Source organism: Egretta garzetta, unplaced genomic scaffold, assembly GCF_000687185.1.
Source record: "Egretta garzetta isolate BGI_Z169 unplaced genomic scaffold, ASM68718v1 scaffold342, whole genome shotgun sequence".
Lineage (NCBI taxonomy): Eukaryota > Metazoa > Chordata > Aves > Pelecaniformes > Ardeidae > Egretta > Egretta garzetta.
Genome location: NW_009258887.1, coordinates 589582 through 652989, shown reverse-complemented (window position 1 = coordinate 652989; position 63408 = coordinate 589582). Strand labels below are relative to the sequence as shown.

Here is a 63408-nt window from a genome sequence, read left to right as displayed (position 1 = left end):
ATCTCTGAAGTTATTTGTCATTAGTTACCCAAAGCCAGTCTTTCCTCTGGTTAAAGGATACATTTCAAGTGCCATATAAATGTCTGACAAAAATGCAGGTGCTAAAACCCATTGAAGTTGGAGAAACTCTGAATTCCCAACCTTAACAAGAGATCTTCCTTTGTGGCGAAGGAATTGTTTTTTGGCAGAGAGTGTTGTTTATTGCAGTGGGACTTACACAATAAGGCTACATCTAGGCTGATGCAGCCAGGGAACATTCCTGGACACTGGCACTGATCCTCTGTGCTGTTGAATACTTAGCACATTGCGCAGTCCTACCTTCTGCCAATTAACACTCTCCCAAACAGTTACTGAGCATGGTTCAAGAGTTTAGCATGGTCAAGGGCCTGTTCCCAGTAGGCAATTTGCCAAAATCCAGCCAGTATGGGAAGATCAAGTAGTATGGCTGCAAACTTTTCTGACAGCTGGCATCAGTTTTAAAAAGACCAATCTAGGCACACCTGATTTACCTGTATCTGCAGGTCTATGGTAGTCGAGCTAGGAAAGCACGAGGTACAGAGGAGTTCTGCTGTAGTTGATGACTGTAGCTGAGTGTTGAATTAGAACTACCAGTTTTGCTGTGACACAGCTCATTTCAGAAGCTTCACACAGAATTTGAGGACGTAAGGACTGTTGGTAATTTCCAGGTACATCTAATGTTGTTATCTGGACCATCAACTGAACACATGCATGGCAAGCTCAGTAATTCTCAAACATCTTAAGCCTCCTGAGCCCATTCTGTGCTTGTGGATCCATAGGAAACTAAAGTTGCCACTATGTGTGTTGTGTAAGAAGCAAGGTAGCATGCTTTGCATGTATAGGTTATTTTTACAGAGTATACAATAAAAATGATGTACCCCTGCCTCACAGTCCTCACTGTGTATATGCTGTGCACTGATTTTGTCACATTTCTTTTCAAATAGGCTTACGAATGCTTATGCTGGCTCATAAAAAACAAATGCCTCTTTGTTTGCATTGTTCCTCACTTTAGTTTTTTTCTTCAGCCTTTGCGTTTTTAGCCTTCAAGAATTCATATTTTTGTCATTGTCCATATAATTGTTGTACAATGTGCACAGTTAAGGTCCCCAAACTAGTCCCTTGCTAGGGAAGTGTTCTTGGTCAATAAGGTTGATTTTTTTTTTTCTGTTTGTTTCATAAATTTGTTCAGAGCCTGTATATTTGCTTGTGCAGTTTGTGTGACAAAGTTAAAGAAAATAGATGACAATTTCCTTTGCCAACCACCTGCCTTGAAAACAGATTTGGAAAACATTTTTACAGACACAAATTTCAGCCACAAAAATATAGGCAAAGCTTTTTGTTTATCTTTCCACTTTAAATCTCATTCTATCGTTCTTTTCTTGAGATGTTGAGATTCTTTCTGAAGTACCCACTTTTGTAGCTCAATGCCACCAAAACCATTAATAAGGAAAGTATCTGGAAAAACCTTATTTACTTGCTTACCATCATCATTTTCTGTGGGTTTTATTTTGAGATGAAATTTACTTAACATGTTACCATAGAGCTTGCAAAATGTTATGAATACTCTGATTTAAAGAAAAAAATTAGTATCTGAGATACCCAGAAACCTCTTGGGTGTTGCATGCACACTTAAGAGAACATAATGCCCTGGAGAAGCATCTAGGATATATGAGAGGGGCCTATTGGTTGAAGCAAAGTGTCCTGTTTCAAAATACAAACAAACTAAACTGTGTACTAGAATATCTAACCTGCAGATGTTGGATACTTCTCAAACAAAAAAGCATTTAGAAACAAGCAATTATTAAACTGATGGTTGCCTCTTACTAGAATGTAGTTGTAACCTGAAAAATGACACTGAAAACCAACACCCTCCTACTGGATTTTGTCTGCTGCCTGTGTAGTTGTAGATGGTTAAGAGTGTGATACTTGTGTTTCTAAAATGTCAGAGCTTGCTAGCGTGTCAAGAGCAAGAAAACTCGCATGCTTTTAAGTCCAGTATATACTACGGCTGTAAGGGAAAAAGGTGTATGAAATTCCTTTCTAGTAGGAAAAGCATTGTAACATAGCTCAGTGATATTAATTTGGTGATGTTTGACATAACCAGTCATTGGTGGGGTTTTTATCTGTGATTAATACCAACATTGTAGACTCATCCAGGATTTTTCATATCACTATGACATTGTCAAGTTTATTGCAGTGTCTGTAAACAAATCCAGGTGTCCATAATTGAAGCCTAAACTTGCTCTCACTGAAGTAATGGCAAAATTCTTAACTTTGGCTGAAGGCAGGGTTGGGGAAAAAAGGTTGATTAGTCAGGGCTTATCTTGAGCAGGTGGTATTTGGAGTGCACTGAGTGTCCCATTGTGGTATCACTTGGTTGTTTTACCATAGTCAGCACACCTATCAAATCAAATTCCTTGATAGTAGTGTCACTTTTTTTTCCCTTAATACACTTGTTCTTAAATAACAAGCAAAGATTTTAGAAATACTGTAGTTTTTGGTGAAGTAAAAGAAGAACACGTAAACAGAAGTAGAAAATCTCTCAGTCATGTTTGCCAAATTACTTTATTTATATTATGTCCACAGATGAAACTAGGTCCCAGAAAAGAGACACTGCATCAGACATTATTACTTATACTCGAGCTGCCAAGGAAAAATGTTGCCAGTAGCCTACAGTAATATTTGGACCAAAAATACATGGATGTGCAGCTTTCAGCATTTTGTATGATGTAGAGTGCAGCTTCTATCACAGGTCCTCTGTTTCTGGAACAGTGTTGGAATCCGAAGGCTGAATGAACACTACAGGAATATTCTCGGATGTCCATCCTTTAGGAGTCCTATTGAAGGATCTTCTGGTAGCAAGAGGGTTTGCAAGGATCATGAATCTGGGATCATTTAGCATCAGTAGATTAAAATCTGGTACCTTGAATTTAACCAGCTTTGATGCTCTCTCAAAACCACCAAAGGGAGTGGCAACTCTGTAGATATTAGAGAAATAAAAGTAAAATACGATTTTAAAAATACCTGTTTTCTTTTCCTCCCAGGAACTGAAAAGAACAGAAGCTATTTTAATGACACAAATTTGGTACAATTTCTTGTTTACATTTTTGAGCTTTTGGGAAAAGTATTCTGATTGTTTTTCTGGCAAAATCTCTTCAAGATCTGTTTTATTTTCCCTTAGATAAAGGCTACAGCCTTCTTCAAGATTCCAATGGATAGAAAAGCTGAGGGAAAAGATGTTGCAAGAAAACCTTGTCATTGGTGAGTCACAGTTACTAAACTTCTTTCATTGGATAAGTTGTTAAACCTGAAAACATAGTTCAGCACATTCTCTCTAGCAGGTTTAGGAAGTTCTCACCCCATTTTCTCCTGTCCCCAGTTGCTTGTTCCTCCCACTACACTATATTTCAGCACCATATTGTTGTACCAGTTAGAATGTATGTGGGTTGTGCTATAAACTTAGGTCACTTCTGGGTTAAACAAAGACCCTTCAAACAAAAGAGCATTTTAAAATCCAAATTATTTCAGCAATCTGGTTTATATAATTGTGCTCAAACAATTGTAGCAATACAAGTGAGGAGGCAGTAAGCATAATGTGAAGCAAAAAGGAACAGCCAAAGACAACAGGCTCTGGAAAGGAGGGGAATGGGTGAGGACTTATTAGACCAGCTATGTTTCTGAAGAAAATGTTTATGTAACTAAACCTTGAAACACTGACTCAAATTGGCCCCTAGTCTTCAGCCAGCATTTTTCATGTTATTTAAATGTGAGTGTTCCCTCAGGTGATAACTCTGAGAAACTAAAAGATAAGAAATACTAAACAGGAACTGATGGTTACATACATTTGCAAATATTTTAAAACCAACAGTATTTCCAAATACCTCCCATGATTCTTCTATTTTAGGCTGAAAAAAACCCTGGAGTTTTTCTGTCACTTTTTCCAGACTCCTTTGTATAAGCAAATGTGACCAAACAGACTATTATACATGCTTTGCATTTTCATCAGCTGCATAACTTTGTTGAGATATATTCTGGCCAGTTAAGAGAGTCAGATTTTTAAGCCACACATGAGCACCTGATTTCTGCAAAGCTAGATATGTAGTGGCATGCAAAAAATGAATTTTTGTTGAAATGGAATTTTACCAGCCTTGGTAGGTTTTGTGTGTTTGATACAAAACAACAGATCTGCTGGTATCTATTTCCAGTGGCTCCAGGTACTATAGCAGAAGCCCAGAGAAATTAATACCAACAGAAACAAAAAGAGAACATTTGAAGATCTGACTAGGTTGTTCAGCAACACTAGGGATCAGTCTTTTAAGATGCAAAAAAATCATGAAAGTCCTGGGTGTGCACACTTACTAAAAGAAGAGCACTGCATTGGATTAAGCTCTAAAACTGTTTCTCAAGTGAAGATAAGACAAGATTTTGCAGCAGCAGCTAGTCCAGGTATTAAACTCTCTTGAGGTCAAAGGAAATTCTTTATACAAAGTGCCAGTGGTATCAAGCTTTTCTTGTGAAACTGTCATCTAGGTCACAATGTCAAATTGGATACCGTGTGATACTGATTAAAAATAATTGCTTGGTAATTGGCACAGAGTGAATGTAGTGATCTACATCTTACAGGGTAATAAAGACTGTTTTAATTGCTACTCTAATTAGGATACACATTCTCACATTGTTGTAATATTTAATTCGCAACAATAGGTAAATTAAAGGGATAATCAATATGAACAGAACAATAATAGCTGTATAAAATGCAAAACAATGCTATAGTGTAAAACTTCCTCTTTGTAGTATTTTTGAGATTTTAAAATACATCATCGTTCTGTAGGTAATAGAAACAAGAGGGCGTTCTGTGGAAATTCAAGTATCTTTTTGGGGGGAAAAAAACCCCATGTAGTTACTACACAAAGTCTGTTCTCAGAATTATGCATTCTGGCATGCTAGGCAGAAGCACATGATGATTGACATAAAGGAGAGTACAGTAATTGGCTAATAGATGTTAATTTTCCTTTACAACAGCAGTATATTTTTGTGAGCAATAACTTGTCTGACAACATGGTGTTGTAATGACCTGTGTTGTGTCCACGTCAACTGTATCACTTGAGCTCTGATTCATTGTCTAGAAGCCTAAAACTCATGTCTAAAAAAATTCCGGCAGTCATTGCTCATAATGAGGGTGGAAATGCTGGTTCAGAGCCATAGGAAGTTGCACCAGGAAGTGTAAGAACTGATTAATATTCACTTTGCATATTCCTAAAAAGTAAGCGCATGATTTAACAATAGCAGGCACAACCACATTTATTTTTAGCTGTTGTTTTAGCAGGGCTTCTTTTTTTCTTTTTTTCCTGCTGTTTTTCTTACTGAGCATTATGTTGTCTCAACATACGAGACTACTTGTAGTTGGTTATTTGGGAAAGTCCAAAGAAATGCTTTAACTGTACTGGACTGGCACCTTCAGTTAGATAATTACAGAAAATGAGTTTCACATTTTAAAATGGGACTGTTGTTCTTAGAACATTCTGCTTAATGTTAATTCTGTGCAAAAAGGAGACATAGGAGCAAAGAACCTGACCCTGTGAAATGCTCAGAGTTTCACTGTAGCTTAGTGCAAAAGCTTATGCCAATTTCACAGAGGTATTTAGGTGCTAAGGACCTGGCTAAGCACCCAGCTTCTACTAATCTCACATCACTTCAAATTAGCACCCAAAATTCCTGTGAGGCTGTGGATCTCAGTGTTTTTACAATAGAGTTCAGAATCCATTAATCAATAAAAACAGAGCCCAGTCCAGATGGACTGGATTCCTATAGTGTTTTTGAAACAGTAGTCTTTGGGAATTGAGAAAGCTGAGCAAGAATTTATCTGGTAGGAGAGGCAGAACTAGTCAGACTTGCTTGTCTTATGTGAGTAGGATGTAGTGCTTTGTATGTTACTCATAACCCTACCTTTGACATTTTATCCAGCTCCAAGAAAGCAGATGGAATAAAGGTACTAATTTAACTAGTATTACAAATTCCTGAACAAATGTAGATTCATGCTGTCTTTCCCACAGAAGATTACTGGGTGCTTCCAGACTGGTAAAGGAGGCGAGAAGATTTTTCACCATTTAAATAGTTCTTCAATCCTAATAGGAATTAATCTCCAAAAGAAATAAGATGGCATGGCTCTGTTCTGCAGCATTTCTCTGCTAGCACAGATTACATGTTAATCCAGAAGGAGGAAGTGTAGCCTGGTCTGAACAGTCTATTAAGAGTTCCTCAGAACTCAGTTTCTCTCATCATGCACGGTCTAGTGCGATGTGCTATTAAACCATTCCTGGCTGTCTCATGGAAAGCCCTGCCTTAGAAGGCAAATATGCTTGACATTTTCTGCCACTGCTTCTTCCTTCATTGACCTGCCAGCATTGCAAGATCCCTGCAGCATCAAATGAGTACTAGACCCCAACTAATACCTCTATGAATTCCTTAGTTCTGATGGTGCTGCTATTATAAAAATTGCACTGCTACAGGGTCTGGAGTTGCCTCTTCGTTGCTGGCTGTGGAAAAAAAAAATCTGAACATTTAGTACTGAATATACTTTTAAACCATGCATGTGTGTGTCTGTTCTAACACATTGGAGGTCCCTAGCTAAAGTTGTGCTGCTTTTACAGTTTGTTGTGTAACAAGGAAAACTAAAAGGAACCTGAATATGGCCTGTAAAGTCTGAGTGCCATTTTAACAGATACCACTGAATGAGCTGCTAAGAGTCTCAGGCCTGATTCCCTTGGGAGTCCTATGCATCACGCTTACTGTTAACCACACCCCCTCCTGACTAATGATGACTGTACCAGTGTTGTGCAGGAGAACAAACATAATGGCACTTTACTGAATGATGAAGCATGATAGAAAGCTTTGATTGATACCCTCACTGATAACAAAATGGTGCCATTATATTGCACTTGAATTGTTTAATACAGTATCATTTGCTTTCTCTCCAAGACTGCAATTACAGAAGTCAAGGATGCTGTGACCTAGATGCACAGAATGACTTAGTAGGATCTATACACAGAAGTCCAAAGAGATGTCTCACCTTATGCACAAAGCCCATAGGCTGCTAAATTCTGGAGATGCCTAATGTTTTCCTTATATAAATGCTCAGATCTGCCTTTATCTTAGCTATACTGGCAGCTGCGCCTCTCTTACACCAAAGCTCATCTGCGATTAATAATCTTTTGCCTAAATTCCATGCTTGAAAACACACATAATATGCTACTGCAGCAAGCTTTGAGCAAGATGGCACTTTCACACAAAATCCATGGCTGTTAGTGTTGAACCCCTGTGTCGAGTGATAGTATGTCTTTGACCAGAGTTGTTCTGCAAGAGATTTGGATTTTGTTCAGTCTGAGGATGTCTCTTCATAAGAGTAGATCTAACTGCTCACGTAGATTATTCCAGCAATTAGATGGAGTAGGTAGGACTCTTAGCCTAGACATCAGGACACACAGCTAACAGCAGGGCAGTGTAGGTCCTGTTTTCTGCTCCTAAATCTGTTTAATTTACTGTAAGCAGTAATTAAAAATGTGCATTGAAAGATCTGGGAATTCAGATGTAGGCCCAGGTTTCTCTTTTCCCAAGTGAGTTTCTTAATTGTTCAGCTAGAGAAAGATGTTTACTCCCTTTAGCCCAGATAGGTTTATTATTTTCCGTACTACAGTTCTTAAGAAGGGAAGTGAAGAGTGTTCCCACCTCTTCCATGGAAGAACCAGAAACAAGATTGTTACACCCTTCCTCAGGGTTTAACATCCCTGTAGAAATAAATCCAGGCTGGCCATATTCTAGGAAAATGCTCTTTGCAAAGAAATGAACCTTCTTGTCTATACAAACTTTAAAAGAATACATGACCCCTGCTCTGTTTTTGGAAAGGAAGACCTTAATCTAGCCCTGACCTGAAGATAGGCAGACAGATTTAGGTGCTGATGGCCTTAGCAAAGAGAAATTTAAGTCACAGTTAGCACTCTGTAATGTTTTGCTGTTGGTTAGCTTGGCATGCAGTGTGCTGTCTGTTTTGAATCCCATAGTCAGACACCCCACTCTTGTGCATTTTTAGGAGTGTAGACACCTAAGTCATGGCTGTAAAATCCTCTCCAAGAGGCTAGTACCTTGAATTTCAATTTTGCAAATTCTCAGTTTCTTTTTGGATCTACTCCTCCTTGCTAGAAAACATCTGAGTGTACTGTATGTAACAGCTTTTCTAGGTCTATCAGGCATCCTTTTTTCTTCTGGATGTGGATATTTTCCATGAGAAGGACAGTTATGGTGGATTATATTTGTATGCCTTATGTTTTGCATTTACCAACGTCACAGTAAGGATCTGGGTTTATGTGCCAGGCTTTAGGTTTTTATGGCAGTTACAAGGGAGAATATTGACCTTTCCCTTAAATGAATGCACGTATGCTAAAGAAATTTGGACTGTGGTGAGTCATAGTTCTCCTATGTTGTACATAGAGAAAATCCTCAGAAAGAAATCCAAATGGTTTGTGTTATGAAGAGGACAACTAACAGAATATGGGACCACAGAGCAGCTAAAAATCCACAAAGCAGCCAGCAGATACCATCTCAAGACACATAAACCTATTAATGGGGCCTCTGTGCCCTGTCTGATCCTGCCTTTCACAGTAACGACTTGGATGCTGGATTCAGAATCTCTCTTGTGAGAGGGAGAACTGATTCTGTCTCTATTCCATGTATATGTATAATTTTTGGTGTATTTTTGTTGGGCTTTTTTTTCCCCCAGTTATAGTAACCATAGTACATAAACTGTGCTGTTACTGTTCCAATGTTAGCAGCTGTGGCACATCTCTGACTTGTATTTGCTATTTTGTCTGCTGAGAAGAGTATGCCACAGAGACTTAATTATTAACATGGCAATGTATATTGCTGTTAGATTTAGTGTAGTGTCTGCAGTGCCAATTTTGTTGTTGTGTTGTGTAATTTTTTAGTCCTTGCACTTGTAGTTGGGGCCCACCTCAGGCAGGAACACAAGTGATGCTTGTGGTATTTTTCTCAGTTTTTATTGCCATGAGCCATTTTCTTTTTCAAAAGATTGCTGTCTGGTATTTTGAAGAAGGGTTTTGGTTTGCCTCAGCTGCCTGGAAGTCAGCAGGTGTTATTTAGGGAAAAATTGTCCATAACTTCAATGAATAAAGATAGTGTGAATGGTATGAATGAAAGCAAAAGACATAAGTAAGAATGTGTTTTAAAACTTTCAAAATAGTTCAAACCCCAATATTATCCTTAAATCTAGAAGTTCTGCTGAAAGCCTTAGTGTACTCATTACTATCTGATAACTTCACTCTCAGATCCAGCGCTATTTTAAATATTTACGTCTGCTTTTAATGCTTTATCTGTTAATTTGTTACTGAAGGTTGTCGGATATACAAAATGTTAAATGCAACAAAATATGCAATCTGCGAACTATTTGGTGTGAGGGATTGGTTGAGGGATGAAGTTCATTGTACTATCATTGCCTAAAAACAAGCCATGTGAGTTGTATTAAAAAAAAAGTGTCGTTTGCATTACGCAGCTCACAAACAAAGTTTTGCCTGGGAGTTTCCCTGATAGATCTTAAGATCCCATACCAACTGAAAACAACAACAGAAATACTGAAAGGAGTTTGAAGCATTGCTATAACCAGTGTTTCCCATTTGTTGAGTACACTGGATTCTGATTCTTTCCTTCTTTCTTTCAGTATTTTCACCAATTCATCTTACATTCCTGGTTCTACAATTTAATTTTGGGTCCATGCTTTAGAAACTACTTTCCTCCTTAATGCTTGTTTGCCACTTTTAATCTGTGTGCATGTTTATGTTTATGCATATACTTGCATACACATGGTAGGGTTTTTTTACAGCTGGTGGAAATGTTTCATTTCACAGTAATTTTTCTTGGCACTGTAAATTTCAGTGTCCATTCACAATTACCTGTTAAAGCTCCTGTAGTCAGGCAGTTCTGGCTTTGCTTCAGGTTTAAAAAGTTTAGGATATAAAGCTTCCAGCAGCTCTGGATCATCCCTAATGGCTTCTATCCAGGGAGACTGATAATACTTTGGCACAGAAGTAGTGTTGAACTTTTCAGGAGGAATTTCTTTCAGTGGTCCAGAATATCCTGCAAGGTGATCAAGGCAAAACCATTATAATAATACTTCGTGTTTTCTGCTTCCTTACTACCATCCTATGTAACTAGGAGGGAACATGCTATCATTTCACAGTTAGGTAAAATGAACAATTGGATCAAGTCACCTGGCCAAAGCTACACAGAAATAGAAGCTGGCAGGGGGAATTTGTTGCCTTTTAGATGACTGCTCCGAAGTATTCCTCTTTTGAGGCTAAGTTTATTTTAGTTTATATAATCTTTTTCTATCATTATAAGCATTTGTTTGAAACCAGGATATGGCTACACAGACAATGGGCTGAATTAACAAAAAGATTTTTAAAACAACCTTTTGGTTAAAACTAAGATAATTCCATAGTCTTTGGTTGCAATTTTCCGAAAGTATTAAAATGAGTTAGGATCACAGTCATTATAGTGGAGTTTTTGTCTTTGCCTCTGCCTTAGATGCTTTAAAATGTCCTACCTACTTTGTTCTCTGGTCCTTTTCATCATCTGAAAAAGTGAAGAATCAGTTGTTTTCTCTGCATAATCATCTGAGGATCAGGCTCTGATCAGAATTTTACTAAATAAATAAATTCCATATTCAGTTTGATTTCTTCTAAAGTAGAGTGCAATATGGCAGGAATAAATGAAGGGGAGGAAAGGAAGCCAGGCTTTAATGTGCAATTTGAAGAATTAAAACTAGCAAGGGATTATTCAATTATACGAGTTATTTATTTGAAAAACAAGTGAAATTTATTCTACCCTTTTACCCTCCCAGTACATCTAGCTCTTTAAATTGATGCTGTCTTCTTTTAAAAGCTTAAAAAACCCCTGTGGTTTAATATCTACTCCTTTTCTAGACTTTTTTGCCTAAAGAAGGCTTGAAGATTTCTATCATGTCTTAGCAATGGAAATTACCTCTGTTTGCATTGTATTTGACCAGTGGATGCAGAGAGTCTTAACAGTCGCTAACAGAGTAGCATTGACCTAGTTTACATAGACTGGAAAAGGTCTGCACAAAACATGCATTGAGCAATTCTGAACAAAGAATGAATTTGTAAAAACCACAGTCTGCTCATGGATAATTCATAAACAGGAAGAAGGGCTGTATCACTGAATAAATTAATCAAAACAAATTAGCCTTCTCTAGTCTTTAAAGAATACAAAATAAGGCCTTCTTGTAGCTCACTGCTTTAAATAAAGACAACTGTACCCTCACAGTTAAGGACTTAAAGAACAGTTTATGCAACCAGAGGCAAATTCCTTTTTAAGCAACTCCTCTGTAAAGGTTTCTAGCAAAACTTACAGTGACTTCAGATTTACATTTACCGGTAATTAAACTACAATGGATAACTTTCAGACTGTTGAGCAGTGTGTTGCACATTAGAAACAAAGGTTTGGCAAAGAAAAATCAGTATGTTAATCTGGTTTTAAATCTGAGGATTTGTTTCTCAATGTTTGTAAGACCAGTAAATATAGGAGCAATCTCTCTTGATGTTAACGTATGTTTTCAGTTTGGGGAGAATTAGTACAAAAGGCATATCAAATCCTTAAAAACGAACAGAAGCAACTGAAGAGCACCACTTTACATTTCTGTGGGAGATTCTGTTTGGTTACCTTGCTCAAATTTAGCGATTTCTCATAGGGAGTACAGTAACAAATTCTAGTGGAAAATACTGTTTTTATAAAGAGGTCCTTCCTCTGCTGTGAAATGAGAGCTAAATATCTTTAATGTATGTAAACTCATAGATTACCTGGGGCAATGTTGTCAGGATGTGGTGGGCTCCGGGGATCAGGTGTGTTAGGAGGTGTCATTGGGGCATGCTGGGGAATTCCTTCCACGCTGAGGCCGTCCATTTTAACACTCTGTATGGGCTCTCCGCGCTGTGTTCAAACAGAAATAAGTATCACTGACAGCACAGGCAAAAAAAGCCTCTGTGATTCTCTGTTGAGGATTGGAATGATACTCCAGTTTACAGCTCAGATATGAGACCCAGGGTATGCTACCTGAAGGCATACTGTCCTGCTGTTTGGAACCCTGTTTGCTAGATAGCACTCCACAGGATTTTCTGGCTGTTAGCCAGAAGGTGAAACAGTTTCACAACTCTCTTACATTGGCTATGGAAGCAAAAATGAATAATTTTTCAGTGTTAGGAATGATATCCCAGCACAATTCTAAATGTCTGTATTTCAAATGTGAGAATGCTTTATTGAAAGGATTGGAAGTATTGTGAGCTTTGGTTAACAAGACTCCTAAAGCCTTATAGCTATCCAGCTTTGTCTGACCTTTTCCTAAGTTTGGGTTATTAATATTGGTATGCAGTCTCTGAAGAGAGTTCATCCCATCTGCTGCTTACAGCAGTCACCACAAAAATCTACCTGTGTATATGGGCTCTGTGGTTCACAGCAAAAAGTAGATCTGGTTGCTTTGGCAGGGGGCCCATAAAATGCATCCCTTGGATCGCAACATGCTAGAAGCTGTTATGTGCCACACAGAGCACCCTCGCTACCCAAAAATTCAAGAAATCTGGCAAATTTGAGCTGTTTGAATTTCAAAGCATTGATTCTTCGAAGTGCCTCTTCCCGTGTCAGTTGCAAGTTTAAACTGCATTTGTTGAATTGCCTTTGTTTGGGATTTCCTTTTCCTTTATTTGTAATAGAAATAACAACTTCAGTGCAGGTCATTTTCTGGAGATTCATGATATGCTGTCATTTTCTACCCTCCTATCGGGTCATGGGTTCTAAGGAAATATCCAAAGGCGTAATCGTTGTTGCATAAATATAGAATTAGTCTCATAAGAAGTCAGTATCTTATTTTAGCTATGACACATAGGCTAAAAGCAATTTAAATATAGACTATTTTAGAGTAAGGGTTTCTTAAAGTGGGAAAGCAAACAAATAATACTTGTTTAAACATGAAATAAAAAAAGAGGAAGGCAGTACGTTTTCTAGCCATTCTGAAGTATGCTAGAAAGATTAATTTAGGCTGGCAGAATCATAAAGATGATGAAGACACCACCAGTGGTGGCTAAATAGGCATTTAAGGGAAGGGAACAGAAACCAGAGAGGCATAATTTTTTCATGTGTCAGACTGTCATACTGGCTGTATAGCGTGTGTACTCTGTGGTTTTGTGGGAAGAAGTAGACTTGAGGGGAAATGATCTGTCAGACTTTGTAGAAAAGCATTGAAATGGATACAGAAATTCTGACAAGGTTGATGGTGTGCTCAGAATTTATCTGTGTAGCTTCTAATATTCAATAGAGGGAGAAGTTGAGGGGACAGTATTCGTACATGGGCTTCTAAATAATAGTGTTCTAACAGTTTTGGGTGTTCAGTAGAGTTATTCAGATTTTTTTATATGGTATTTCTTTTGTGCAGATTTATTTTTAAAAGGCAGATCTATCAAAACTCAAACATGATCCCTTTTGATCCCTGTGTAATTTCATTTCTGAGTGAGCAAATAAGTTTGAAATATCTGCACCATAAAAAAAGATGTAAAAATTTTTATTCTCTGACATGGCATATTAAGACATACTTTTCTTCCAGAGTAAAGTTAATTTTTCGTATGGGAAGCATAAAGGCCACAGAATTACAAATGTATTTACCTTTATAATCAACAAAGCATAAAGAAATCCTTCTTTAAGAAGGGAACAAAAATATTTCAGAGATTCCAGCTGTGATACTGGAAATATTGAACTCTTCTCCAATAGCCTCTCTGACTCTTGTAAGATCCCTCAACATTTTGGTTAGCATGGACAATGGTAAATTGCAAATGCGTCTTTTATTGTCTGCCCCCAAAGCCTCCTTATGAGATGCAACTAGAGAAGAAGTTTCCTTAGAGTAAAAAAATGGCGTTCATTTTATTGTTTGTGATTAATTTACAAATGTGTGTATATTTTCTTTAGTAAAATTTAACATAAGACTAGTAAGCCCTTTGGTGCTTTGCTGTTCTGATTAATAAATTAATTTTCCTATTTGTACCGGTACAAACTTTAGATTATATCACAATACATTGCATATAGTTACTATTTTTCTTATTCCATGTGAAGATTAAAGAATTGAGTCAAAGTCTTTCTGTGTACTCTGTAGTGATTGGATGCTAACACAATCACAGGACCACCTATGCAACGATTAGTTGTAAAAGCTTCAGGGAGAGACAATTGCTGTTCTGCAAGAAATATTTCCTAGAATAACTAACTTTTGTAGTATGTATTTCTTTTCATCTTCAAAGCAGCTGAAAAGTACTGGGGCAAATTCTGCTTCTTTAGTCTGCTTCTTTGTATCTGAAATTAGAGGGGATGCATACATGTAACTGAGAAGCAGGATTTAATAAAGTACTGGAATTAGAGGGGCTGCTTGCGTGCTGTATTAGACTGGGCATAGAATATTCAAGTTCAAATAATTAAACCTTGCAGTACATTGGAGACTTGGGTAAAATTTATGAATGTTATTGTCCCTATTTTCAGAGGTTAAGCAAAAGGTTTTAAATATTTTGCAAAGGCCACAGGTGAGACAAACACCAGATGCATTTAGTTCCTGCCTTGAGGATTCGCAGGGTATCACTAATGCTTTAACCCAGTTCCTGAAGGACTAGTTCGAAGAATAATTGTCTTTTGGTGACAAGCTGCATCCTTATTCTCCCTGTTGAGACAGGCAGGCCAGAAATGTATTGGTGCCAGTTGTGAGAATCCTTTTGCTGCCTGGGAATCATGTTGAGACCACCAACCTATTTTAATAAAAATACTTACTGGTAGCATGAAACAGACCCTTACTTCTTCCAACCTTTCGAATATCACTAACTAGTTAATTTTCACGTCAACTAGTTAATTTTCAGTAGCCAGTGAGCCAATTGTTACAGGATGAGAACTCTGATCACTGGTAACCTGAATCAGATTTCAATGAGAATTATTTGAATCTGGTATCCTTGCATATTAAATCTTTCAGATTTTTTATTTGTCTATAGGAGCTAGATAAAGTACAAATGGCTCACTTCATGTTAGCCTCATTCTAGTACAGGATTTTGCTTTTATTCTTCCTGACACTACAAATAAATCATGCACAATGTGTATCGTGAGCACCAAGGGAACCCCAAAGTAGTCTCACTGTGTTTCATTAATAAGTTATTACAAAATACTCACATTTCTTGGCTTGTTTGCTACATAATGGTAATTTTCATATGTGTATTTGTCAGATCTCCGCTGACGTCTCTTGAAGAGTCTCGCACCTCTGTTGCTGAGTGTTGACAGTTCCTCTACCATGATATCTCTGGGAGTGCTGACTTTTTTTCCGAGGTTTAAGCTGGGTGAGACTGCAATACAATGGATAAATACATACCTCTGTTTTTCTTAGATGCCTGATATTGCATACCCTACACCCAAAATCCAACAATGTGTTAATACGTACTTATCTAACACATAACATAGCTTAATTCGGTGTTAGTGAAATTAATCATTCTTCCAAAATTCTGGGGCAGAGTACTGAACACCACAAACCTGTTTTTTTGAAGATGCTAAGCAATTCAAGCTCCAAATTTACTTCAGTTGAATGGCATTTAGCTTTTTTCAAAATCAGGTCTATAACGTCCTACACACCATCTTAATAGCAGACTAGTAAAAACTGGCTTCTGCTGAAACCAGGAACAAAATCCGCCTGACCCCAGTGTTCCCCCATCAAGCCTTTAGTTAGCTTTGTGTGTCCTGCATCAAATAGATGAGCATGTAGCCCCTTTAAAACATACCCGCCAGTTTCTTATTGCTTATAAACATTTTATTTTTAATTATTCTTTAATGTTCTGCTTGCTTTTGAAATCCAGGGCATGTTTTGTACTTTAAGAAAAGTTTGCGTTAGAAAGTCTGTATTAAATAGTATTTTTTAACTATTTTTAAAGAAGCTTTCAAAATAAAGCTCAAGGTGTTTAAAATGTGAGCGCTAACAAAGAGTTACAATATGCTTCTAGGAATTGATATCTTAAGAACATTTTCTTTTTAATTCTAAGAGGAAACAGGAAACTGAATTACTAGATGCAATATTACTTTATTCACTACTTGGGAAAAATTCCTTCTTTGTCTTTAGTGACCTCCTGGGCGATTTGAAAATGAAAATGCATAAGCAGGGGAAGGGGAGATCAGTTGGGACTGTAAATGGAGAACTCTAAATACCAGAAACTCTACTGGTCATCTTTGTGGTAATGTTCTGGAAACTGGGATGCTGGTGGCAATGAGCAAGCTATTGCTTAGTGACAGCTCTCTCACTAGATGTCCTCAACCTATAGATAAAGCTTAAACCTTAGAATACAGTAACTTCAACACTGAACAAACTACTTTCTACTAATTTATTTCTGCTTAGAAGGTTTCAGGATTTAACAAATATAACAATAATTTGATAGCATAGTAAAAACAGAATTCTTAAGAAAATACTTCCTATTGCCACTTAAATATTTATTATTTTATTGATTTAAATTGTCCTCAGTTGTTCATAAACTTCAGGAAGAAAAATAGGATGATGCAGTGTGCTTTGGGGATTATATCAATGGTCTAGTATGTTTCTTTGATCCACTTATTTGAAGTCACATTCTGTTACTTCTTTAATAATAAACCACTATTTTTCACATATTCTTACGGTCTACAGGATTTAAAATAATGAACTTTGACATATATTTTAATACATTAAAATGAAAAGAAAGCAAATTATATATAAGACATTGTATCTAGCTTCCAGAGTAAGCACACAGGAAGCTCAGTTTAAAATTAATATTACAAATTAATTAACTGCAGAAGGTACTGAATGTCAGAGTCAATATTGCGTATGCAGAGTTCCATTTTGAGTAAATGGCATGTTAAACATGGCATATGTCCCCCAGTAACTTTATGTTGGAAAAACAGTGTGATTTGCTGACGTTTAGGAAAACTTGAGACGGGCATATTAAATATTTAGCTGAAGCTGTATAGACAAGAGTTTTCCATGTAGTAAATCAAACAAGTTTGTGGGCTCTGGAGTGCATCACTGTTGATCCACTTCTGTTCATACTGATTTCAATTGAATGTTTGCAATAGATTTAACTGGAGCAAGAGCAAGCTAACTGTATCGTGAGCCAGAGCATGCACTTCTGCTTTAAAAATAGTATGCGCAAAGAATCCTAACACCCTCCTGTTATTTAAGAGGTAACTACAAAACAGAGAGTTCTTAACATGGAAGAAAATGACTCAGCTTGCCCAATGTAGCCATATCAGTGACAGATAGTGGTGGGTTTTTGGCTCTGTGGTTGAGATAAGTGCACTGGTTATTGGCCTGTGGCCTGAAATTTAGACCCACAAGTCATATTTTGATTTTTGTAATTTCTCAAGATTATTTCAGGGGTACTGACTTCTGGATGTTTTTTTATTAGTAAGGAGTAAGAAATTTACCCCTCAAACCAGCAGCATTTTCACATAGAAAAAGCTTTTTTTCCTTGTACACAGAGTGGGTAGTATGTACATCCTCAGAGACTGGGGTGCCAAGGTGATTGCAGATCTCTGTCCAAACCACTCAGTATTCTTCTGGGACATGCTGGATGTTAACTATTTTGGGCCTTGTTTTTCCCTTATATATGTACTGTTCTTGTTAATGTTAACTGAATGCTCCAAGGTACTTTGTAACCCACAGTTGTGTACTATTGTGTATCCAGGCAGCATCCCAAAAACATAAGTGTGAAGTTGATTTGAATCTCTTGCCAACTAAAATCTAATCATCTGTCTAGTTTTATGATGTGTCTAGGGATTGTTTCAGTGTCAGTGCAGAAAAGGTGATGAAGAATGAGAAAAGGAGGACATTTAGAGGATGATAGAAAGAGAACATCAATGTCATAGATGAACAATTTAAATTAATACTGGAAGTTTAATTCATAGTTTAATCCTAATCTTAACCTTTTAGTTTAATTTCTTAATCTGTTCCTGCCAAGACCTTCCTGCCCTGTGCTTAAAATCATAACCAACTTTATTTAAATATGGTTTATATAGTTCCTCCTGCATTCACTGCCTAATCCCTTTTTAATCCTCCAGTTTACAATCTTCTAAATACCTTAATCTGGATTATAAATTTTAATAACAAATATCAGATAGCATATTTGTTGTAATATCAGAAATAAGATTTTTTTTAACTATATCATGAAAGACAGTTAATCACATAGCTACTGAAGAATGCATTTACAAAATAGTATGGAACTATATAGACATGAGATTTAAGTGTAATTGAAGGCTAACCTGGTGAACTCCAAAGGCTTCTTTAAACACATGTATTTACATACATATTTACCTCTACCAAGAAGCATTCAAAATGTCATGATTAGTCCAAGTCTGCCAGTGAAAAAACAAGGGGTTGGGGAGATCACTATACCTACATGCTGATTTGCTGCTACAGTCTCTTCTGAGACTGTAAGAGAGTTTACAGTTACTGTCTATTCCTGAAACATTTTATGATGTGTCGAACTTCTCCGAAACACAGTTGTGTCCCACAAGCCAACAGGAGCTGTGGAGTTTGTCGTTACTAGTCTTGCCCAGAGATTGGTAATCTTTGAGACACTCATAAAAACTTAGCTGATTTTTTTATCTTACCAACAACTGTTTCTGCTATGAATATCTTATAACAAGGAATTTGAGATTTGCTGTTTACTTGAAAGCATTATAATACAAGGGGCTGAAATAACACAGTAGGTGTGCTTTCTGTGTGTCATTCCAAGCTACTGGGGCTTGTGCTACAGAATCTTCTGTTACTGTTTACGTTTGTTAACAGTGGGGAGTTTCATAGGTCTGTGAGACTGCCTGAAACAGTACATTTACTTTTTACGTAATTAGCAGGTGCAGGACCTTCATTACTAATAGCAATGCAAAACCCAGCAAGACAGCAGTTCACCCTCCAGATGTCAGGTTAAGCTTGGTGAATTAACGATTAGGGGAAAAATAACATGTCAAAAATTAATAGAGCTGAATTTAGTAATTTAAAAAACAGATTTCTCCTTGATTTTTCCAAGAATTGTTTAGATATGGGCCCAAAGAACTGACGTATACTTCATGTGATTACAGCTTTGATTATCCTTCTGTTTTGTAACTGGTTTCACTGAGCCTGTACAGTTACATGTTTCAGACTCTTATCACACCCATTTCAGGAAAGCTTCTTTTTTTTCAACACTTAAATAGCCCAGGCATCCAAAGAAGACGCAAAAGTAGAATGTACACTTAAAGAGTTACTACTGCCTTCAGCAGCCACCTACCACAGCATATCTTGTAGGATAAGCTGTCATATCTATGTGTATGAATCTAAACTTGACAGCAAATCTGATAATACGTAAATAATAAAAAGGACAGATTAGGTGAGGCAAATGCCAAGCATCAGCACAGATTATCCAATAACTCCAGTGATTTCAAGGACTGTATGGTAGATTTATTAGTATTGGTATGAATAGTAGCAACATTTACCATATGAAATGCCTGGTCCAAACAAACATGAAAGATGAGGGGGTTTTGCCCTGAAGAGCTTATAGGCTATTTCAGGCACATACAGTATTTGAGTTTACAATACCAAAAAAAAAAAACCTGTAATAAAATCTGTAAAGGCAGACTAGCTTTCAGACTTAATGTGTGTTCAGTGGAGGATGGAAAGAGGTATTTGCTTAGGAATAGAAATTACAGAAACAGACTATAGAAATAACCAGGCACTGAAACTTGTAGTTTCTTTTTCTAAAAATCTTATATATCTTGTCCTGCTTTTCCTGCAATCACAATGGTCAGTGAATGAGTACAGAAACCATCCACAAATTCTTGAGAGCAAAAGCCCACCAGATTTTCAATACTGGAATTTAATGTTCAGCATTTTATCCTCTGTGAGTGGTATTATTTTGATAAATTCTAAATGTTGGAGATCCCTGTTTTTTAAGTGAGGCTTGTGGGGTACTTATCACTTTTAAAACATTGATCTTTTACATAGATGGTAAAAAAGGCTTCATGGAAGGGCTGGAAGGATCTCCAAAAGCAGCCAGCACATACCTAAAGAAAGCCAAGCCGATTTGTATTCCCAACTGAGTTAATTGCTGCTTCAAGTGTTACACCAGAAGCATAATTTTAAGAACCTGGTTTAGAAAATCATAGAATCATAGAATGGTTTGGGTTCCCCTAGTTCAGGTTGCTCAAAGCCCCATCAAACCTGGCCTTGAACACTTCCAGGGATGGGGCATCCACAACTTCTCTGGGCAACCTGTTCCAGTGCCTGACCACCCTCATAGTGAAGAATTTCTTCTTTATATCTAATCTAAACCTATCTTCTTGCAGTTTAAAGCCATTACCCAAACTACCTTCTCATAAGTGTCTGCATTTCATCAGTGCAATAACAGAAAAGATTTCTTCATATAAGATTAACTGGTGGCTCTGTATTAGAGAGAATTGCCAAATGCTAGTAAAATTTGTTAGTTACAAAGATAAAGTTTGAGAGGAAGGAACAGAGATATAAACATTTGTTTCAAAATTTTTTATCATTCATATAAAAAAAGCAGTGAAACAGAGCACAAAAAGAGGATACAGATCATCATGTTTCTTCAATGATAGCCTTTTAAAATGGAATGAAGTCATGTTATTAACCCCAAATAATATTCTGAAAGGCTATCCTAGCAGAATGTACATCAGCTGTTAGATTACTTCATTCCTCCACAGCAGTTGTTCATCTGAAAATAGCTTTCAAATGAAAAGAGGCAACTACAAAAGGATTAGTTACCATAGGCAGCATGATACTCCCACAAGATTATTTATGGCAAAACACCCAGAGACAAAGCTGTAAGAGAGTTAAACTCTATGATTAAAAAAAAAATATTAGGGAGGGCTAGAGGACATTGCATATACAGTAAGCTGGGTTCAGCGCTATACCATTTCTGTGTATTTCATCCATAATGGCTGACGCTTGTTGTTTCCTCTCTTTGACCATGGCAGAATGTGATAACATTGTGATTTTCTGTTACGATTTTTCCTTGCTGAAAAAAAACAACACATTTTTACATTGTTGAGCCAGCTTGTGCAATTCGGCCAGCTTTAATTTCTATTAGCCTGTTTAGAATGGCTGAATAGTGAAGTTAGTTATTTCTGCTTTAGAAATACTGCACTTCTAATTGTGCAAAATGCAATGGCAGTTCTTGCTTGCAGACAGATGCTAGGACGTGGTCTGATGGGTATAAGATTTGAAGGAGTGGACTTTGAGTTGGCTACATAAATTCTGTAGCAAAATCATCATTAGTGGTCTAGGCCTTCTCGCATCTACACATTATATTAAAAGATGTACATTAATAACATTTTAATTACATCTTGGTTTATGATTTCAGAAATGTTACATTTTGACATTTCTTAATAAAGAATTTGAGGAACTAAATGAGATGCTCTGGCATCTTTAAAGAAAGCGCATTTCTGACTACGTAAAAAAAATAAACATCTTTTTAATTGCAGAGTCAAGAGGTTACATAAATGTCTTTTATATGACAGCTTGTAGGACAGACAATGTCAAAATATTTCAGGAAACAGTACACTTACCCTACTGTTTTGTTGTGCAGAAAAAAGCGATCTCAACCCTTTAGTTGAAGCTTCAGGAGTTAGTTATGCATGGGGATGACCTGCCTGGTCCAGGATGGTTTCTACCCTTGTGCTTGGATCTGCATGGTACCTAGTACCGAGACAAACTGGGGGCTGATCCTCTTCAAAGGGATTGGCATCCAGCTGACATCAACTAGTTATATATAGAATCAAACACTCCAGCCACTCATATCTTCCTGGCGAAAGAAGAGAACAGAAAAGATTCAACTGCACCCACAACAAAGAGAGTTTATATCCCTTTCAGGGCTTATGGGAAGATTTAATGGAATGCTCCCCTCATACCCATACAGATCATCTCCTCATCACCTCTGAGAATAATAATCTCTGTGTTATAACCAGGAAAGAGACATTTAAAAATAAGGTGTTAAATATATGGATGGGCAAGACTATATCAGATGAGAATGGCATGGGCTAATCCTTTAGTGAAAGATGAAACCATGCTTCAGTAGTAGCTGATGGCTAAAGTCAGGCAGATGGCTGATATACAAAGTCTGTTCTGAAAAAGAAACGAGAAATTTTTCAGTATTATATGTGCTAGGGAGTAATTGCTCAAAAAGCACACGCCTTGCAAACTGTTATTCAAAATCTTAATTTTCTTTGTGCATTAGGAACAGAAACCTGCAGTAATTTGAAACTTAGTAATATTCAGCATTCCAGGATTCTGTTGTATCAGTTTATCAAATAAATGTGTGATATGTAGAGCACAGATATTTCATGACGGCAACCAACTTCGGACAGAAAGAAACAGTGGCAGAAGGAAACATTACCCCCTTACCCTCCTGTCTGAATGCAGCTAGCTGAATTATGGGACAATAGAAGCAAGACAAAGTTTTTGTATTTCTGATTCGGGTTTGTTCTAGGAACTTTCTTTTTCTTATGGAAAATTATGGTCTTGTTTGGCTTGGAGGATTGATTAGAAAATTGCTTGCATCCTGATATGACAGGAGAAAGGAATTCTGACTGTAAATAGAATCTGGAGAGCAATAAAATACACCAACACAATGTGCATAACTTTTCAAGCAGGAAGCACTCTGAGACAGATAAGATCTATGTGCCTGATACAATGTCCTGAAAGTCTGCCCGTCCAACCAGAAAATTGCATCTTTTTTTCCTCAAGCTTTCCATTTCTAGGCTTAGATTTGCAAAACGTTTTGCTGAGATCCTAGACATCTCTGCCCCAGAGAGGTGTTCATTTTAATCCTCGCTATCAGAATTTACCTGCTGCTTTACTCATACTGGGTAATTCTTTTCTAGTTTTTGCTCTTGGGTGAGCCACTCTTGACAATACCGGCAAGCGTGGTCAAAGTCTTGGTTGAATTTTATCTATTCAATGAAAGGCTAAGATTGTTCTCAGTGGTTCACCACCAAGCTGTCAAGTGGGATTGCAGGAGAGTCTGTCAAGGGTTCATGCTACTCAGTAACATCAGTAATGAAGTAGAGAATGTCAATTAAATGCCAAGTTAGGAAATTTACAAGTGATTCGTAGGGAAGAATTTAAATGTTAAATTAACTTGATATACCGAAAAAACCCAAAAAATCAAATGCAATTCAGTAAAAGCACATCCAAATGAAATTATAAAATGGGCTTTCAACTGTTTGACACTGAACTTGTCTTTAAACTTGAATTTCTGATCCAGGAGGAAATATCAAGAGGCATCCCAAACAGGATAGTCCCGTGTTTAGGGTATTCCGATTCCCATTAATGAATTATTTGATAGAATAAAAGAAGTACACTAGTAAGATAAATTGTGCTTTTACACTACTGGAACAGCACGTGCAATTCAGCCTGCTCTAACTTCTGGATGACTGCAAGCTCTTGAGAATGGTAAGATTACCATTCAAAATTATACTGAAAAAATGTTGAAGTAAATAAAAATCAGTAAAATTAAGAACTAAAATGCAAAGAAGTTGCACATAAGAAGGAAAATCAATTGTGGGGTAGGAAACTACAGAATAACTGCCAAAACCAATATGGCAGAATAATTATATTGAATTACAGCATAAATATTAGTCACTAGTGCAGTACAAAAAAAGGCAAATATAATGAGCTTTGTGAACAGAGTATCAAAAGGACGATAATCTCATTTTACTGCCACTGAGGAGCTGGAACATTTTGATCATCCTCAAGAAAGATACAAAGATACCAAGAACTGAATAAAATCCAGACAACACATGCTAAGGAATATTACCTGCAAGGAAAGCGTGAAAGAATTTAGTTTGTTTGGCTTAGCAAAGAAGAGGAGGTGAGTCATGATAGCAATCTCTTCACATGTAAAATGAGTCTGTAATCTAGACTCCAATCTTGTTCACAAATTTTGGAATTAGAAGTAATCGGCTTATCAGAAGTGTAAACAACATATTAAGAACAACTTTCTTTCTTGGAGGATAGCTGGCATTGGACCAGAACACTGAGCGACGTTGTGGAAAGAATGTCCTTGGCAATTTTTAAAAGCAGGCAGTTTAGACATACTGGTCTTGCCTCAGAACATGGATGTGAACTTGATGACTTCAGATTTCACTTTCAGCCTTACTTTTTGTATAATTCACGTGATACCCCTAGATAGGAGTAATCATTATTTAACAATCCCACCAGTTAACCTATTTGATTAGTGGTTTGCTTTTTGTTGGAATTGATACCAGAATTAGTTTCTATTTTTGCGGTTTTATTTCCAGCGCTTTAACAAATCCAGGAGTTCCTGTTTGGCCTTCACAAAGGGACAGCACTCAGCAGGTTTCAGTTGCACACATATGTTTTGTTTGTGTTTAAGATTTTCACAAGCTTTCACTTACGCATTCAGGAGCTGCTTCTGATTTTGTTTGCAATACTTTAATTTCTGAATAATGGCAATGCCTTAAGAATATCAGATGTCTCATTTGGTGGCCTCGAGGAAAAAATATGCACACAAACACTGAGATGTTTGGAAGTTTTGAGAATTCAACCTACTTATTTGTGATATTTGTTTACAGGTCCAAATGTTTATGGCAATATCCGCAGTTCAGCAAAGTGCTTCTGATCAGAGGTTTAAGAATGTTTTTAGTACTTCTGTTTATTTTGAAACAATTTTATATTTTATGTGTTATTTATTGCATTGTTGAACTTCAAAAGTATATTTTATTCTGAAGAAAAAGCGGTGATAGGTGACACAACCTGAAACTTTACTGACAGGTATTTTTACCTGTAAATTTTATCATTTTGCAGTTGAACTTCAAAAAACTTTGTAGAATGACTATCCTAAAATTCAATTTACTACTTTCTAGTGTGTCAAGATTTTGCCATTAACTGCAATAGAAATAAGCATATGTCATTGCAGTTGGAATAAAGAATGTTTAACTGTTATAGCTGCAAAATTAGAATGGGTCCTGTTGAATGCTACTTTCTTTTATAATGCTCAAAGCAGTTCAAGGCCCCGTAAAACATAACAAGTTGCTAAAACTTCTTTCATATATACGTGACTAGTAGAATGTCCATAATAATGAGTAAAGGTTAAGGAAGGTGAAAGAATTGCAGTACCATGTGACATCATAATAAAATCAAACCTTGGGTTTCAATGAGAAGTTATTATTTAGCAAGTGGCAAACTAGGATGGTTAAGTCAGCTTGTGAGCAAGGACAACATTTACCTGTCTTCTTCCTTTAGGTCACTTTTGTTTAACCAAGAAAGACATTTCCTTTTGGTATTGTCTTTTCCAGCAACTTGTGGGATCTTTCCCACCACACTGTTTCCTCTGATTTGCATAATGGACCAGAAAGGAGGTCCAGGCCAGCAAATGGAAAAAGCCTGAACTACATAGTCATCCACTTCTGTAACTCAGTTCTCCCTCATTTTTCCTTCTTTTCTGTCTTTTTTTGCTTTTTCTATTTTCTGTTCTCTTCAGCATGGAAGAGAATGAGTTACTGTAGCTTTCTCTCAAACAAGACTTAAACTAGAGGCAGTTTAAGTGCTGAATAATGCCTCAGTTCTTAGCAGGTGCTTAATTCATCTTGTGACTGTGACTGCCATATGTGCTTAATTTTATGCCATGAATTTAAATCAATGAACTAGTCAGGGTATTGAAGTTAATACACGTGTAGTGTCTTATTCACAATATGAGTGAAATCGAGAGGTTGACGGATTAGACATGTCTGTTTGTAAAAAAGGGGGTTGTAGTTACTATACAATAACAAAGTCATTGCTCAATTAATGACTTTCCTGACGTTTCTGAATTCTGTATCCATCTTAGCTTCGGACAGCTATTTACAGGTATAGCTGTTACTGGATACCTGTACTGGGTACCTGACCAGAGCCAGAGAATAAATTAGGTAGAGGTAAACTGCCAACAGTTGCTTTTTAAATGAAACTGGTCCTTGTAGATGTGGAGGGCAATAAAGCTTTGCAAAAATAAGGGATGCAGGAGCTTCCCTTATGAAGAAAAGTTCCACTGTCTTATTTTGCAGTGCTTAATTTCAGTAGTCATAACAATCAAGCTGTTAAATTTTTTAAACACAGACAAGCAGAAAGCATAGCCAGATTTACCTCACAATAGATTTTCATGTATGTATAGGACGTTTGGTTTGTGCTAAAGTCAGATGATGTGTATTTAACAAAGAAATGAATGTAAGTAAAGGCTGGCATTAGGAAAAAGCTTGTTCCATTTGTCAAGCAATGAGTTGCTAAAGAAAGCCTGTATTTTAATACATTTGCTAAACCAAAATCTTGAAGAGATCTGACACATTTTCTGTCACAGGTCTTTCCAACTTGTGTTTTTGCCTCTAATGCATTGGATAGTTTTATTTGTCAGTTCTCTCACCTTCTGGAAAATCTGTTTCCCACAAATTTAGCATGATCTAACTGAATGTTTTTCTTGCCAGTAGTAGGGAGGTTTTTTATGTCTTTGTAAAAGATAAGTCCTGAAGAAGATAGACCTATAATCCTGCTTTTACTTAAATTCTGAAGTTGAGCTAACCTAAACCTCCCACATGCATTGCAAATGAAACTTAAGTCCTATTATTGTTAAAAATTTTCATTAAATACTTCTTGCATTCTGACAGAGGCAGTACAGGGTTCCCTATTTTCACTTCTATTTGAATTCATTTGAATGAAAAGAAAAGTTGTAGACTTATCTGGAATTTACTTCCCTGTCTATGAAAAGTGTGGAAAAAGGCATTTTCATGAATATGTCCAGCTTTAAGTTTTTCTTAGGGGAAAAAAAAAATCATTATTTTTGCAGCTGAAAAATGAAGTATTTTCCTTTCAGTTATGTGCTGGATTGGTAGCTTCTCTGTAGCTACATTGGACAGACTGGCAAGAAATCAATACATTTGTGGTATTGTTATAATGTATTCAATAATGCGTAATGTATTTGATAGACTTTTAAAAATATTGTTTGTGTTGTCTTTCTGTTGAGGTTCCAAAGACTATCATTGTTTTTCTGGGATCCATAGGAATACATTCTGTGATTTAGTATTCTCATTATCCTCAAGTTTTTTTTAAAGAAAATTGAATGGTTTATTTTGTAGGATTTATATTTGCCACATCACATCTAGTAACAATTTATTTAGAAAGCTTGCAAGAAAAAAAGAAACTACAACAAAAACCCCCAACCCCATCCTGTTTTAACTGCCTTGTCTGTAACATAAAATGACCTAAAGGAAGACAGCAGGTAAACGTTGCCCTTGTTCACCGGCTCACAGGGTGGCTTAATCATCCTAGTTTGCCATGTGTTAAATAATACTTCCCCTCATTGAAAGGCATGGTTTGATAGTTGTAACTCATTGGAGACTGTGGTCTGTATTTGGCTGGAGTTAAATAATCCTTAATAATAGGTCAAGAAGCAAGGAGCATTTCTTCAAAACCATTTTTTTTCCATGCTGTGGGACTCTTCTGCATTTAGGACAGGCAGGTCAGAAATACATCTTCTGTGCAGAGGTGGTGATGGAGCAGAGCTTCATTTTTTCCTGGAGCATCACCCCTACTCTTCCCTGAGAATGGTACAATTGCCTCAGCAGCCCTGGGGACGCTGTAGTACCATGGGGATGGTTGTAGTTCAGGCTACAAAAACAACAGGTTAGGGGTGGTTTCTCAAAGATTTGTCACTTATAGTTGGCTTACACTTCCATGCTTTATTTCCAGTCTTTGAGAGTTGAAAGACTGTAATTCTAAGAAACCACAAAGCTGAGAGCCCAATTTAATCCCAAGAGCTAAGGCCACAAGCACAGGCCTGTACTGTCAAAGACTTAATCAGAGCCAGCAGCTGGCCAGGAAGCTTTAATTTAGTCTGTGCATTTTCTGATGATCACTACTTGAAAACTCATTCATTTCTGTGGGTGTTCCACTGCTCTGTGAGGGTGACATACTGCTTGGGTTTTTTCTTTCATCAAAAGGGTACAAGTCTGCTCACTACTTAAAACGACATTACATTTTGACATAGTGTCACAAGCATGTATTATGCCTGCGTAAGGAGCTCTTAAAAAGAGAAGCCTTGCGTCTTAAATGTTACATGGCATGTATATCACTTTGGCAGGTCGATGTTTTTTTGGAAATAAGTCCTTTTGATACTGCATTTAATTCTAACTCCTTTCTCCATATCCAGTGAATCTTTCACTAAAGGATTTGGATACCTGACAACTTTATTTCATTAGATTTTAATGCCGGTAGTGTGCTTTTAAAAGGAAGCATTCCAAAACCATAATGAGTTCAACGAAAAGATTCCAAACTTACCATTCTACCAATATGTTGATATTCTGTTTGTTGAAGTCAAATTTGCCAAACAGCAAATTGGCAGAGTATCGTGGGGCTTTCGTTCATAAAGGTGAAGGGGGAAATTAAAGTCCAAAATATGTTTCAGAATGGTAAAGTATGTAGTATGTTTCTAAAGTATTTGAAGATGCAGATCCAACTCAAACCTCAATGTATACCTGATTTTCATGAGCTCCATTGATGCTGTTAGATGACCTGATTAATTTCATACTTCTTTTCCTAGGTTTGTTTTGACAAATCCAACCATTCAGAATTAAGATCCACAGCCTGGACAATGGTTTATAAATAATGTGTGCTTTTAACTGCGTTGTGGCGAAGGTACATACTCATTTTGGTCTGACATGCAGTTCAGGCATCTTGTGAATGCAGGAGCTGGAAATTAAAAAAAAAAATATTTTGAAACTTACAATTAAATCCTGAAATCTTAACAGCTTTGCTGTCCTGGGTCTGCTTTGCTGCTCCTTGTCAGTCCTAACTCGGAGAAAACATACTTGCCTTCTTCATATCCGTTATTTCTTTTCTGTCTGTTAAGTTAAGGCAGCTACAAGCTTGTGATCACACCCAGTGATGCTGGTGGTACTCGTTATGCAAGTATCATTTCAGTAGGAGTTTTGAGACAGGGACTGAAATGCCATCAGACGACAAAAACTTTGCATGTGGCTTCTTTCTCCCTTAAACTACTGAGAATCAGAGGAGTCTCCAGAAAAGTTAGCTGAGTACAGCTCCTGTTTATGAGAGTAGCAATAGGACCGAAGCCTGGCACAGTTGCCACACACAGCGTAGCAGTGCCATCGTGATCAGCAACGCTAGCGCAGACTCAGCCACAGAGGTGTTCAGGCCCAATGTTGTCTCCAGTTTCACAGTCTTAACTTTGAAGTGGCTCCACCTATTAAGCTGTTCTGCGACTCCTCTAATGGTGTCTGAAAAAATTTACCTGAAAAGGGTTTTCAAAGCTTCTCTCAACAACCAACTCTGAACTTAGTCATCAGGCTTAAAATGTTGCTCTAACATCTGTAAATCTGGTGGTTTGAAACTAACATGGAGAAGACAACAAGAGGTTTTTTTATGAGCAGGGCAAATGTCTTTATATGTGGTTTACAGTTCATATGTTTGTTTTTAAGTCAGGACAGTGTGAACTCTTAAAAATAAACAAAGAAGAGAGCAAAATACCCCCACTTAAAAATCAGTCTTAAAATGGTAAACACTGGTAAACAAAGCTGAAAATAATCGGTAGGGAAAATAATTTGTGGTTTAAAGAAAAATAAACTTCTGATCCTACCAGTAAACACCTGTTCAATTTTATGTGTGTTTGGTCTACTGATTGCTAGGGGGTTGCAGTTCCAAAGCAACACTGGACTAGTTGAAGCACAAGTTTGAGAACGCTTCAGCGGAAAGGTGGTTTGCAGGCCAAAAGAAAAGCTTCCAGAGCTAGAAACAGATTTGAACAGAAAGAAGAGTATTTAAACTATTTTTCTTACATCCAAGCATGAGCCACATCAAGCCTGTGTTATATTAAGGATGGCTTATATAGGTTTTCATGCTGAAATAATTTTAAACTAAACATAAAAGCTGCCACCCTGAGAATATCACCTGAGTGTGAAGTCAGAGAAATTGAGATGGAGTTGTGGCTAAGTAGGAAGACTGTGGCATGCGCTCACAGGAACTGTGCTGGCAGGAAATACAGTCATTCAAAACAAAAAAAAGGAATCAGGTGGCCAAATGTTTTCTTAGGGAAAAGTTGGCAGGAAAACACTCTTGTATAAAAAACACCAGTACAAATAAGGTGGAAAAGCTTACTTTAATACTTCCCTTTTTTTCCACTCTTGAGAAAGAGAACAGTTATCAACATTTTAACTTGCTTCAAAAACAGGCAGCTTGGCTGGCGGCCATAGGTCGCCCTGCTGTGAAAATATTCCTGTGGTTGATACTAATACTTCATGGTAACCATTACCATCTGGCAAGAAGCACTCTACAGAAAGTTAACACAGGGACTGTTTTATTTCTGACGTGTTTCAACTATTTTAAACGTTTTTTCCTGAAACAAATATATAAAGCAAGCACATTTTCAGTAATATTTAAAATAAATAGATACATAGAGGTGATACAAATAGAAGAAGCAAGCTGTATTGCAAAGTCCTCTCTTACAGCCTATCAATAAAGAAAAACAAATAGTGTAAAACTGTTGCAGGAGAAGTTGTTTATTATAAGAAAGGTGTTGTCAGTAGTCTTACATGTAGATGCCTCCATTTTTATTTACTATTTTGCTAAAACCAGGTGTTCAGTGTTGTTTCAGTTTGTTCCTCCATTGTTTGGTACTCCGTGCAGTTTATCATCCTGTCTGGGACCTCTGCATAGGACTTTGGTGGACTTCTGGTTTGACAACCGAAGTCAATATTCCTTTAGAATCTTAGGTTTCATTTATTACTTGCTCTAGTTCTTTCCCCCAACTGATAAACTTACTGGGGTGTGAACTTATGTGGGTATATTTTTTACTCATATATTTTTTTTAAGCCCATTGAATTCTTCCAGAAAGGAGAACATACCCTCTTCTTTAATTATAAACTGTATCCAGAGGTCTTCATCTTCTGAAGTAGAATTTTTTTCTTTTGCTATATTCATGTTCCAGGCAGATTCTTTTGTCTACATGAACAACATAATCTAACATAACTTCTAGTTACTACTTTCACAATGCCCTAGAGTGTATCAGCATTCGCTTTATTTTAACTATTAACTGAAAAACATTTTGCTGTTTTCCCTTGAAGAAAGTAACAAGTTTTTTTCTGCTAATAAAAAATGTCTCTTCCGTCTGGTTTATGATTAATCCTTGACCAAATTCTTCCCAGCACTGGAAGTATAGAAACCAGACCATAGTACAGTCTTGCAGCTTCACAACCACCTGGTATGCCATATCACAAGTACACAGCTTAAATATAAATGCGGTTTATGTTGGCAAACTTTCTACCAGAAGAACTTATGATAACTAATGTAGCAGCTACTGGAAGTTCCTGTTATTTTTTCATCAGATATTCTTTATTTTCCCTTAAAACATCTCCAAGCATAGCAGGACAAAGTGGGTAAAAGTAATTTCATAAATTTAGTAAATAAATTGATTTCATAGCTGATATATTTTCCAAATGTACTTTCTAAGAATATTTTCTAAATGTTTTCTATTATTGTACTAGTTAAGGGTCAGCTAGATATCTCACCAAGGGGATGCACCGTGTTGTAAGCATAGTATGTAGGGTTTGTTCTAAATGTTTTCTATTATTGTACTAGTTAAGGTTCAGCTAGATATCTCACCAAGGGGATGCACAAGCATAGTATGTAGGGTTTATGGGCTTTTTGAATTGCGGGAGTTGCTTGTAATGTTTTCTGTAATGGAAGTATCTGACATAAAAAATCCTAACAGATTTACTCGTAGAATTTCAGGCTGTGCCACGTAACTTAAATTTCCTTCTTGGCTAGTAAAACAAACATTTTTGCACTGCTGATGCTTATTGCCAGTGATTTAGGGGTTAAACTTGTGAGATGCAGAAGGTTAAGCCGTAGGTTCAAGTTCTGCCTCCTCTGGCCTGGGAGGTAACTTGTGTGTGGTGAGGAAATGGGGCATCCAGTACATCTATGTGGTCCAATTTCATTGGAGATACATGAATTCTCTCCAAGCCCATAACACTGTCTGCATCCCCTAAATGGGATTTAGACTGTAACTTTGCTACAGGCTTCAGGGACAAACAAGAACTATGTTACCCCCAAGCACAGTGTCTCCAATCTGCTACTGCTGTGTCACTGAGAGAGACAGCTTTCTCTGTATCAGCCTGCCTGTGCTCCCACATCCCCTCGCTGGAGTCACAGCATTCAAAAGCCTCTCTTTCCACGCTGCCATGCCAGAGGAAGGATGAAGGACGAAGAGGCTGTTCTCCTTGCTGAGTTGCAGCCTGCAGTAGAAAGGACTCAGATAATTTGGCATCCCTTTCTGAAGTCACTGTGTAGGCTGTAATACCAGTTTGAAAGGTGACCCCAGTGACTAGTAGACCTGAGCTAAAAATCCAGTTTCTTGATGCACATATGTACGTGAGTGCCTATGACCAGGCACACAACCCTATTTTACAAGAAAAATTGAGAAATTATGAGATACTCCTGCTGCCCTGAGGAAGAATGATGTGAACACGTGTTACAGTCCCTTGAACTGAAGTGAGTCTATCCTGGAAACTTTAGCACAGTTCCAAGAGAAGCGTCACTGTAGGTAAGAGTGGTTTCTTTCCAAGACACTTGTTTGTCTGGGTGCATTTGCTATTTGTGAGTGATTCAGACTAATGCCTCGAAGTCTGAAGGAACCTTCAGTCCTGCCACAGGGCAACTGTGTTAACCTTGCCTTATCCTGGATTGTATGGGGGAAGGCAGCTCTTGTACACATTGGTATCACTGAGTTTTAGGCCTAAGCGTCACAGGGGTGATACTTTTCTTTATGAGGTGGGAATATGTCGTGCAGTGGATATTCTGGTGTTGGGTCTACTAGTTTTTAATTCTTCTTCCTTAACATATCCCTGGTGCTATACTCACAAGAATATTTTACTGTAAATGAGAATAAATTAAGGGAAATGGATTTGTGGTTTAAAGCAGCTGAGGTCTCCCTCAGTGGCAAAGCTCCTGTTCACTTCAGAGAGAGCAGGATCATGTCTCCTTTCAGAGACGTGCAGCTGATTTCAGTAAGTACACATTACATAACTTGTCCCACATTTCTTTCTCTTTTTAGTATCCCAGTGTTATGAAAATTATGTTCCATTAATCATCCTAGCCGCTCATCTTTTTCTGTGAAAATAAATTACCCTCCGCTGCCCTTCCTGCACAGGAACATATTTAAATCAAAACAAGTATATATACATGATTGGTTCAGGGAAGGGAGTGTCTGCTAATGGGGGCTTTGGTGCTGCAAAAGTATGAAACCAGGATTTGTCTCTGTACTCAGCGGATTGCAATGCTGGGTGGTAGTGTCACTTGCCAAAGAAGATTTCCCCTTTAGCACATGCATAGCTTCTTTGAATGTCAATGGTAACCGCGTGCATTCATTGCAGAGAGACTTGCAGTTGAGTCTTAAAAGTAATATTGAATCCTACGGCCTCTTGTGTCATATCTACATCTGAAAACACTTTGTCTGGAAAAGTAGTACTTTCAAGTAAGCACCTATATGACTGGGAAAAAACAGCAGGCCTCTCAATTCCTGTTTAAATTGTCACCGACTTTGAGACTGTTTTTAGAAAGCACTTAAAATCTAGATGTCTAAAATTACATATGCAGCACCATATTCAGGCTACAAAACAGTGGGCTGATTTTAAGATGTGATGGGCATTTATGCATTTTACTGTTTTCGTGCCTCAGCGCTTCTGAAAAGTAAGTCATTTTTATTTACATGCTTTGAACATGGATTTAGTGACTTAACTTATCCAACACTGCAAATATAGTGGCTAGGTTATTTTTAGACTTCACAGTGTGATACTGGGCAAAAGGGCTTTTGAAACAGAGATTACTGGTTACAAAACCACAAACTTGGACCAACATTTTTCAGTAACTGTCTATTTCTTTTTATTCGGGACATTAATTGGGAAGCCTGATATAGCAAGTTAAAGGCTGGTTGCAGATGATCCTTGGGGAACAGATCCTGTATCTAGAGGTCAGTTTTCTCCGGTGAAGAGATCTGAGGAAAATTCACCCTCAGGACAGATTGAATTTTCTTTTAAAGTCTATGTCAGAAGTTAATTCAGGATTAGTTGTACATGGAAAATATGTTTCTTATTTCGCCTCTGAAGAGAGATGAAATTACATTGGTCTTGTGGAAGAGCACGTGTTGTATTTTGGAAAAGAAATATACAATACAAAAAGGACGGAAGTTTTAGGGCAAAATAGGTTAATTTCATTCAGACAAGGACATACTTAACGATCAAGCTTTTCTGCTGACCTCTTCAATTTTGTGGTGAGAAATGAAATCCTTACGTAGTGGTGGTAGCAGAAATTAAGAAGTCATCTAAATAAACTTTCTGGTCATCTTCATCTGACAATCATATGACAAAGCAAGTGATGTTCCTTTTGCAACTCTGCAATATTTGCTGACGTTATAGATATTAAGTGTCAGTTAACATCCAGGCTTGTGAAGCAGGGACACCTGGATTTGTTTTAAAAGCTTTTAGAGACTGTTTAATAAAGTAGCAGTATGACTATTTACTAGTAAGGTGACACTTCTAAAGCTCTAAGTCCACCTCTGGCATTTGTGAAGGTTCTTCCCAAGGTGTTTTTGCATAGGCAGACTCAGTATTAGCAGAATAGAAGTAGCGTCTGTTAGTTTTGTGTTTTTTCCAGAATCAGAAATGAGATGTAGACCCTGTTTTTGAAGTTATGGTCTGGCTGAACTTGGTTTCTATTTGGTGTTTTCATTATCAAAGAAGCTTAAGAGTTTCTGTCTTGTCACAGTTGTGGTGAGGAAAAATATATGCCTTTGCTCACCATCAAAGTGGTCTGCATGTGAAAATGGAGATTCTTCTTTTAGAATTTAAAGCCCAACTTGAAAAAGATTCAACACTATTGTTGTCACCATAAGAAAAAAAATAAACAATCAAATTTCATTTTCTAAATCAGTTAGTGGTGCAAATCATTAGCAACCATCTTTAGTGAATTTTGACTGAATGGTACTGATGATGTTGCTATTGTACTTTGTGACATTTCCAGTGTTTGGGTATTTCCTGGTAATCCCATTAATTTCTAAGTTAATTGGAATACTTCATGACTGAAATGTAGAAAGCCTGTTCCTTTTGCAAAGTTAGCGTAAAGGTCCTGAATTAGATGTACTATTTCTTTGTTGCTCTGTCATCACAATGTGTCATGACCTTATCTTTCAAAAGTTATAACATTGTTCTCAGACAACTTTAAAAGGCTCTGCTTCCCAATACCCAACCTCATTATATGAAACTGAATACTATAGCATTAGCTTAAACAAGTATAAACTTTAAAACTCTAACACATCACAACTGAAGAAGTGTTACTCTGTTATACCTCCCAAATATACCTTTCAATTTTAGCCCTGTGAAATGCAAAATATGGCAGTAGTTTTCATTGTGTAGAGCACATCTGCTATACTACTGTGCAGTTGCTTTGGGGATAATTTCTAAGTTTGAGATTAATTTTTGGCGTTTCTTCAATTTTTTCTCTTAGCTGTTATTAGAGTCATGCACAGAAGATCCCCCAGGGAGCAGATTGCCATAGTAAGTACATATTTTACAATATTTTTGGAAGGTATACAATAGGTTGTATGCTATTCTTTACCAAGTATGAGCAACAGCATTGGAAGTAATACTTGCTGGATTATTATATCCAGATATCGTCATGATCAGTCTGACCCTTTAATTTTTTTTATGAAAAGTAATTTACTCATTCCAAATAATCACGACTTCATGTATATAACTCTTAAATCAAAGAATCAAAGATGAAATTTTGATCCATAGTTCCATCTTTGCATAGACGGCTGCAAGAGAAATATTTTAAAACAGAAGTCATATTTCACTCTTGAAACATGCTTTATTCTCTCTTAATGTTTTTGCTCTAATTTCTTTCTTCACAGATTCACTTAGTTTAGAAACATTCCACAACTAATGGGCTTGTTAGATGATTAACAGAAAACAAAACTCCTACCATCTCATATTTTCCACTTTACAGGAGTCCAAGCGTGCCATAGATATTTTCCATTCTCAGTCTTGATATCCTACAGATGTGGAATTAAAACTCCTTACACTGTATGGGAATGCATCATGGAATTGTACATGTGTGTTTTACTTTACTGAGAAATTTCTCCATTACTTTAGCTACACTGAATGTGGGCATTGTGCCCAGTGGAATAACACTTGCTGTACCAACTCTCTTATACGCCTTAATTCAGATAAAGCTTATCTGTCAAATCAAATAGAAACTGCCAGCATTTGCAGATTATTTACTTTTCCAAATTCCTCTTTTGCTTAGGATAGTGAACAGAACTAAAAGGAGCAAGAAACTGTTGAATGCAAAGGTCTGGAACTTCAAGTTGTCTTTATAGTTCCATCCCTCTTGAAAAATGTACTGCAAGAATAGACGTCATTGGTGCAGGACTTAGGGCTTTTTTGAATGGAGAACTAGGAGTGTAAAGCTTATTTCCTCAGAAATGTGGACTTCCTTTCATCTGAACTCTGACAGATGCTATTCTTCAATGTCATTTCACTAGAGAAAAAAAATATTTATAATATTGAGAGTACACACATAAATACAAAGGCTGAAAGGTTTCTTCCTAAGGAAATATTTATCCTGATGCTACGATTCTTGATTTAGAACAAATAGCCGTGGTCTGTAGCCATAGGGAAGAAGAGGCATGGATGAGCGATATCTTAGGGAGGAAGTTTTTGCTTTTTTCCCTGTATTGTATTTATTGTTAGAAATGAAATTAAAATAAACAGCTATATAATACTGTTATTATCCTATTTGGAAGTGGAAGATAACCTGGAAACACCAAAGTCTGCATGATTTTTGACAGTCCACATAATGCATTTTACTCATGCCAACTTCCTTCTCTTTCTCCAGTCTATGTTGTGCCACTTCCTCTTGAATGGAAATGGCTGAAATTTGATATTGTGTCTGCGGAGGCTGGAGTTTGTGGACATGTATTTTCATAAACTTCCTATATGTTTATGAGCTATCCTAAGGCTGTTCCTTGCTTCTCTGCTTTTAAGGGAGATTAATTAGCAATATGTGTGTTGTTTTCCATTTAGGTACTTTTGTCTCTTTTTTTTCCAGAAGATTTCTGTATCCAGGAATTAGCATTACTGATTCATTAGAACAGATTTTTTTCTTTAAGATTTTTGTTTCTAAAAATACTCTGCCAGCAAACTGATTTTATCTACATTTATTTTTATGCCTCCTGTTTAGAAGCAGAGGTTTACTGTTAACTCTGCTTTGTTGAGAAAGAAGTGGCAAGTTTGACAAGCTTTACTCACTCATTTTAAAATTAATCACGCAACTTTTTATTAAAGCAATTTTTAAGGAGTCACAAAAGAAGCTCTTACATCATCTACAGTGACATAATTTTTCATGTCTGTCACCTTCTTCTCAGGTTAATGGAAGAGACTCTGACAAACATGCTGTCATCTGGTCCCTTTGAATATGGCTGTGCTATTCTTTTCCCTTTAGTAGCACAGTTGAGCACCTTAGCAGCTGAGTGTATCTTTTACATTACTGTTAGGATAGATAAAAAAAAAAAAAAACCAGACATCATCAAGACCATCTGAGTCTTAATTATTTAAGACTGAAGACATCACCAGTGATGATTTGGTAGTGGCTGATGGGGAAACTCAAAGATTCTATTAATTTGGATGGGGTTTGTTTGCTTTGTTGTGGACTTTAAGTGAGATTAGACTGGTGATGTGGGAGAAGACAGGTGCTTCCATGATGATAAGACAAATGCAGACTTCCCTTTTATTTCTTCTGATTTTTTTTAACTAATCCTTCTACTGCCCTTTGAGGTTAATCCCTATTCACTCTGCTATGGTTACTACCAGTAAACAACTCCAAAGCCTTACATTCTCTGTCATAGAACTTGGTGGATTTTGTCTGGCAGACTGGCCACAACTTGATCAGTCTCTTGAATTACTACCTTGTTTCTTCAAAGGATTTGGAGTTTCCTTGCTATTTCTTTTCTGAGCTGTAAGAATGTAATTGTGCTGGTTGCTAAGAAGTCCATTGTTACTGTTGTCTCAACAGCCTTGGGCAATTCACGTGTTCTTTCATTGTCATATTTTCTTCCATTTGTAAAATGAGATAATGACATCTATCCACCCCATGGTGTTGAGGTCAGGAATAATGAGCTAGTATCTATGTGGTAGTCATTAAATAGTGCTGTATGAATACCTCTTGTATCATCTTATTTAGCTCAAACTGTAAAGTTTTATGGCATTTGAATTCCACTCCTGCTGCAGCATGTATGTGGGCTAGCTGATAATTACATTGTTTGGCGTTGTCTGGACTGATCTCCTTTAACTGTACCGTATCTTCTCTATTGAAATAGAGGCCTTGTCAGGGAGAGCATATAGTATATTGGCTTATATGGTTTGTGTACCATTGCCCTCTATTGGACAGCACTAGACTTAGTTATAAGAGCTTGTCTTGTTTTGGGCTTGAAAGTTGGACGCTGAAAGAATACACCAAACATTTCTTCAGGAATTTGAATTTTGAAAAAGGCTATTGATTTGTCAGCAGTTGTGCACTTCAGGATCTTCCCCTTCCTCAGCCATTAACAAAGATTAGAAGTCACCCGTAATTAAGATTTGCAGATAGCTTTAGATATCACTGCTCATGGATACTGACTTAGCAGTTCAGCCAGCTAAATTTTGTGTCAGATTCATCTGCGTCTTCATCAGCTAAGGAAACAGAAGCATCTAAGAGCTACAGCCTAGCCCAACAACCAACACAGCTCAAGTTTTGGAAAAACTTGAGAGATTAGAACCATGATAATATCCTAGAAGTAAGTGCAAAATGTTTAGTGACAAACTGACTGTCTTTTAGCAGAAAATAAATTAAATTGATTAGCTGGTTTAGTTATTGCAGCTAGGTACAGGATTGCATAGGGTCTTCACATTGCCAAGTGTCCATAACATGCTAGTCTGCTTAGCTCTTTCATAAACGAGGATAAAAAATAAATATAGGTGCTTCAATTTTATTTTTTTACTGATGTGATATGCCAGTATGACTTGGTCAGGGCATGAAGTCTCCAGTGGTAGAAAGACATCACAGAATAGCCACTCCATTTAGAATACTACTTACTGTTACGTACTAACTTGTCTTAGCTCTGTTTTCTTGTATTTCCCCAGCTGTCTTTTCTGTCTTTATGTCTGTGCTAGACATTGGGTGACAGGGACTGGAGTCAGGTGTTCCAGAGATTGCACCAGGCCCTAAAATGCAGAGGGGAAATAGAAGCATGGAAACCTACCACATCCTACAGTCTAATATAAAAGTATCTTTCTGCTTCTCTGTTAACATAATATTTCTTTGGGTTTTTTCCCCCCTCTCTCTTTCTGCCTATCTCACAACTTCTGTGGTCTGTGAGCATTCTGTATATATGTATTTATTTTAATATCTAGCTTAATGAAGAGTTGCTTGTAACTTAACTGAGTACTTATCCTAATGTGACCAAAAATAAAATTTCACTTCCCCTTATACCTTCAGCTTTTTTAAAAAATAATTTACATCCCAAAGATTTTGCAACACTTGTACTGAAGAGAAACCTGTATATGTAGAAAGAGAGGGAGGGAGATGTATAGTGACCCATTTTCTGTCACTCTCCACGCTGTCGAAAACTCTTTGATCCTAATCTGTCCAAATATCCTGTAGGCTTAGCATCCAGTCCACCTATTTTGGGCATTTATTTGGGTATGGAGTTACTTCCTTTTTAAGAATGCCTCTCCACACTGATTACGCAGGGGACCAAGACAGTAACTTGAGCCTCAACAGAGTCCCAACTGAGGTAACCATCTATACCTCTGCACACTGAAGAGCAAGTTCCTAACAGAAGATGGTGTTAGAAAATCTGATTAATGCCTCTTACTGTTTTGTCGATCACATTTTTTAAAACTACAGGCTTCAAAATACTATGGAACTGCTGATACCAATTCGGTGCTTGTGAATTCATGATCGGTTGTGTTTTGTGGTCCTGCACATTTCTGTGTGAGGTGAAATTCATGCCCTGCTGGCATAAGTGGTAAATCAGTAAAGCTCCCATTGGCTTAGCTGGGATCAGAATTTTGCTCCATGTGGTCGAAAGATTTTTGTTGCCTTGTTGTTCTGTTCTTGTTGTTTCTTTGAACTGCATTTTTTTCTCAGGGCATTCTTATTCAGCAGGTAAATTTATCCATTTCTACACTGATCTTTTTATTTTATTTTACTACCACATGGAAAATCTCTTGGACTTTTAAACTGCTAGAGGAAATAAAGAATGGTGGAGAACTCCACAGAAATAGTGAAGAAAATAATTTTGAACTTCCACATAAGACATGAAATTTCTTGGAAACTAGAAAAGTTATCAATTTGTTTGTCATCTTTTTTAAAAAAAGGCACCTGAAACTATTCTTTTGTGCATGCAAATAATTCACAGCAGAGCTTCCATTTAAGCTCTGTGTTCCAATATACCAACTATTTAATAGGCAAGAGATTTGCATTTAACTGTAAATATTAACTCTCTTGAACAGACCTGAAAATCTGGGTAGCTGATGAGCGCCTGATCAAAAATGCTATGTGCCGTTTATGCTTATAAGCTTTTCTGTTAGAAAAAATTATTAGAAGTACCATAGAGTTGAGCATATGCTGACTTTATGTTGATTCTTGTTTTCCTAAAAATACTGATTTTCTGAGACTAAACTCAAGTACATCCATTAATAGCAGAAAGTGATTGATCAAAACTAAGATGGCTTAGAAAATTGTTAATAATATTGAAAAGTGGCAATTGTTTTATAACTGCCATAGTCCTGTGAGGTTTTTAATGCTGCAAAAAGATACCAATGCATCTACTATTCTGATTCTGAATGTTGTAAAGCTGCTTCTTCTCCATTTTTGCCTTGGGCAAATTCTGCTTGTCTACAGTATGCTTAAAATTATTGTTTACAACACACAAAATTATTTTTCCAGCAATTAGCATACCATTCCTTAGGCTTCTTTATAGGGAAAAAATAAGCTGTGAACCTCTGCACTATTTAGACAAAATTATCCTCAGGTTTTGATTTATTTTAAAGATGAAAATAGATCTACGTGTTATTAATAGCTAGGTAGGGGGTTATCAGCACCTTCTTTTCTGTATGTGTGTCACTTCTATTGTAACCTTCCAGCTGTATTTGGACTGTACTGCAGCACAATATGTTCTCCTAGTTCTCCATTAACGTCTGTTAATTAACCATTACCTTTCTTTCTCCAGAAAAAAAAAAAAAAAACACAACAGGTGTGCATGCATACAAACATTCCTGAGGTCATTTTGTTTTGAATATAAAATGCTTGAGTCCTTTTTTTAGGACTGAAAATGTGTGAATAAACACCAAATGTTTTACAGCATATTGAGCGCTGTTTCAGACTCAGCAGCAACACAAGACTTTTTTTTAAAAATCCAATAATATATCCAGTGGGCAATGTAAAAACACTAATGTTCAATTTGAGGAAAACTGGATACTGGCCTGGAAACATCCGCCTTTCTTTCTGGACTTAAAATTACTCATTACATCAAATATTCATTCCACCAGACCCACATTCAGAAATTGAGCAGTCTGCCACACTGTGGTCATTTTAAATACTCTTAAATGTTGATGAATACACCAGAAAATCTAGGGCATTTCAAGAAACCCAAAGTACGTTCTCTGGAGGGTAAAACATCATACAAAACCCATGACTGTTCGCTTCTGTACTAAGATTCTTAATCTGTTGCAAATTACTGAAGAGAGTTATGTTAAACTGTGAATCTGGCTTATGCTTTCTTTATGATATATTTTAGAATTTACCAAAGAATGAAGATGTAACCATGAAAAGGAATAATACTGAGTCTCTTATAGCCTTGTAAACCCTTTGTAGAGCAAAGCTATTAAAATGCTGTTGTCAAGATTTGTCGGTTCCCCAAGTTTTACATGCATCAACATTTTTCTTACATTGGGGGCAAAGTCCTGCTTGCTTTATAAATGCAAAGACTGCTTTGAGATTGATTTCACATAAACAGTGGAAATTTGATCTGGCTTTTCACAGATAGATTATACACGCTGTGCTTATTTCCTTAAGGGCTATTCAAGAGCCTGACTAGTGTAAAGACTGGGTTCACAATTTATTCTCAATATTTATTTCTTCTTTAAATAGTACGTTTTGATTAAGAATAAACAACAAGAGAAAACAGCAGTGCAGCCCTTAGACCTACAGGAACTAAACAGGTTTAGATGCCTGTACGGTAGACAGGTAATTAAAGTAAGTAGGTGTTAGCTGCTGGTTTTTACAGTGGGGATGAAAATGTTCAAATATAAACTGCTCTGACCATATTACTTTACCTGAGTAGATTATGCTTCACTGCATTTCCTTCCTCTGCTTAGTCAGTATGAAAATTAAATTCTACTGATTTGACAAGTTGCCATTTGACCTCATGTTGATTTAAGCTTCTAGAACCTCATATCAGCACGAGGTCACTGAAAGGCAAAGTCAGTGAATCTAAAAATGGTGCAGAAAAAAGAGATTAGGCTTTACTTGGGTTCAGATTATTTAAACAAACAGACAAGAATTTACGGAAAACAAAATTGTTTCTCATCTGGTTGGTCAAATCACTTTATTAAATGATACAATTTACATCTCTGGCATGCACTCTCAAATGAAGTGTCCTTTGCAGTGAACAAAAAGTCTTTGGAAGTGAAAAGCCTTTTATAAAGATAATACAGTCTTTTGCTACTAGGCAGAAATGCAATGTGAATAGATATTTGGTTGTGCTAAAGCAAACCAAAATGAAAACAAATTATGAACAAGAGTTGTGAACATCATCATCTAACATAACTAACATAAAGAAACTAAATTTTCAGTTATATTGTGTATTCAAATACTCTGCATATTAACAGAGACACCTCTGAGGGTGAACACAAAAACAACATATTTAAAATACCAAGAGAATTTTTTCCTCACATTTAGTGAGCAGATCTGTGCATTCAAAAACAAATCTAAGAAATGCTTGCATTAATATATTCAGAACTCACGCACAACCATCACAACTATTTGATAGAAAGATGCTTTGCTAGTGGAGGAATGGGGTGAAGAACAGAAGGTGAAAAATGCCGTGTGGTTCTTCATAAAGCTCTGTATGCATTAATATTTCATTTAGTAGTCTGGGCCTGCTGCTTCCATTGAAATCGGTACATTGTCTTAATCTGGTTTTCACCTGATTTCCTCTGTAAACAAGGCTATGCGATCTGTCTGCGTGCCTGTGTGTTTGTCTGTCCTCCCATTAATAACTTTGAAAATGTTTATTTGTTTCATTTCTATGTGGCAGTAGAATAGATCTCAAAGACAATCCATTGCCCACAGACCTTGTAAAAATAGACAGCTGGGTGGAGGATGGATACACTTACCAGTGTTGCTATTGAGGGAAATGCTGCAGTGTGAACTTGTTCCTTATTAGATATGAGAGAATCCATATGGGAGAGAGAGCTAGTAAATCCTCAGCAAGAGGAAAAAAAAAATCTGTAGCAGATTATGTTAAACACCCAAGTTAATCTATGATAAGATACAAAGCCACATGAAACTCAAGATCAGTAATTCTCATGTTCACAGAAGTACTTAATGATGAATTCCTTCTTGTGAATAGAAGAAAATTGCAAGGCAACACTTCGTTTGTCTTGGGACATTGACAGAAAGTCAGTGATTCTATCTGAAACTCTCGGATTCTGCCATTCTTACACATTAATTGCATATTTGGGGGGGTGAAAGGGGGGTTAGAGCTTGATCCTAGGGTATGTTTTTCTATATTGCTATGTAATCACAGCATTATATCCTTTTTAATATCACTTTGTATCATAACTTTTTTGTAATATCAGAATTTAAAAATACTTTTGGCTATTTTTAATTGCACGTACCTGAAAATTAAGCACGTTTCCCTCTGGTAGATATATGATCTTAGAATTCATAACATTAGTTTCAGTGAGAATTCAGAAGTTAGGCATCTGATTCTGAGAATTAAAATCATTGTATTGGCTAAAAATATGCCTTACTCATTAATCTGGTTTCCAGTTTCACAATGTAAAGGATACAGTTCAAAACAGAAACCTGACTTGACTTGGATACAGGGAATCATTTTATTATGGTAATATGGACCGCAGTTCAGCAAAATATGTAAGCATTATACAATTTGCAGAATGTAGGCCTTCTGTGAGATACACATGCACTAGTATTCATTGAATAGTTAAGGCCTTGATGACTTTGAATTATAAATTTCATTGAAATTAAGTGAAAACTTGACATGTGCCTCCACGGAGATAGGCCTGGATCCAAAGACAAGCCCTTAAGGCTAATGGGACCACCACAGTCCCATTGGTTTTAGTGGGAATATTCCCAGCCATGATAGAAGGGGACATTATAGGACTCTGCAGAGAAAAACGTATTTTTGCCTGTGTGGCAGGAAAATTTACTCTGATTATGTGTGTGTATAATGCTGAGGTGCAAAGCTTACTTTCAGGCATATCATGGCAGCTTTGTTCATGTAACTTTTATAAATCATCTTTTCTTTGCAAATTCATAATTTGTGAAATAGATTTGTAAGATGATATAGCAATATGATCCTAGCTTAAAGTTTTACAACTCCCATGCCTTCATTTCATGCTTGATTAAAAGGATCAGTTGATTTCAAGGAGACTTCTGTTTGACTAGAGAATGACTGCCAACTTATACTAATTAAGGGTATTATTCATGTAGTTATTTGTTCTTATGGGAAGTTCCAGCTCAACTGAGCCCTCTTTCCTTTATACCAATTGTATTTTATAATTGCTATGATGGAAAATTCTTTGCAGAAAGGAATATTTTGTAATACAGTCTTTCTTACTGCATATGTTTTAGTCCTTTCTAGTCTAACCACTTTACTCACAGTTGACAACCTTATTGAAACTAAGGATAGTTAATAGTGCTTCTGCAGTAATTTTAGTTGACTGCTTGACAGATCATTGAGGAATGCTCCACAAAATGAGCGGGATGCAGAGCACTTTGTAAAACTTGGGGTATTCATTTAATGCTTTAACAATGTCTAAACTACCCAATAGCTTGGTATACATATATTTTTAGCCGCATATTTCTATTGTTTAAATAAGCTGTAAATGCAAGATATGTATCACCAGCAAAAATTATTTACCATCTTTTCAGATCCATTAAGATAGTTTAGTTGTAACCAACCGTCCAAATTTTACTACTTATACTAGACTCACACCGTGTAACACATCTCATGAACCCTCTTTCACATACCAATTTCTATGTAGAACAGGTATTGTTCTTGATAAACAACTTATCTGTGTCTTCCAAACTGAGAATACAAATCAAAAGCTTTCTAAACATTGAGCTACCTAGATACTAAGAATAACTGCCCAGCCAGTCAGATTACCAGACACTGTAGCAGTAAATGTTCAGCAAGTAGTGCATTTCACAGAGAAATAAAGGCTGTTCAGCTTCTGACTTATTGATAGTTTATTACAAAAATAACTTGCAATCCAGTTTAAATACACTCTAAGTATTTTCCTCATCCTTTCTGTTGTTCAAGTATCATGGTACTGATCTCTATTAATAACGCCTTTCTTCCTGTTGTGTTCAGATTATTTCAATAATTACAATATGTAAAACTTCATTGAAAGCGTCTTGAAATCAGTCTGAAATGGATGACTGCATAAGACTGCATATATCTACATGTTGTAGGGATTCAGGTACCATGACTACAGATGTATTTTAACTGTTGCCACAGTAAAAATATTCATTGATTTACTTTATTAGCTCATTTGAAAAATGCAGTAAAGAAAACATGTGGCAAATAAGCCAGTGCTTCCAAGTATTCGCACTTCCACTGGAACTTTCCCAGGTCTGGTTATATCTAGTACCTTGGAACTCAGATGTCAAACATACCCAGAAAACCTACAAGATCCTGTAAAATACATCTTGCCTTTAAAATGCCCTTATTTTACTTGTTTTTAACTTAACTGCAAGCACTTGTACTGTCTCCATCTACATCCTTTTTAGATTTTTGTATTGAGCACATCAGTTGCCCCACTTTCATCCACCCCTTGCCCCAAGAAATGTGTATTTTTCTCTTTTGATGAACAGAATAATCTTAGGTTAGTTGTAAAACTCTATTCTAGAGACTGCTCGTCCTGCAGTCATGTGAAAACTCTGCTCCATTCAATTTTACCTCCTCATTTCTTTAGTCCAGAGATCATCAGGCCATCATAAAACTGTCCTTCTCCAACTCAAATCTAAGGCTTGTAAAGCTGGAAGAAGGGGAAAATATGCCAGGCCCTTCAGCTGCTCATGTTGGACGCCTCCATCCCCTTGGCTGTGGATTGTAGTTTGAATCAGCTGTTGACAAGCAATAGTCAGACCTGGAATCCATAGACATTATATCAGGATCTGTTCTGGACCGTTGACTGCAGTAAGCATACTGCAGCTGAGAGCCAGCCTGCGTGGTGGCACTTGGGGCAGACAGGGAGCCTTTGGGGGCTGATACAATACCCGATTGCTTCCCTCCTAATAAGGCTACACTACCACTTGGGGCTGCAGGCTCGTAAGAAACTTTTTGTTTCCATTCTTCTGGTGGCTCAGGAAGTGTTTTCCTGCGAGCAGCTGATACTACATTAGCAGCAATGGATTCCTGCATAGTTTGGGGCCCAAAAGCTTCATCCACTAGGCCAAGAGGAGATCTTGCTGCTGCTTCCCAGGGAGTCAGTCTCTTGGCAGGTCTGTCAGCTGCTGTGTCTGGCTTGCTGAAGTAATCAGGGACAGGCTGAAATATAAGAGGAGAAGTAGGAGACACGGCTCGAGAAATGAATGAAGGAGGTCTCCCAGGAAGCGATAATGAGCGTCCACTGCTTCTTTCCTGGGAAAACAAAATACCAGATACAGTTACAGTTATTAAACAACAAAAAAGGAAGCCCCTTCTCTTCACTTCCAAACTGGAACAACAGACCCTGAAAGCACATGACATCCTGGCAATCCCTTTTTATGTCTATGGGTACTTTTTAATACTTTAATTTAGTGGAAAGAGAGGAGGCAGAGAAAGAACCAGGAACAAAGACTGAGCAAATTGAATTTTTGAGGAAAGTAAATAGACCAAAGACAGGCTTTTACTGAAAAGGTACAATTACATTAGCAGCTGTGCAGCTTTTCCACTACTTAGCTAGTGTGTCTTGTTCTGAAAAGACCATTCTTAATAATGAAAAAGGAAGCCATGTGACAGTTCTGTGTGTGTTTACAAGATTCTTTCTAACATGCAGGCACAGCCTAATTTATTTGATAATAGGCTCTGTCTAGGACATCTGTCCAAGAACATATCTTTAGCAATCTCCTTTTAAGAAAGGTATTTCTTACTCTAAAATTATTAGACTTATCCTAGTTTTCTCTTTTCAGGGCACAAAAGTGAACACAAAAAATTAAAGAGGTTAATGCAATCATTCACTTAATACCCTTACATGACGCTACTTAACCTGGCTTCTTTAAAAGGCAATGCCCTCAGAATTTCAGTACATTCCGACCCATTTATAGGAGCAATCCATTCATATTTGACAAATCCTAATCTTCTTAGTAATGCAGCACTTTGAAACAGAAACTGTGTTCATGAGAAGGTTCTGCTGCATCAGTCATTTGGCAGCACACGAAACAGGTACAGCCTTTTCCCCAAGCCAGACACGTTCTTTGTGCTACACAGACAAATTACATTGTTCTTACCGGGTGGTCTCTATGTATGTGGTTCCAAAACTCTTTGATTTGCACCCATTGATTCATATCCTGAGTTTTAAATGCCTTTAATTCTGAAATCTGGTGTGAAATTCCAGGCTCTTTTGCTAGAAGCTTTGCTAGAATTTCATTCAAACAACATTGGCCTGTGTTATTTTTCCTAATTAGCTTCCAAAACATAAAATACTGTGAGCATGATCTAGATACCAGCCAATAGGTACCTGGTCATATAGACCAGATAGATATATATAGAAGGTCTAGCTTATCTAGCAAAGACTCACATAGCAATGTCATGTTTTATAGGCTTTTCCGCCACAGGATCTTGATGCATTTAGGAAACTTAAAAGACCTCTGCTTCACACAGGCTTTTAAGTTATGTTTTAGTATCAGCCTTGTATATGAGAGATGGAAACTGAGGAAGAGACTACTGATTTCATGATTTTCAGTCAGTTTGGTAATGCTCAGTCTGAATCTCTTTTAAAAAGTGTAGAGTGGCATAGAGGTTATGTAATGAGAGTTTTGACCAGTTTCACAACTAATGCTTTATAACAGGACTATCCTTTCACCTCTTAGCTATGAACAGCTATTCCCACTTTGCAGTTCCAGAGAGGAAACTCCATGACATTATTTATCCTACCCCCACATACTTATGGCAAATTTGCATGAGATTCTACTCCTACCCAGAAAAAAAATACTTCATTTTGGGCAACTTAGCTCAGTTGATTTTTAAGAATTCTCACTTAAACCTTGAGATGATCAAACATTAAAATGGATTAAAGTTTCTCCACATCTTCACCTAATGTGGGGAGCGATTTCTTTTTCTTACTTGGAAAATACGACTGTGCTTTGGGCCAATGAATGGCAGTTAGAGACCAAACCACTGAGAAAATGTTAGGACAAAATAAGTAATACTTGATTTTTATGCCTTTTAATTCTTTCCTTCTTTCAAATTTTTTTAAACATAAAACAAGCACTTCAGATTTTTAAACTGAGCTGCATATAGAAGGGAGACATATTGCTAATCTTAGTAAAGCTTTTTTCATCCCAAGCCATTTGCAATTTAAACTTTATGTAATGAAAAAATAATTTCTCTCTGAAATGCTGCCAGCTCTGGAGTAAATGCTACAGCTATTTTACAATGCTTTAAGAAATTTATAGGAATTTTTAGAACTGGAACCCAATTTATTCTAAGTTTAGATTGTTTATAACTGTGGTATTATTTCAGGTGAGAATAATCTTGTTTTCATCATTGGTATACAAACTAATGAAACAATTGCAGTCAACCATCTTACATAAGCTTTGTGACAAATACTGCTTTTGACAATAAAGTCCTTTTTAGTTGTCAAGTAACGTGAGAAAAGTAATGTATTAGAATTAGGCCTTCACTACTGCAAAATGCCTACATGGAAAAGAAACATAAGAGTGCTGCTAACCTGTCATAAATAAGTTATTCAGTTAGCTCAGTTTGCACCTGTGTAAATTAAAGAAAATCAGTGCTTTCCATTATCATTTAACCTTTATCCATATACGATTATCAAAATACAATACAGTTATGCCTATAAAAACCAAATGCCTGAAACTTTTTTGGCCATAGGGATCTTAGCTTTCCTTGGAATAGACAGTTTATTTCTTGTAAGGAAGAATATTTGCTGCCACCTTCTGGACTTTTATATTATACAGCTTACAGCAAAGTCTTAGAAGATGAAGCCTTGTGACTGAACATTTGAAAGACAAGTGCGAAGTTGGTCCTAGTTTCTGACCTTGCTATTTTGTATGAGCAATGAAAGGGTTTTAAGTTGATATAAAGTAAAGGCTATTTTAAAGGATATTTTTTTCTAAAGTGAAAGAGAATAAATATTAATTATATTGTAATACTTGAAGTTGGTGGCACTATTGTTGCTGAACATATCCAAACTAAAAGATAAATTATCCAGTTCCTTATAATTTTCTTATCACATCTTTCAAACTGATTTTTTCAGTCTTAGCTGTTTGTTTTTTTCTCATTTACTTCACCCCAAATGATCCAACCATTTCAGATACATTTCAACCACATGAACCTATATAGTTTGACCATTTTCAAGAGCCAGAGTAGGGAAAAATGCATGTCAATGACTAAAAAATTCTAGCGTCCTTTTCCTTGAAAAGTGGTACCACTACATGCTTTAGAACTGGTTTGAGACTAACCTTTGTATCTGAAGTGTCTCATATTTCCATGCAAACTTGCCTATGTATATTCAAGCTGAGAGCCTTATATAGGCTCAGTAGGAGGAGCACCTTGCTTTTTACAGCTAGTTTCTGAGAACTCTGTATACAGAGATAACATTCTGTTTCGCCAGAAGGATTTCATTCATTAGTACAGGTCTAAGCTGCTATAGGCTGTGGTGTCTTTGAACACCACACAGGAGAGCAAGGAGACTGTCCTTGTGCTTTCTCTGCCTGTCTAAACTGCAGACTGTGTGCACCCCCACGGGCTGGAGGTCACTGGGGTGTTGCACAGCTCCTGTGCTGGCTGCACAGCTGGGTTTTCATTCACAAAAAAGTAGTGCATGCAGGCATACAGTGCATACCCATGTCTCTTCCCACCATCGGGTCTGGACCTGAGGCTGCACACACTGCTCGGGACTGAGAAGCCCTGCAGAGCACAGCTGCCCCTTGACAGAGCCCCAGACCTCCTGCCTGGGCCCAAGGAATGGAAAATTGACCCGTGTAGCTCACAGTGAGGCTACAATGAGGAAACCAGGATAAAAAAAAAGATGGAGGAATGGGGCGAGGAAGGTACATTTGGGGAAAAGAACCTGTGCCCATTACTGTATATTTTCCTCCAGAGTTCCAGGGAAATTTCTTCCCCAGAGGGATGGAGTTTGTACTTCCACAGTCTCTCTGCTGTCAGAAGACTGTGAAGCCCCATTGGAAACCTGTGTCATCCTCCCAGTGCTGGGAATCAAGGAAGTATGTGGAAACCTTTTCTGAAGAAACTTACAGCCCAGTTTGGTTTGTAAAAGGTATTCTGGTAGCATGGCTAGGACTGGCAGATATATACTACCTGTATATATCTAAAACTGTTTAATTAAACAAAGAAAATTAAACTACAGGCAGATTTTGAAGTTTTCTTGTCACCTGTTTAGGTTCTACTTTTAAGTTACAGGCCTGATGTGGGGAAATTCCCAAGACTCTAGGAAGAAAACTAAGTGTACCCAGATGCCCATGATTTGCTTTTGTTCACAGTATAAATCTGTGTACCAACAACAACCTGCACAGTGAGACTGTAAAAAGTAGCATTCTCACAGAAAAAATCACTAGCAGTTACTGACGCTTTTTGGAAGGAAAAAAAAAAAGGTGGTTTTTTTTCCCAAAACTTTCTTTAAAAAATTGAAAATATTTGTCCATAGGTTGCTACTGTGTGGAAACTTCTGTTTCGAATATAAATGTACTGAATTCTTTGCTTTGCAATCAGTTAAAGCTCGGACTGAAATCAATGGGCGTTGTGCTCCATGACACCCTTTGTAATCCAATGTCTTACAGTGATTGGGAGTGTATTTTATTTCTGTAATGTTCCGCCTTTTCTTCTGCTTATTGTGCATTTCTTAAATCAGTTAAAATCTATTGTTTCAGACATAGACAGAAACATCAAGAGAAACACTCCATCTGTTCAACAGTTTAGTCTTACACCTATTTAGAAATGATTTGGTTACTTTCATAGCAGCTTATCTTTCAATTGCCTGGAATTATGAGGGGACTCTCTGTTTCAACATGCCTATCTTAAAGACATACAAAAGAATCAAGATTTCTTGTTTGAAAATGCTTACTATTGTTATATTGATTACCCCACACAGGAAGCCTTCATCCAGATAGTCAATCTGTAAGCATGGTTCAGTAAGTTATTTTTCTCATAGCCGAGTTTCCTCAGCCTAAGGGGAAATGCAGTTATTATAACATACTAATGCCACATACGTTTGTGCAGGTTTCACGTGCACTGAAATTAAAAACAGTTTGCCAAGATCATTACAAACTGGAATAGATTTTTTCCTTTCAAAACTGCAGAGGATAACAGGAGTCTTGATTAGCATGCGCTATAAAGAAAAAGTCTTTGCTTGCCTTCCTTAAGGAAGCAAGTGTTAAAACCATGGAAATACCATTCTACGGTTAGTCTTAGCTTGGTAAAGGAAGAGTTCAAATCTGCTTCTGTAGAGATACTTCCAACATAGTATTTCACTGAGCTTCAGGATTTTTCCTACTTTTTAAATCATTTGATACAAAACCTGAAGCGCTTCCTGTAGTTAGCAACTGGCCTGAAAAGCACTTGTCAAACATAGCTCTGAAGTTATTCCAACTGTTCCCATATGTAATCGCATGCAAAGGTAATGTTTACTAGAAAGTAAGATCAGTTGTTGTCATGGGTACTATGAAGTTGTGATGGTGGCACCAAGTATGCTATGAAATTATCAGGCTCACATATTTTCCCAAGAAATCTACCAGAAGTAATTCAGAGCTTCTGAATCCATGGGTTTTTGAAGATCTTGTCAAGTTTCTTCTTTGTATAACATTTCTATTTAAAGCTGAATAGACTCATTATAAAATAACACTATGCCAGGCTGTGTAGTTAAGATTTGTACTTCCCATGCTGATCCGCCAAAGCGATCAGTGGAATCCTGGGTGTTTGACTTCAGGCAAAGAAAGTTGCATCATGTTTTGTTAAAAAGCCAAGACTGGAAGAGTGGATGTTTTTAGAACCAATCAATTTTTATTCTTAAATCTACGAAATCTGGAAAAGGATCCTGGAAAAAGAGCAGAAAGGTTTTGCAAGTTGTTAGTTGTGACGAGCGCTGTTGTTCCACTGGTATTTCCCTACCTCATAGTGTCCAGAGGATTCCCCGCAGAGATGCTGGAGCAGCAGAGGATGATGGTAAGGTTGGTCCTTTGTTGAGGTGTCATCCTCGATACTTGATAAACGGTGCCCTTCCCAGATCCCATCATCTGGCGTCAAGTTCTCTTTATAATTGCTTATAATCTTGTATTGTGTACCCCTTAGTACTTTCAAAAACTCTCCTGTATAGGAGCTATCTAGGATAATGTGTTTGTAGGCCTGTTATCTCAGAGCAATAGTCTATTGGTAGGGCCTGCTTTTTTTTAAAGCTCACTTTTTTCTTTTTGCTGCGTATTAGCATTTCGGTTCTTTCACAGTATCTTTTTGTAAATAGCAGAGGAAAAAAATCATGCCCGATGATGTGAGCATTCTGTCATCTAAGAACAGTCGAGAAAATTTCAACAAAAGGCTGGAAAGAGTCAGCCATCTCTGTGCAGAATAATTAAACCCTTCTTGCTGATTGTTTTTTTCTCTGGTACCTTCAGAATCTGATGATCCTCTGACAGGGATTTTATCCTGTGCAGTCTTTGCTTTTTTTCTTGGAGTTTTTTCCCCACTGCTTGGCTCTCTTTAATCCTAGTAGTTTTTTCTCTCAACTACTTAGCACTGCTACTTAACACTCTTTTTTCCTATCTGAACCACACACCAGCCCCTCGCTTCCTGATTTTTGGAGCCTGCTAATACCTCTACCTCTTAGTATGTCTCTACTTCAAATACAAATTTGTGTGAATTCTGAGCATTTGTTTTAGTGTGAATAGTAACAGCACTCTGCCAAAAAGAAAATAAACTCATTGCCACATGATTGCTGTGGAGATAGCAAAATGGGTCACTGCAGTTTTAGGGCTGATTTTGTGTCTTGACTCTTGAATGTCTCATATAAAATGGAATTAGGTGTACAAAATAAAATAAAGTAAAAATAGGTATATAAAATCAGGATCATGGCAAAAAGACTTCAGACAAAATTCAGCTGAAACCTCCTTTTGATGGCTGATCTCAAAATGGCATCAGCTTGATCTCAAAGTGAATTGTCGGTGTGTCTAGGAGAGAATTGGGCATTCCCTGCTGCAAGTCGATATGAGTGTATTATGAAGAGAGTTGGGCTTGTTCAGTCTAGAGAAAAGAAGGCTGCGGGGAGACCTGATTGCGGCCTTTCAGTACCTAAAGGGGGCCTATAGGAAAGATGGGGAAAACCTTTTTAGTAGGGCCAGCTGCGTTAGGACAAGGGGTAATGGTTTTAAACTAAATCGGGGTAGGTTTAGGCTAGATATAAGGAAAAAATTCTTTACAATGAGGGTGGTAAACCACTGGAACAGGTTGCCCAGAGAGGTAGTGGAGGCCCCATCCCTGGAAACATTCAAGGCCAGGTTGGATGGGGCTCTGAGCAACCTGATCTAGTTGGCGGTGTCCCTGCTGACTGCAGGGGGGTTGGACTCGATGACCTCTAGTGGTCCCTTCCAACCCAAAACATTCTATGATTCTATGATTCTAAGTCCCACGCCATCAGCCAGGTGCTTTTGGAACTGAGCAGCTTATTGTCACTGGATATTGTCACATGTCTTAAGACAAAATTATTTCTTCTACAAGTGAGCAGAAAGCAAAAGAATGAGGCTTACTTGTAAGAGATGGTAATGTTTACTCTGTAAATGTTCCTACAGAGAGAAGATTCATGGTAATATCTTTCTGTTTGTTTCATAACATGTTATCTTTTACTGAGCAGGAACATGGTTAGAGTGGTTCCGAGAGAAGTGGGGAGAAATTATGTTCTTTGGTCAAGAAATAAATTTTATCTTTTATTTTTGCAACAGAAATTTTAATTTTTCTGTCTAAAAACTACTCATCTCCGAAACAAAACTTTTCAATTCAGGTTTTATAATAAGAGGTTTATAACTAAATCAGAAACTGAAAGTACAGAAACCCTTAATTGAGGTAGCTGTTTCATGAAAAGGCTGTCTAGAATGTGAGATCCAAACTGGTGCAGTATAATACCTCCCGTATGTGCTATAATTAAATGTGCTAAAAACAACAAAAACCACTTAAATTCCTCTTTTAATGTGAACATACCAGACATAGTATTACTCGGGGTGGCCTAAAATTCGCTGTTAAATATGCTTACATAGTAAACATAACAATTGCATCTTGGTAGCCTTGTCATATTAAAATAGTTCTAACAGCTTTTTCAGAAAAACATTTCCAAAAACTCACTGTCCTTTCAAAGTGAAATTTCAGGCTGCTCCTCTCTACACAAACCATTCATTTTCTTGACATCTCAGCTATGTTTGACATCATTAGCTTTTAATTTGGACCCATGACAATGAACAGCTCAACGTTCCTCTAAATATCTGATTCACAAGAGATGACAGTTTGGGTATAACTGTTACTTTAAGTAGGCCAGTCTTCTGAAATATTAATAAGAATTACAGACTTACCTGATCAGTAAAAAGACTCTTGAAGCCAAGTTGGATCCAAGCACTATGCATGTAGAATGGTGTGTATATATGAAATTGAATTCTGAGTTGGACTTTGAATGAGATTTCCAAAAGATCTTAGCTGTGTTAAGAGGACTAGTGTTGCTGGGGCTTTTGCTTTTAACTCTTATTGGTGCTTTAAAAAATATTTCTATCATTGCTATAGATCATATGAAATACTTGTATTTGAATAACAGCAAAAAATCCAAATGTGATCAAATCCAAGTTTTTAGCATAGGTGCACTTCCTTTTCTTTTGGACAAGGTAAAGAGAAGATAGGCCAATGGCTACATTTTATATTGCTATCACAGAAGGTGACTTTTTGCTTATTGCTGTAAACATGCATATGATTTAGTTGACTTCCTAAGTGAACTTTTGGGTTGTGCTGAAAATGAAAGAAATAGAAAAATGATTTTAAAGATGACAATTATGCATTTCTGTTGTTCAAGTGAATTTAGTTCTAGACAGATGACTCAGGAAACGGAAATGTCCTGTTTCAGTCCAGCTCTCCTCTAGCTCCTATTAACTTGACTTCTGTCTTTCTGGAGAGCTGATTTCCTTTGGATGAGAATATATCCCAGCTTTACCTCTTGTTTCTTCTGCTGATAATTAGAATAATAATGCTTATTATTTTTTTACTTGGAAAGTGGTATGCCATGTAGGCATATATAAACCTAGAAGTTAGATTTCAGTAATTCACATATTTCACACAGGATACTCAGTAGCTGGTGATGAATTCCAAGAGTGACTGACCTGACCCTGATATGAACTGGTGGCCGTGCTGTGTAAGCTGCCATATCTTGTTAATAGCCACATGCATCAACATCAACATTTTTGGTACAAAACTGCTAAAAATCTCTTCATTAAGGAAATATATTCTTGGGGTGGTAGGGTGAAGAAGTATAGAAGTGTTGGTTATAATTTACAGATGTATTTTACAGGAAAGGACTGTAAGTAAAAACATGTAAGGCAATATGAGGATGATTGGATTTCTGTGTATCTCTCTAGCAGCACTACTTATCTTTGGTAGGGTGTCTTTATTCCAAGTAGATACTAGTATCTTAAACTCCTACTTAAAATAGTATATGTAACTTCAGATAATTACTAGAGGGGAAGGAAGGAGGGAGAGAACAGAAGGGGAAAGGGAAGGGGAAAAAGATGGGAAAGGGGAAAGGAAGGAGAGGGAAGGGGGTGGGAAAGGAGATTTCAAATTAATAAGATAGCATAGAAAATAGATTTCCCCTAAAATATACTGTCAGTCTGTACATGTAAATGAAACAAAAAACATAGCAACCAAACCAAAGGAAAAAAAACCCAAACAGGCAGAGAGGAAAGGGACAAGTTTAATGATAGAAGAAAAATACAGATCTTGACAGTGGAAAACAGATAGAAGGGAGATCTCCAAAGGATTAAAATATTGCTACTTTCTATTTCCAGGTAAATGCAGTGTAGTTCTTTCTTGAGTTTTCCAAACTTTTTTTTTTCCCAAAATTTCCTATCATTATCCTGAATTTTAAGAGGGAGATGGATTACTTGGACGTTTTCTTTTAATGCAGTCAGTATCCCAATCCAAAATTTAAAGGGGAGAGGAAGATTTTGGAGGTCCAAAATTCAAAGGGGTGATTTTTATTGGCTTGATTGGACTTTGATTCCAGTCTCTTTTCTGCATGTACAACCAAATGCATTCTTCTTAAGTCTGATTGCAGTTTGAGTTACCATCATGGGACTAAACTAAGGAGATTTTGTTCATGCTGGGGAATGTTTTCTTCATCAAGATAGATAGTTCTACTAAAACCCCTGTGATATAAACGATCCATAATCTGCTCTGTAGCTAGCTGGATGGCAGTTTAAACAAATATATCAACAGATTCTGCCACCTTTATTCACAGAGTGATTCTTCAATCTTTAGTTTCACACTTGGGATGGATTTTGATATCCTTAGTTTTGTGAAACACCACCTTGTTTCAGACCTGGAACCACTGTTATTAACAGGCCTGCTTACTGAAGAACATGCTGAACTATTCCAATATAGCTCCTTGATTTCAGTCAGACTGTGTATTCACTGCAGTATTATACAGTAGGTTTCAAGACCACAGACTCTTAAGAATTTTCTACAGTAGCAGTATTTCAATACTTAGTCCCCCATAGGACAAGTAAAAGGTGAAAATATAAGAGCAGAGTAAAAAGATTTAAAGTAGGAAGAAGCACTGTAAAGCCCCAAGTGAAAAAACCAAAATGTGTATGAGAGACCAATAAGAAGAATTGGTCATAGTTACGATTTACTGTTAAGTGCTAATTTCTGTGGCATGTACTACTCTGGTTGCAAGAATCAGTACCCCTGAATATATGTATCCCTTCAGTTCTCAATCACTGTGCTTTCACAAGAAACTATCGCATTACATTGCAGCTGCAAAACCCAGCTCACCTCTGACTGTTCAATAATTTTGGTTTACTGGCTTCTACCTTACTTGCTGGATTCAAGGCAAACTTTGGCTAAAAATATGTCTGCAATGGGGACATCAAATTTCCCCAAAATGGGAAATCTTTAACAATTTTTCCAGCTGTCTTTCCACCTCTTTTAGTCTTCAGAACACTCCAGCATCTCTTATAGGACATTCTCTGTGAAATCACAGAGGCAATTCATGATTTTGGATCACAGCTGATCCACATACGTAGCTTACAAACTAAGCCCCTGGCCGATCAACCAGATTCCTGTGGAAGGACCTTTGAGCCAGGACAGATTCTGACTGAATTCAGTGGGACTCTGTGCAGGCCAAAGGTCTATCCAGTTATATTCTGCTAGTGATCAGTCAGAGTCTAATACTGTATCTATTTTATGCTATGTTAGTAATACATATTACTATCAATATCATTTAATAAGGCACTTCTTTAAAAAAAAAGTCCTCAAATCCCTAGGTCATTAGAACAGAGTTGGGGAGGGAAGCAGAAAGAAAGCTCTTCTCTATTAATATGACATACCATACTGTTGTTTTTGCTGTAGTAGTCCTAAAGCAAAAACCTAGTGTCCTGCTTACTTAGTACAATGGTATCTATTAATTTCAGGATGTTATGTGTATAAAGCATCTGATAATATGCATAAATGTGCTAAAATTTGTATCTATTTCGATTCCTTAAAAAAGTTCAAATATTTTGGACCCAGATTTGAGGTGATACATCTGATGTTATTAAGCAAGCTAAGAAATACTATTGGCACTGTTTCTGTGCCAGGTTACCACTGCAAACAATTGATTGCAAGCAAAATGGACACTAAGTTTCAGCTACAAGGTTTACTCTTCAATAACTGATGGCTTCCACACCTGTGCAGTGACGCCAGCTTTCTTTGCTGAAAATTTTGGCCTTGGAGCAGTAAACAAAGAAGATGTGATGGTTTCTGGCTTAGAAAATGCAGAGTAGCCTGCAGGTGAATATGATTCATTTACTGGGATAGAGGCATTTGACTGGAACGAAGGTTGTGAACTGTAGGCTGGCACGGAGTACACTGAAGATGCCCGGGTGTTAGTAGGAGAGCCAGCACTAGGTGGTCTTAAAGGTAGAGCTTGCTTTGAAGTGGACAACTTCGATGTCTGCTTAATAGCAAAGCTTTCCTTAGTACTAGGAGGTTGAAAGGTAAATAAAGATGCATCGAGTTGATAAGGTTGATGTTTCATAATATCCAAAGCATTGAGACCTTTCTTAGGTTTTCTTTTTGTATTTTTGGTAGCACCAGTGGACTTAGAGGAGGGCTTGGTAGCAGCAGGAGGATAAGATGGGCAGTGGATGGGATTATAAGCGACAGGTGGAGGTGCTCGGACATTAGAGGAATATTTCCAAGAAGCTGGTAAAGATGGAGTTGGAGATGAGGCTCGTGCCATGTTTGCCTGCACAGTCTCTGAATCTACCACATACTTCTCCATTCGAGAGTGCCTTCTGGCAAATAACTGTGCTCCTTTTCCGCTCATAGCTGGTGGCATCTCAAAGGGTGGCTTTGTTCCTCCAGCAGTTGGTGTGACTGGTGTTGTCTTGGGTGTGTGGTTTGGACTCGCTAGGGTTGCCTGAGGCCCTTTGAAAGGACCAGCGAGGTTGAGAGTACTTGGGGGATGAACAGGAGAATGAGGATACTGTGGAGATTTGAGTGGTGCAGGATATGCTGCCTGAGGTGAGGCTGGTGCTGGGAAAGAAGGAGCCTTGTTAGAAGCCACAGCTGGAGGTGACCAAACTGGTGAAACTGGAGTACCAGCAGTAGGAGAGACCTTGACTGAAGGCTTTGGAGCAACAGGAGGAGGGCCCTTTTGTTTAGACGCTTGAGTCTGCATGAAATTGCAAGCTTCTGCTCCCAAACTGAGGTAGTCTTCTTCAGGTCCTGACTCAAAACCAGCTCCGGTACCTTTTTTGCCCTCTGCATTGTGTACAAGGGACAACAGGGCAGGATTAGGACTTACTTTGGGCGGTTCTTTGAAAGTGAACATAGGTTTTGAAGTGCTTCTTCTCTTTGCCTCTTGCAGTATCCCAGTTCTTTTGGCTGGCACTGCGATCCTTTCATCTCTGGATGCTATGTGCTCGGTGGGTGACCACACAGCTGGGGCAGCTCTGCTGGCTGCAGGAGCCGAAACAGGTCTGTATAAAGCCTCAGGTGGTGGGCTAATAGAGCAGTAAGGAGGTGGTGCTGGTACATCTGAAAGAGGACTAGTGGCATTTCTGGTGGGTGAAAATGGTGCAGCTGCTCGGTTTTGAACCCCAGAAGGGAACGGTTTAGCTGTTTTATTCAAAGACGCTGCTTTATGAGCTTCAGAGGACTGAAAAGAGAGGTTTGTGTCTGGTGCTAAGCCAAAGCCATTTTGTTGTACCATTTTGCTATGACTCTGGCTCATGTCTGTGTAGCTTTTGCTCACAAAGGTCTGCTGCCTTGACGTTTCTTCCTCTTTTGTTTGATAGACTGAAGAGCTTACTTTCTGAAAGTTCTCTGACATGGTGGCTTCCCTTCGTTCCTCTGTATGCACTGTGCGTGCCTTCATCTCCTCTTGCTCAGCTGTAATCTGATCCATCCTCTGCCGTCTCTTGGCAAACATGAGGGCTCCTTTACCTGTGCTCTCTGGAAGCGTCTGCATCTCGTCTCCACTTTTTGTCTTCTTTTCAACTTCAAGTAGACCACTGTCCCAGTCAAATGTCACAATCTTACCGTCGTTGTCAACGTCAGAGAAGAAATCTTCATCTATTTCTGACTCGCTAGTTGCAAGCAAACTCACTTCAAAAGCGTTTTCTTTGTCCCCCTCTTCACCTTCACCTTCTTCACCCTCGTCTTCGTCACGTTCTAACTCTCCGGTACCGTAGCTAACTAAAGTATATTTCCTTGCCCTTTGACGACGCTTCTTGAACATCAACACCCCCTTGGAATTGGGATTGGGAGCTGCTGTCAGCAGCAATGCAATACTTTTACATTTAGATTTGGCTTCTTTGACCTGCTTCTCTGACAGACTCTCACTTCGCCGGAGCCCTATGGAAAGAATTGCGCATTTAGTTGCATGCAGCCAAAAAAAAAATACAAGGAGAGTAATAACAAATAGTTCTGCACTTTTCTATACTGAAATTTACCCACTGTCCCTTTCCCCTATATTAAAGCATGTATTTTCTTTTGTATGGAGAGGTCATTCCCATTGCATGGAGCTTTTCCCACAATACCAACTGCGCTGTAAATTCTATACCCAGCATTCCTTAGAGGCACACCCATGCAAGTTCAAAGGCTACATCACTTTCTTTAGGACTTTCTTAGTTCAACAGGAATGGTACCTGTATCTTTATTTATAGTGTTCTTAATTTTTATTCCTGTAAGCAGTCTCAGCAGCAACAGGCAGATGATATTTTCTCATTTATTCAGTTTCTATGGTCTGGTATTTACCAAGTGTTTGACCACAGTTCCTAGGCTCACAGCCCACATTCCCAGCCAGCCAGGCCCATGACTGCTTAACATCTGAGACCAAATGAAACTGAGTGTATTCTGTCTGACGGTGGCAGCAGCTTCTGCCATTTATGTGTTTATTTTACTCGTATGCATTATAAAATGTGTATTGTTGATAAAAGTTGGTATGCTTCTATGTATTAGCTATTTAAAAGGAAGTATACATCCAAAAAGGCAGACACAGAAATCATTAGCATTAACTTTCAGCCCCTTGGAAGGCATGGGAGTTTGGCCATGGTACACAATGAAAGCATGTATCATTCTTTTAACAAGCATTACTTGCCTGAAACATAATCCAAAATTGTGTAGGATGTAGCAGCTCCAGAATATTTATTTTGAAAATGTGGTAAGAATGAATACACATTTAAGAACTGAATGGAGGAGGCTCAGCTAACTTCTCAAGAGTATTCCCTAGCATATGTCAATAATACGTATTTCCTAAAGCATAAATTCTTGGTTTTCATCAAGTCGTGGAACAGGCATAGATGCAGCTGTAAAGCTGGTAGATGCACTGTATGTCAACACGACTGCTTCCTTGTTATGTGTCATGGAGCATGTGCCTCGTGGGGCAACACTAGCCAGGTGGGGTTCCTGTTTCTTTCCCTTCCTTATATTCTACAACCACATCTCATGAATGACAGCCTCAATAGCTTCTCTATTGAAAAAAGCTAGAATTTAAAGCTGTTTCTGCTTAAGTCAGTGGTCCCCTTCCACTTAATTTCAAAAACAAAAAGTGTGCCTCTGATATATGAAAATAGAACAGTAAATTATTTAGTATCTTTTGCTAGTGTGCATAAAGCAAACTCATTTAAAAAAGCCATGTGATGTATCTTCTATTAATGATCCTTTAGCCATGTCAGTAGATGGAGTCTGATACTTCTCCTATTAAAGACAATTGGAGTTTTGCCATTATGCCAGATGACAGCATGGCTGGACCAATGGTTCTCGCAAGAACCTATAAAAGAGAAGAGCATGGCACCCAAACCAGCAATTTGTAATATTTTATTCTGAGAGGGCCAAATCATAAAATCCTTGGCTTAGTCCTTCAACAATACAAATGCTTACAATAGTCACTGAAGACATTTTCCAAAAGTATGGGCTTTAGTGCTAGAGTGCCTCTGCGAACAGAAATGGTCGCCCTTCAGCATGTAAGTGCTACTCTTTCAAATAAGCTACTTGCATCAGCAGTGAGTGTTTTTCTAGGAAGGGGGTTCAGAAGGGACACAGTTCTGTGGAAAGAAAAAATTGAAACTTTTGATTTTGTTAGTGTGGTTTTTTTCTTAATTCATCTGAATAGTTACTTAATCAATAGTTTCAAAACATGGCAGAAGAAATGTTACCTGCCCTGGTAAATATGATCTGGTTACTATTTACAGAGAAAATTTCTGCTAAAGAGATCAAACGCCTGTAATAAATGTTATTCTCTAGTTTAGACTTAAATGCTGCTTTATAACTTCTAATTTTACAAAAAACATGCATAGTATTTGCTGCACACGGATTATTCCCCTGTGCTTGGAAATGTATTTGTTCTCATGTGTAGATAGTATTTTACAAATAATAATAATAAAAGCAAACATTTGTATAGATTAAATCAGTGCTTCCTTGGAATAATGACCTTCCACTAGGTTAGAAAGGATTGAGATTGTCATAGTTGAGATGGGAAAAGGACAGAATCTATGTCCTACTTTGAAAGCAGAGTTTATCATGTAACATATAGTTCATTCTGTGTACTTTTGCCTTATTGGAGGGGCACTGCAAGTAATTCTCTAAGAAAGACAGGCACAGTCTCACAGCTGGTTCTAACTTCGCAGCCAAAATGTAAAGCATGTGCACTTTTCTTTTATGCCTCAATGAATATGCCAAAAATATGTGGATTGCATGCAGACACTTAGGCATAAGTAACTGCTTAATCCACTTGCCAATAAGATACAAATGGTTATCATGCTAAAAATATGCTTACAGAGGAATTAGCAGTGGGTTAGCAGACTAATTCCAACACTGCATGTGAAATAGCTTGTTGCTACAGTATATCACCGCACACGTTCAAGCACCTTTGACATACTGCTACTAAATCCCCAGACAGGATTCTTAACATTGTTGGGAAAGAGCAAGCAACCAACAGAAAGGTCCCAGATGAATAAAATAATAAATAAAA

At 37.4% G+C, this 63408-nt stretch overlaps 2 protein-coding genes across 3 annotated transcripts in view; both read right to left on the bottom strand.

Moving 5' to 3' along the window:
• Window positions 1-2764: 2764 nt before the first annotated feature.
• MYOZ2 (myozenin 2) lies at window positions 2765-21112 on the bottom strand. The gene is made up of 5 exons (XM_035889650.1): window positions 21037-21112; window positions 15289-15458; window positions 11904-12033; window positions 9978-10161; window positions 2765-2996 (listed from the first exon to the last, which is right to left on the bottom strand). The coding sequence occupies exons 1-5, from the start codon at window positions 21110-21112 to the stop codon at window positions 2765-2767; spliced, it is 792 nt and encodes a 263-aa protein (XP_035745543.1).
• A 25435-nt stretch (window positions 21113-46547) lies between these two features.
• The window catches only part of SYNPO2 (synaptopodin 2), an 88057-nt gene continuing 71196 nt past the window's right edge, over window positions 46548-63408 (bottom strand). Inside the window, exons 4-5 of one of the 2 annotated variants that reach the window (XM_009634001.2) lie at window positions 58618-60791; window positions 46548-47114 (exon numbers count right to left, since the gene is read on the bottom strand). In XM_009634001.2, the coding sequence (XP_009632296.2) occupies window positions 46548-47114; window positions 58618-60791 (2741 nt within the window). Of the gene's footprint in view, window positions 47115-58615; window positions 60792-63408 lie in introns of both variants that reach the window. The other variant, XM_035889648.1, reaches the window with a different exon arrangement.

Bases quoted from the DNA above. Each gene is read 5' to 3' on its own strand.
- MYOZ2 (XM_035889650.1), bottom strand. From the start codon at position 21,112: ATGTTATCACATTCTGCCATGGTCAAAGAGAGGAAACAACAAGCGTCA. The intron at 12,034-15,288 runs GTGAGTATTTTG...GTTTGAACACAG, and splicing joins TAGCAAACAAGCCAAGAAAT to CGCGGAGAGCCCATACAGAG. The intron at 2,997-9,977 runs GTAATTGTGAAT...TAATATCTACAG, and splicing joins GACTACAGGAGCTTTAACAG to AGTTGCCACTCCCTTTGGTG.